The sequence below is a fragment of the Hetaerina americana genome, unplaced genomic scaffold, assembly GCF_022747635.1.
Source record: "Hetaerina americana unplaced genomic scaffold, ioHetAmer1.1.p SCAF_58, whole genome shotgun sequence".
Taxonomy (NCBI): domain Eukaryota; kingdom Metazoa; phylum Arthropoda; class Insecta; order Odonata; family Calopterygidae; genus Hetaerina; species Hetaerina americana.
This window is the reverse complement of record NW_027287183.1, coordinates 2,223,140-2,295,228: the sequence shown is the minus strand read 5'-3', so window position 1 is coordinate 2,295,228 and position 72,089 is coordinate 2,223,140.

Sequence of the window (72,089 nt, the reverse complement as noted above, 5' to 3'; positions counted from 1 at the left end):
TTCATTAAGTCAGGAAACGTTTTTGAATGCCGAGTCAAAGAAAAATATGGAAACATCCATGCCTTAAACAGGTTGCCTCGTGTTTGGAGAAACGTTCCAACCCACCGGGCGTTCCTCTCCAAGTTAATGGCCACTAAACTTTATCGACTCAATAATTTATTAATTTCTTCCATATAATGTACACATTTAATTCTATCCTTCTTCATTTGAAAAGAGGATTCATTGGCTCGGTTGATTATCCGCCACTGAAAAGTGACGAGGCAATCACGATTCCAGTTACTGTTTTAGCTACGATATCTAAGGGACTCGAATGGCTTAAACTATTGGACGCTAGCATAGATTGCCAGGTCTTTTTCACAATTTAGAAAGCCGAAACTTCAATAATTGCTTAATAATCGACCTCGTTTATCCTAGATCATGATGAATGCTGACGTGAATGCATGTAAACTTTAAGTTATGATTCCAAAGAATGATATGTTGAGAATTCTATCGTTGAAATCACTGGAAATGATTCAAAATATAAAAATTTTTACAATGTAAGAATCATTCACTCGGCTGAAAGCGTCTAAAATATTTGAAAGTTTTTTCAAATAAAACTTTCAAAATCAATAATTCATAGCTATAGGAGAATTAAATGCAAATATAATAATTCAAACTAGATACGACGGCCTTCCAACTAGAAATAATGATAGTACGAGCATTTTAACAAAATTACTTTATCCATCATCCAAATTTTGATCATTCTACTTAAAGCAGCTTCCATGTAATGCATTTGTCCCATATTTTCCAGTTTTTAAAGACATGCTGGAAGCCACTTTTGGATGGGACCTACAAATTGCTTCAGCAGCCTTCACCACTGCAAAATGATACATAAAAAATATCGGTGACGATTTTTTCCTGACGTTTGCGCGAAGTTCTGAATTCAGACCGTCATTTAAGTGCACGCATGATCGCAGAACGTATTGGAATTGATAAGATGACAGTGCACACCATCATCACTAAAATTTGGTTATTTAAAATATCTTCACTGGACTTTTCCCGAAGGTCTTGACGGACGACCAACAGCAGAGTCGAGTGCCTGATTGCGAAGACCCTCTGCAACGTCATCACGACGATTTCCCAACCCCCTTACAGTCCCAACTTGGCACCAGCAGACTATTTCCTATTCTCAAAAGTGAAATCCTCCCTACTAGGACACCAACATGGGACCTTAAGTGCCGTCGAAGTAGGTTACACACGTTCCCATAAGGACCTTCCAGAATCCGCCTACCAGGGAGCCTTTGAGTCGTAGAAAAGCCGCTGGCAAAAGTGTGTTGACCTTCAAGGGATGTACTTTGAAGAATATTGAGGCATTGTGGCGACATCTGAAATAAATCTATTTTCCGAAACTTTTCCTGATGATTTGTACACAAACCATGCACGCTTTCCACGAAGGTGTGTGTTCGCGTTGGAGAACTGGAAAATGTCACACTGGACTAAAACTGGAAAATGCCACATTGGACTAGAAGTGGGTTATTAAGAGGTTCCAGCAGACACTTTACATTGATCTTCGCGCAATGTCCAGCAACAGCAATCGTGGTGCGCGGTGACCGTGCATTATCATGGTGCAGCATCCAGCCTGTTCCTTTGAAATGTAAAATTTAGCGCTTGATTCCGCCTCAGTGAGTTATCAGTATGCCCCAATAATATTTTCCATTTACAGTTGTATTTATACTCGCCCGACTTGTTATTTCATTATTCCCCGAATATCGAATAATTATATGATGACAACTTTCCAGCATTTTGGCTGTTTTGAGTGATTGCAGTTCGCTCTCAGTATCAAAAAGATGCAGTCAAAGTATCATCTTCAGTGACAACGTTCGATACGACTTCCTTGTGGACCTGTAACACCAACTGCAACTGGGATCAAACCTCCACGCTAACATCGTGTTGTCCGCGTAAGAGTAGTTCCAGAACACACCGCGCTCAAGTATATCTCCAGGGCAACTTTTGCGGTAGCATCGTTTGGATGGCACCCGATGAAATATTCAATACAACTATCCGATAATGCTCGTAACGTTACTTCGCGATCTCCTCTCACAGTGGCAGCAGCGCTGTTATCTTTTACTCCCTTAAGAGCTAGCTTCGGAATCACCCCCCTTTGAAATTGATTCTCTCCCATCTCAAAACATTTAAAAAGCCATCTTCTGTCTTTCCTGTAGGCAACAATTTCCTATTAGCCTCCAGTAGCCTAAAGATGACCTCGGCTGACGATTTGTTCGGCGGAAACTAAATTTCGACGCAGCGCATTGCTGGCCGCGCGTTACTTTCATCGTTGCCGTGCATATTTCAACTTTCAAAGGTTGCCGTTGCAGTAATTCTGGTGTCAAATAGCCTATGCTATCAACATTATCAAAAAATGATACATACTCTGGTATTCATATGTAATATTCATTCATCTCACACTCCGCTTCTCTTAGGGGTAAACGGACAGAATCTTTATTACGTCCTCACTTCGTGTATGGCGTAAGAAGGACGTATAGTTATTTACGCTTTCGCAGCTCCCATTTGCTTCACCTTCGTGAACGAGAGTAATTACCCGCGGGAAACAAAAAAAAATGTGCCCATTCTCAAAACCCCGGACAACCCTCATTCTGCCCTGTCCGCACCTCCCCCATCCCCATGCGGGAAGGCCTCCCCGGGTCGTCCGCATTTCACCGCACCAATCATCAAAGCCCTCTGGCCTGCCACCCTTTCAGCGATCCCTTCTCCCTGCAGGGCCTCATCCTGTGGACTCGTTTCGAGTTTTTCGGGAAAAACCTTCCTCGAGGGGTCTAATTTTACCTCGATTGAGTATTTGGAGAGGTGAGTATTTGTAACAATCCCTAGATGGAGCTTACTCCTGCTGGATAAGTTTTTCATCTGCTCGAACGTCGAGGAATGGAGAGGAATCATTCGTTTCCCATCTTCAATTTATCGAAGTTGACTAATCTCGTGAGTTTGTAGTTGATGTATTCTAAACGTAACCATAGTAGGCCAGGTGTCGATCCGCTTTCCGCGAGCGATTCCACTTTTCTACTCACTATAGTCGAATTGAATTAGTTCTGTATCCTCATTGAGTGGCTATTTCAGGTACTCGTATGTATACACGCGCCACCTGATGATAAAGCTTAGATGCTGAAAATTATTAATATGGGTAATCTACCGGTTAAGGTAGAATTTGGATGGATTCGACAAACAAATAATTGACTATTAATCTTCTAACAAGACACAACCCATCATCTTACAAAATTCCCTCTCCACCCATGGATTCGTCCTTCATCTCTTCTTTCCGCCCGATATCCTTATTCTTTTCCTACTCCTTCCTTGTTTACCTAGCATTCTCCCCTCTATCACAGTCTTCAACATCCCATTCCCAATCAATTCGCCCTTCATCCATTTTTTCTGCCTCCTTATGATTTCTCCCGAACAATTTTCTCTCCTCATCCTCCATACCACTTCCTCATTTGTTTTCCTTTCGGTCCTTTTCACCTTCTCCATCCTTCTCCACACCCACATCTCAAAATTCTGTCATCTATGCCTATCATCCTGCTTCGATGATCATGTTTCCACGCCGTACATAGCTACGCTCCATATCAAAGTCTTTTCTTAACATCCTCACTCAACGTCCCTGTCGCCCATTCTCTCCTCCTTGTGAAAGCCTAGGGCAATTCTTCTCCTTACGTCCCTACCAGTTTGACAATTTTGGTCCAAAACACTTCCGAGATACTTAAACTGTTCTACCTGCTCTAATTTTTGCCCTCTTATTTTAATATTCAGCTTAGCCTTTCTTTTTCTGAAAAACCGCATATCTTTTGTTTCATTTACATTTATTCCAATCTCATATCATCGAAAAGAATTATCAATTCATTCAATGATGCCTACAACCCTGACTGACAAACTAAAACTTGGTCATCAGCAAACCTAACTAGTTTTACGAATTGCACGCTCATTTTCATTCCTACCCTCAGTTACTCCCATGCCTCTTTAATCATTTCCTTCACTCATACGTTGAACAGCACAGGTGATAATGAACACCCCTTTCCCCCACCCATCCATCCTGTATTTCTACTCTTCCTAAATCTGCCCATCCTGACTCTCCAACCGCCACTTGCACCTGGGCTGTCTGAGATACGTATAGGATGCGGATTAACCTCCTATACGTCCATTTTACTCCATTTTTCTGCAAACCATTAATATTTTTTTCCAATTCACTCTATCAAACGCGTTTTCTTAAACTATGAAACAGACAAATACATTCTGATTGTATTTTACGCTGCTCTCTATTAGTGATCTCATTGCTGCAATGGCATCGCACGACCCCCTCCCCTTCCGGCACTCAAACTGATCATCCCCTAAGTAATCATTTGCCTTGCTATCCATTTTCTTATTGTTGATCCTGAGAACCACTTCAGTTGCGTGGGAAATCAAACTTATTATTCTGAAGTCCTTACATAATGTAACCTTTACCATTTTTTAATAGAAACTAACACTGATCTGACAGTCATCCGGCCAGATTCCTCTCTCATTATTGCTACGCGTTATACTTTGAAAATGGTGAAATAAGTTGTACAGTACAAATGTAATTGTATTTTATTTTAGGCTGTTTCTCGCAATGTTCCCCTAAGAAATAAATTAATCCATAAATGTTCACACCTATCCGTAGTGAATACTTAATCTTACAAATTTTTAATAGGAAGAGGGTTTCAATTTAATTTAATTTAATATGATTAATTTGTACAGTTTCTGCTAGCGCATTAACCTTTTCAATGTTAAAGTATTTGTTGACAGCATGATTTATTTGAAATATTGGGAATGAGTTAGAAAAATTTGGCATATTGTTATATTTTTCAGATTTAAACTCACTAATTAGAAATTCCTCATGAAAAAGTAAACTACTTAAGTATAATTGCTTCATCTTATATAAATCAGCTTACTTGTACATGGGAGTCAAGCGAATCAAATTAAATGATAATCATAAGAAATGGGTTACAATGTTTGAATATCATGCGGACTTGTTTCAATTGAGGAACTGCAAAATGATGCACACAGATAAAACTTTGGCTATGAATGCACTGATACGTAAAAAACACTCCATTTTATCGCAAAAGGACCACTTGGTGCGCACGTTGTAGGCAATAAATGAGAGATTCATGAATTAGTACACTTAAGAAATCGGGAACTCATCACGAAGTGTTTCAATTTGGAAAAAAAGAGATGATTCAGGTGTGATATGGTGGAATGTCATAATTAATTAAAAATTGGCAATTTTCCACATGGACTGTGGAAAATTGCCAATTTTTAATAAATTTCAATTGAATTTCCTCTTTAGTATTATTAGACCTTATTTTATCCAGCATGAAAAACATTGCTACCTTGCTTCTCTCACCAGTGTTTTGCTATAAATGGTATTGCTGTCAATAATAGGGCTTATAATAAGTAATATCTTTTTCATAGTAATTGCACGATTGCATTAATTGTACAACACATTGATTTTCACTTGATCACTTTCGACGTTGCTGAGTTATTTTCCCGGCAAAATAACCTTGAATAAAATTACGTGTTTGGATATCAACAGAATTTTGTTCGATATATGAATACATATAAATGAGTTTCGGTAAGTTGAGCTAAAGCACTTGATACGTACATTCTTCACAGTTAGGTAATCATATTTTTAGTTCCTTTGGAGGACATTTTGTTACCCTTTCCGCTGAGTGGTGGAGAACCCTTGTTTTTATTCCAAATTTTATCTCCCTTTCCCACACATTTCACTTTCTCAGCCGCTATCTCATCCACAACTTAACCATGTTTCAACCCATCTGCACATCATAGTCTACTCTCCTGCCACCTTCAACTCCTCATCTACCCTTCGCCTCTCCCTCATTCTCGACACTTCCTTCGCAGGGGCTTGCCGCAGTTATATCGCTCGTCTTTGAGGCAGTCGGCCATACCAAACGAAAGAGATGAGTCTGACCTCCGGAGAGAGGGATGGGTTAGGAGAATGGAGGGAGGAAAAAATAAAAAAAAATGAGAGAAAAGAAACCCTAGTCTTGCTTCTCGAACACCTGGCGTCCTGGAAATCACACCGAATTCCATTCATGGCGCATATACGGACCATGAGTCCGGACGGCTCGTATTTCCTTTCAAGGGGGACATGATGGGGAAAATTTAACTAAACATTTTGCGCGCAGGAAATACTTGGGTCTCCGTGTTAAGGAACCCGGGACTTTTGGCCATAGGCAATTTGCGAGGCACATATTCCTTCAAAACTTTAGATTAAAAAATGTACTTATAGGTCAATTATTTCGCGTACAAACCGCAATCTCTTTCGAAACAAAATTATAATAATGCAATTTCAGACAGTTGATAACATTGTGCTGGTACAAGAGTTATTTATTTTACTCCAACTTTACGACAACATCTCTTTCGAGCGTTGTCACTGAAGGTTAAACTTGGCTACTACATCTTTTTGATACCGAGACAAAACTGCGAAGCTCTGAGTTGGAATCCCCATCATCACCAACACCAAAAAAAATCCAAAGCGCTGGGAAATCATGTTTATAAAATTTTTCGATAACACTGAATTACATATTAGCAAGACTTCCCAGTACAGCCGCACATCACGATTGCCGTTGTTGGATATCTAGCAAAAGTAATGTGAAGTGTTTTCCTTAACCTCCCAATAGGCCAGACCTAACCCCTTGTAACCTTTTTAGTCCTCCAGTGCGAAGAAATACCTTCGTGGAAATCATGTGTCATCTTTAGGAGCAGTGGTGAAGGCTGCTGAGGTAATTTTGAAAGACCTCTCCAAATGTGGTTCCTAACTTGCAATTTGAAGACTGGAACAAGGATGGGACATGTGCTTTACATCAAACGGGTACTACTTTGGGATGAACCATTAAACGTTGGAGGATCAGGAAGAAAGTTATGACAATTATGATTATTATTTATTTAACATTTTTTTATTTTTTCCATAATATTAAGATGTGTTATTTTCATATGTAATTGTCAATTTTCCTTACCAATGTTATATATTAATGTTATACGTTAGCAGTTATTATTCAATAAGCACACTCCACTGACCAGTAGTGCAAGTAACATTGATTATTATTTGAAATCACAGGAGACTAAGCTAAGATTATCTTCTTGCGGATCATACCAACGTTAGTGGAACACTTGCTATGGGAAGAATGTGGATTCTAAATGCAAAAATTATGAATGGGTGACGTTGATAAAAATACCATTGGGATGACAACAAAGTATTAAAACAAATACTAGCAGTTACTGAATATTTTGCTTGATGTAAATTTAAGCATTGTCGTTCAGATGCCTTGGCCAATGGTTCTCATTCCCTTTCGATACGCTGAAGGGAAACTGGCTCCTTCGAAGCTCTACGAATAAAGAACCCAGGAGTGCCGGAGTAAGCAGGAGGGCATAATCGCTGTGGTATTTTCCTCACGGTAGCGCATTGGATAAAGCGAAACCGTCAAACATCGTCGGCTCCGGTAGACAGGGGGGCGGGGCTTCAGAGGAATAGAATACTGCGGGTCATTAGCGCGATCTTCCTCGCCCCCAACTCTGGCCCTCGGGATCCCGCCGGACAGCTCCATGCTCTAAGGCCTTACCCCTTTCCACTCCTGCTACCCGGATGCCCACAGCGGGAGGCCCCAGCAACAACAATCAAGCGGCAATGCCACATGATGACGCGCACAGATTTCTGCGCCTGGATCCCTGCGCGGAGACCTCAACGTCCAAATCTCAGTCGGGAGACTTCAACGTCTGATTCCAGCGTCGCGGTGGGAAGGATGATTCCGAGTTTGGCCCGTGCGGTGGGATACAACTCCGAGGGGACTTGGAGAGGGATATTTTTTAACTTGAAGACGATGCGCGGCCGAAGGGAAGTGGGGAGGGAAGTTAGTAGGAGGGAAGTGTGTGATGGAGTTAGGCGGAGGATAGAGGTGGGGTGACTCCGACACCTGTCTGGCTCGGGGTGCCTCTGGCAGATTGGTTTTAATTGGAAAACCAGACTCTAGGTGGGATTTTAGAATGGTGTGAGAGGAATGGAGTGGATGGCAAGTCATTAATAGTCCCTCCTGTGACTCTTGCCTTCCATTTTCTCGAACTCCATATATATATATATATATATATATATATATATATATATATATATATATATATATATATATATATATATATATTATACAGAAATAGATATAAGGAAAAGGGATAGGAACACATATAAAGGACGAACACAATAAAGGTGGGGAAGGCGGAATCGAACGGATCACAAGAGTAAATATATCTCCTTGACCGGGACCGGTCAAGGAGATATTTTTACTCTTGTGATCCGTTCGATTCCGCCTTCCCCACCTTTATTGTGTTCGTCCTTTATATGTGTTCCTATCCCTTTTCCTTATATCTATTTCTGTATATATGAGTATTTATTCGCCGTTTGGCGTGATTTCGTGTTTGAATGTGTATATATATATATATATATATATATATATATATATATATATATATATATATATATATATATATATATATATATATATATATATATTCTCTTTACTTTCCTCATAACTTTCTCTGGAAGAGTGCCTAAATCTCTGTCTACTTTGATATGAGGTGAATAACTTGGCAGTATGCATTAAAAGCTTTACGCGATGATAACTTGTAATTCAGACATTAATGAATACTGTGGGATAACGCTGATTGAGAATAAAATATTTATCCCATTGCTATGAGACTTGCTTTTGGATTGGTGTATGTACTTGCACGTGTTAATGACTCATAGAGGTACTCTAGCAGGAGAAATGATAATTTCTACTTTCAGTAAAGGAGAAACTACGATATCACTCCACATCATTTCCTCTGCCAGGAAGACTCGTGCCAGATAGGTTTGAAGACGGTAAAACAAGAGTTATTAGGTAGCCAATAGATAACAATTATTTCTAGGTATCCTACAGGACCTATTTGAGAAAAATGAGATAAAGATTAATTACAGGGAAACCAAATTAATGAGATTATTAACAAGTGGGAAGTAAGCAAACCTAAAACCTGGTGGGAATTTATTATAGCCAGTGTAGCAATGCACACATGTGGGTTATATTTGCAGGCAAATGGCCGCAGTGCTCTGGACATTAGGTAAAAGATTTTTTGGTAATTTAAGCGGAGAGTAAAGGAAAATTGAGAAAAGGACGGTTGGTGAAAGTAATGAAAAAGTTAGTAAAACTTAGGTTTTTTATACAACCGTAAAACTTGCAGTAAGATAAGCAGCTTAGACCATAGAGGCATAACATTAATCTCCATATATATACCGGAATAAATTTTCCCTCATCGTTTTTTGGATTCATAATTGGGGTGGTTCCCCGTTGCCTTCCTCAATAATATTTTCAACGTGGCACCATGAATAAAATTGCCACTTCATTGTTGTCAAACGTCTTTGCAGCCACTTAAGAAAAATGCGCTACCCGAACTACATTTCATTTGGCTCCTAAACTTCGAGCTATCTGGGGTGGGTGAACTTTTTAGGGTCAGTTATCGTTACTATCGCCAGTAGAACGTCATAGGAATGCGAAAGTATTTCCATCATGTCAGGTTTATAGCTTTTGGGCAGGGCAAAGCAAAATTTGATCGAAATTTCTCCCTATTATTTGGTAAAACTAAATATTCCGAAAACGATGATAATGTCCTATTCGTTGGTAAAATTTTAAGAATTAAAGTTTTGTTAATCTTTTTCATGATTTAAATTTTGAACAAGACTGGATAAAAATGATAAAATTGAATTTCACATTTCATAGCTGCTTGCATTCCCATATCAGCAGAATCATTAATCATTCCTACTCTCATTCGACATAAGTCTACCACTATCTGACACTATTTCGATATTCCTGGCCCTTAAATTAAGTTACTTTATCTTTGTGAAATAAAATTAGCATATTGAAGTAGGTCTAAGCTGTAATTCGCTGAATTCATTTCATCAACACAATAGACTTTATGATAGCTTTTTTATCGTGCTGACTAAATTTCGTCTTCCTTAGCGTGGAAGACTTAATTTTCCGTTTCATTGGGAAACAAAACGACTGGGATATCTTCCCATCAACTGAGTTTTTATTGGCCCGAAAAATTGCCGTCACAATGATGGCCGCTGAAGTCCCAGGCCATTGTTTACATCCAAACGACCCTTAATTGTACGTACGTTTGCTCACATGTTTTTGTATTCCCTTTGTACAATTATCCTTAATACAATGTAAACCATTTTGATCTGTATTCTTTCGTGCTGAAAGTTGGGCACCGATGGTCATTATTTTGTTCTATACCCTTCTTATGCAGCTTTAAGTGGCGAGAATAAAAGAAATTCTACTGGAAAACACTTGGTCCCGACTCAACTTGTAGTTGTGTAGCGATTCAGATTCAAATGAGCGATCCTCATTTTCTATTCAAACCGAAGCAAAAAACTGTATTCATTTTTTTGGGTCAGTGAGGATTTAGGATGCATCTTATATCATGCATCCATGGAATTTTCTTCAAATTATAATAAATGGAAACATTCATCTATCATCAAAACATTAATGTAATATGCTATTTTTTCATTATGAGCATATACAAATTGTTTCAATTTAGTCAGCCGATGTGCTTTTGCAATTTCATATAATTAATTTATTAGGGTAAAGTCCAAGCAGCTCTTCATATGACGAAGAACGTGGCAAATTTACTTACGAAACATTTGAACACACATTTATTTAACAAGAGAACTAAATTTGCAAACGTAGGTCTGAAACAACCTTTAATGGATGACCTCATGCTTGGCTCACGTAACAGCCAAAGTGATATCGTGTCCCTGGCAATGATCATTATATAAATAATGATAATAACATTATATATATATATCATTATATATATATATATATATATATATATATATATATATATATATATATATATAGTATAACGAGAAAATTAATACTTTCCAGGGATAAAGTCTGCAAAAAATATAACAAATTAAGTAGGTATCTATTTTTTTTAAGTTTTCACCCTTAAATATCCGAAATATACATAATACGAGATGCCAGTGAAAATATCAGACATTTGAACACTCTGCTGCATTTACATGCCCTTCGCATTGAGAGAATGATTAAATATCTTTTTTCTAAGGTATAACGCATTCATGGAATGCTTATTTAAGAGATAGCTGTAGTTGAGGCCGATACTTTGGGGAATTTCATTATAATGAAAGGGAGGTAATAAATATAGGCTTTGCATTTCCAGAGAATAGATTTTTATTGTGTACTAGTTTCGTTGCCCTGTCGCATCTTCTAGTCTGGTGGATGATGCTACCGTGAAACTAGTCGGCAATAGAAATCTATTCTCTGGAAACGCAACGTCTTATTTGTTACTTCCTTTTCATTGAAACGTTTATTTTATACTCCTTGCCCAAGGTATCGATCAATCGAAAGTTGGTGTGATTGGCGAGGGTCGAGCTCAACTTGTACTTAGCCCAACGGAGTGTGAAATTCACACATCAGGATAATCAGGGGGGCCAGATCCTTCCCCTTTGCCGGCAATACTTGCCTAGGGTGATGTGATGCCTTAAAAATAACTGCTTGGGTGGAATTGGGAGTGCCCAGGTATATCCTCCAGAATCGAACTAGGACCCTTCCGTCATGGGTCCACCACTGCACCCAATGGACTGCTACGTCCCACATTTCACTTCTTTCTATTATTCAACAAAACTAAAGAATAAAACATATCGGGAGGTAGTATATAAACATGTAACATTGGTCTAAATCGATACTTACCTTTTTTCCAAACCATTTTGTAAAAAAGTTTATACTTAGAAGCGTCAAGTAATTATTAAGACTGGGAATACTATTTTAATTCATTCCATTGAGTACTTTATTTTTAAAAAATCATCCCCTGTTAAATATTAATAGTATGCATTGAAGCGTGAAATATATGGTAAACTACACTTATAAAATTAATATTACAAGAATAATCATATATATGACCAAGCATTTTGGACTTTCTAAATTATCCAAAAAGCGCTCGATTGATGAAATACGAAAAATATACATTTCTTTGAAAATTTCTACATGTAATACGCGATTATATAATAAATGAATAAAGTGTATCAATTACTTTTTACTACATGTGTACACGAATATTATTTTTACCTTACACCTATGACGTTGATTTGTGAATGAATCTACTCCGAGAATAAGTTGACATTTTAAAGTTTAAAAACTGAGAAAATATTTAAACAGGATATCGTTTTATAGAATCATAAGAATTAGTAATAGAGATTAGAAAAAATCCAAATATTAATTTCCTATTTCTTAAATGCCATGTACTCGTGGAAATCATGGATATTGATTAAACTGCAGAACACCAGCCCTAAAAGAGATGTAAAAAGTTCTTTGCTAACTCCTTTTATCTGCCCGAGATATCTGTGTTGTATAAACATTTGAGAAACTCATTTGCGCGAATCACCGGCAAAAAAAACCTCACAAGAGCCCATAGGAAGCGTAAATACGCAAGCTACAGCAAGGCGTCAGAGCCGTATTTACGAACGATAATAGCAAGAGGAACTGAGTGTGAGCAAAGATATTTATTGCGCAACGCCCCGAAAACCTGCATCTTCTGTCTATGAGGCGATAAAATCCTCTTTTACGAGCAGCCGAATATGTTCGGCCGGGCAAGTGAGGGCCAGGCGCGGCGAAGGTGCCCGATCGAGTCCAAATGGCAGAAAACCGTCGGATGGAAATGAGCCTTCGTAAAAGAATCCCCCTCCTCATTAAGAGCGGCTGAAATAGGATGCGGGGATGGATGAGGAGAGGAAGGAAACAAGTGAGGAGGGAAAGAGGAGACTGGAATTCTCGTCTACTACCACGCCGATAGTAGCAGCAGAAGGAGAGAGCACTCGGGTAGACAATGGGGTCCATTCCGGTCCTTTTCTTTTATCTACACCTCTTTCGTCCAACCCTCTTTCTCCTCCAACACCTCCCCTGCTTTCTCTCCCCCAAAGTCTCTCCGTGCCCATCAACATCCCCTCCCCCTTATTCCTTCAACAAACTCTTTTCGCGTGTCCTCCTCCCAAGAGTAATTACTATTCTAATTTTCGCGTGGTTGGAATTCTTTGGATGCCACCGCTCAAGGGGTGGGATGGGAGGGGGAAGGCGGATGAGGGAGGGAGTGGGGGTGGGGCGGCGTAGCGTGGAGTCGGAGGGAGGTGGGAGGGAAGGGAAATGAGGGGCGGGGCGGGGGGGAGGAGGAGGAGTTGGGGGGGGGGGGAGCGAGAGGGAAGAGATTCATGGCTTAGTCGCCAGAAGACGGTGTTAAAACATGAGTACGCCTCGCCGGTCGTGAAGCCATACCAGTCGTTACTGCAGTTCAACGCCGTTGTATTTCTTTGTCAACCTGCGTTTATTCTTGTCCTAAATGCCCCGTTATCAAATTTCCTCCCGACCTTTTTTTGTCACTACGCCGAGCCAATCGCAGGCATTAATCTCCTATGGACCTACCCATTAATGTCCGGACTAATTTGTGTTCCAGTTGTGACCCGATTCTGATTACGGCTCGTCACACGTTTGGGAAAGCAATTTCCGTACACTATTAGCCGCTTTCTACCCTCTGTATCGCAAAGTAATGTGCTTTGTTCTACGATAACCGTAGTTTTTTTTCAAGACTTTAAAAAGTAATTCCAAATTAGAAGAAACGTGATTCCACAATAAAGACGCAAAATAATGATGAAAAACAAAGAGTCTCTATGATGAACGACACGATTTCAACACAATTACATTACAAGTGAGTATAATTCCGCGTTACGGCATAGTTTACGCCGAATACGAACAGTGAGAAGAAAACTAGATGCCAAACGACTCTTCAAACTTTATTTTTTAATGATTTTTTAGAGAAGTTATAAATTATTATTTTGAAGCATTTTTAACTTTGATCTCCGAGGAAAAAATGAGCTTAAATACAATTGTATGTCAGAGTTAAACTCGGAAATAACATCAACTTACATCAGTGTAAAAATAGAACACTATATTATTTCCAGGAGATATGAAAACCCAATATTCCAGGTGTTTAATAAAGTTTATAACGACGCAAAACATTCGTATTCATAAAATAGATGATGCCACTGCGAGAATTCTCGGTCCTTATTGCCTTTCTGCACTAAGCATAAATGAAATGCTACCATGATAAAACGCTGTTGCTCTGCAGAAATTCACGATGTTCAGTCCAAATGTTAAGGGTTACATTTTTAAGCCACAAAAGTTTCCGGTATCTTGTCCTGTAGGTTTGAAATGAAGGATCCCAAAATCTACTTCCCATTTCTGTGGAAAGTTTAAATCTTCAAATTTGTTCATTTTTGCAGATGTTTATCAACTCGTGTGCTGACACCCGGGGGTGATGGCCGTGGAAACCGCCTTTTCAAATCGTGCCCTCCATATTTAAGTGAAATAAACACTGAAATAGAGATATTTGTATAATTAGTATGTTATTCATTAGTTATTTACATTTACGTAACGTAAGACTTGTTTCCTATGCTATCATAAAACCTGTGATAAGACGAAATCAAGATAGGCGTTCCAACGAAGATGGAAATGGAGGATATCGGCATCCACCCGCCACTTAGTGCATGTATTCTAATGAGGAGACATCGAATTCCCATACTTGCGAAAACTCACTCTAAGAACCTAATGGTCACACAACATGAAAACGGCGCGGCTGTTATTCTAAAGCATTAGTTTTTTCTGATTTTTCCATCAAATTAAGTAGAATGCCATCGCCTCGCAAGAATAAAATTTGATGACTGTCTATCATATTATTATGCGTCATATGTTCAATCCAAGCCAATTAGTTTCCACCAACGATCAATTTAGAGTCATCATCCACACCACAAGGGGCTACTTTGCCAGTATTTTAAGAATAATTCAACAGAGAAGTAAATAATAAACTACATCGAATGTTCTCTTCCCTGACGGAAAAACATAACCATATATTATGATGAATTTATTTCCAGTTTGAATTGAAATAAACGCTTGGACGAATATGGAAAGGAAAACATCTCCATGTGCTAATATATATTCTAGTTAGGTTTTTATTACCTTCTCAAAAAATAATCATCCGTTGTCATTAGGACACTTGATCGCGTTAATATGATCTTTTTCGAATTCATCACATTGTTCAGATAATGGGATATCAGTTTGCTAGTGAAATTCACCCTAATAAGGATTGAAATACAACATGCAAATATTCATCATAATCAAATTTTTGGGCCAAAGTTGCGACACTAATTTAGATATCAGCTTTTTTCAACTATGCAATATTGGATAAGCAATATTTCAAATATGAAATCACAGTTTGAAAAATGAGGGAAAACATTGCACGTTTCAATATATAGTAAATTACAAATTCAAGGGTTATGTTGTGGAACGGTTCCATAGTAACGGAGACGAAAATGCTCGCAATTTTCGTCTCTGTTAAGTGGAAAATTGCGAGAGCTTTCTTTTCTGTTATTATTGCACGTTCTATTAGAAAATTTGGGAGTAATGATGAAAATGGAAAGCAGTAAATTCAGGCAATGAAGATAATGTACCATCAAATTCTAGCTTGAGCAATAACCGCGCATTTTGTGACGTAAATTGATATTTAAATTTTATAATTGATGATGAGTTGAATTATTCATGTTTATAATTATTGGTAGTGAATAATGTTACCATCACATGGTTTTAAATTGTAAAAATCGATACCGTTTTATAATTCGGATCTCCCGAGGGTACTACTTCATCGTCATATGCGAGTTCATGTCGCCTGATTTTGAGTTTGAGGAATTTATATACAGGGTCGCCCCCAAAAGTGGTAGGACTGATTTTCTCTGGCGCGAACGGAGCGGTGGAGGGGGGTCTGCCTGGCAGGGTAAGGTGGAGGGGGCTCTTAGCAACAGACCGACACCAACCTCAGTCGCCTGCGGGCTATCGTTGAGTGATGACGCCGTTTTTAGTGAGGCAAGTTTTTTGTCCGCGTCGAAAAACAAAATGAATTTGAATTTAGAGCAACGTTACCCCGTGAAGTTTTGCACGAAACTCGGGAAGACGGCAACTGAGACCCTCGATATGATCAAGCAGGCTTATGGGGACACTGTCTTAAGCCGTTCCACAGTATTTGAGTGGCACAAGTTGTTTAAAGAGGGTAGGGAGCTCGTTGAAGACGACCATCGCTCCGGACGGCCGTCCACAGCAAGAACCGACACGAATGTGGACTGAGTGAGGACACTGCTGAACACAGACCGACGCTTAACCAGTGAAGAAATTGCAGACCAGTTGGGTCTGTCTGCATCCAACTTCCAACGCATTATTTCACAGGATTTGGCCATGCGCAAGGTGTGCGCCAAGATGGTGCCGAAAATTCTGCCATGGTGCCCTCGTCGTCAGACAGCTCCTGGCCAAATACGGCGTTGCCACGTTGCCGCACCCGCCCTATTCTCCCGATCTGGCACCGGACTTCTTCTTCTTCCCCCTGATGAAAAGACAGCTCAAGGGACGACGTTTTGACTCGATAAAGACCGTTCAAGAGGCTTCGACGAGGGTCATCAACGGCATCTCGAAAGAAAATTTCCAGCGGGCGTACGGGGAATGGGAGCAACGTTATACCAAGTGTGTAGCAGCTCAAGGAGCATACTTTGAAAATTATTAAGTCGATGTAAGTATATCGTCAATAAAATTCTTGTAAAAAATCAGCCCTACCACTTTTGGGTGCGACCCTGTACCTATATATTTATTTCAGCCAATTTATGTTTGAAACTTTTTCGACTGAAATGTGTAAAAAAATACCTTAAAACCCTAAACACCCTTCAATTAAAATAATTTAACAGTTAAGAAAAAAACTATATATATCTGAAGGGGCATAGGATTTATAAAATTTGGATAATTTTTTTAGATTAGCTTTTGCTCTCTAGAATCGATCAATTTGGTACACGTAGATCTAAGTAAACAATAAGGAAAGATAGAAATAATAGTGACGGTTGTCATTTTAATACATTAAAACTTGAAACGAAATATTGATGCGCATTCATGCATTGGCTATAATTTATGTTGAAGAATCAAAGGATTGGACAGACGCTTACCTTTGCATTAGGGATATAAAATGAGTCAAATACATTTTCCAAAACTTTCATTTGTTACAAGTTATTTTCGTGTTATCAAACTAGTGGTCGGTAAGCCTAATTTGTAGTGTGTTCGGCAGCTAATCAGGGCTCAAGCCAGGTTAATGAATCTGAACTCCGGCCCCAAACAATGTGATGTTCTGGGACTTCAATGCGGGCACATAGAATGAATCTCCAGGTCTGAATCTTTGGATTTTATCTGCCATAGGGCTCAAGACGGAATGAATTCTACGTACCCTCGTTTCTTCTTTTGATTCTACGACTATGGCTAATAACCTGTCGTTTTTTTAGAACTTAACATATTGGTACTCGCATAAAATAATGATTAATGCGAAATTAATAAGGTAATTAGTATCTCTCTCTTAATTTTCCAGGTTTTCATTTTATAACGTGCTCCTAATAGATCTGGGCGAATTTAATCTGATCTGTAAGCCCAGATCGACTCAGATGTAACATTCTGCCCCATCAGCATCAACAGATTATCGGTATGCCTGCTTCTACGTAAACGAACTGAAAGCTGCCTCGCTGGTTTTTAATATGTTTGTCCTGAAAGCAAAGAGGAAAGGAGATTCTTGCGTTCAGCTTTCATTCACTTCTCTGTTCCCAATCCAAACATTAGTGACACTTTACAAGATTATTTTCAACGAATAAATGCCTCGTATCTTTTTATTTTTAATAAATTAAAGTATTTTCGAAGTTGGGCATTTCTGAGGAAAAATGACACTTTTCATATAACACTATTAGATTAAATAGGGTTAAAATACATGTTTAATATGAGAACATAAACTGGCAATATGGCTGGGTAGATGACCTTATTCGTAAAACCGCATGTTCTTGCTCTCGGTGAAATTCAAACGTTCTACTTGAGGATTATTGGGCTCTCCCATATTGAAACCCCGCACTTCACGAAAATACGTTCCTGTTGGCGAACGTAGGAATCTGTCTGAGACAGAGTTACATGATGCAGTCTGGGAAGGGGATGTGAGACGGGGTCAGTTTTCATTAGGGCTCATAGCAATCACATTAAGTTGATTTCTACAAGTATATCTACACAATACCCCGTAAGCCATCACAAGGACGTGTAGCAGAGGGTGGTAGGTCACCAGCCATTATAAATACGTATATTCCCTGTACTTCCTCATGCAACTGGCACCCTACGATCCGCCAAAAACCGCGTGGAAAGGGGGCGACCGAACACCAATCATGCAACATGCCTACACATATTATGATTATAGCTTGGTTAGCAGCTGTTCCTATGGCTACACAAAGAGGGCAAGAACAGGCCCGCCTTAAAAGAAGGCGGGCACACGTGAAATTCAGACACTTATTACCGGTTAGTACTCTTCGCATTCCGGACGGACAATTCACAAATCCAATAGGCTTCATACGCTACACCCCACCCGGCACAAGGGTGCACGGCAGGGGGCGTTAGGACGCCAGACTTACAAAGATATTTGAATAGTGTTTTGTTGGACTTCAATCTTGTAAACCCATATTTTCGACAGCGTGTGCCTATTATATTGTTAGTTGTTCCCCATTTTATTGCTGTCACGAATAGTGTGTAGGAGAAACAATACTTGAATTTTTCAGTTTGACAATCTAATTCTCTAATTTTGTGACAATTGTCGACCTTGCCAATTTAATTAGGGGGCCTAGTTATATCTCCGAATGTCGGATGCAAAACCACACGCTTTATATCTTTGTAAAAAGTTTAATCTAGCCCTGAGTCTTCGCATCTCTAAAGGTTCCCACCCCTGATTCTGTATTAAATATATGACGCTTTGTGTTTTTTGGCATATGTTTTCCCCTAATTTGATACGGATTTGGTACGAATTATTGAATGATTCCATTGTGCACAAGTGAAGTATCGCTAAACTTGAAGGTATTTGTAAGAAAAACAAAAAACGTCACCCATCAGTGATACCTCTGTCTTTTATACTATGGATTCAATGATAATGGATATTTATCTTGAAGATCTAGTTGAAGGTTGCATTAATTGAGTATCTTTTGCGAAAAGCACCAAAAATCTTACGAACCATATTATTATTTATTCACTGTGGTTGCCATTGAAATTTAAACAACTTTTAAAATGCCGAACCATATTTCCGCATCTCGAAGGCAACCGCGAGAAAGAGAAATGACGCTAAGTGCTGCACGCCGCAATTTGGATGCATTAAATGATAGTTACTCGTATCCTTGAATACATACTTTATACTGATTTAAAAATAATAATAATAATACCTCTTGCCTGGAACGAGATGTTTGCAAGAAAATTTCGAGTAATTTTCAATTCAAAGAGTTCATCATGCATTAGGCGATGAAATTTAAAATACACATTGATTAATTATTAGAATAATTATCCCAAAAACCCGTCTCCGGCAATGGCAGTAAGGAGCGGAAAGGCGAAGGAGAAAATTTTAAAGAGTTTGCACGTGCGCTGATGTGTGCGTGGTGCTTATGGGGGAGGGGGGTTGGCGGGGGAGGGGTTTTACAGGGGGTGGGAGTAAAGAGGGCATGAGCGGCGAAGGGGTAGGGTTGAGGGGGTAGCCTGATTTATGCCGCATTCGTGATCGCGGCTGAGGGAAACTGGTGATGACCATCATCGGAGTAGGAAGTTCGCCACCCATAACCTCCCCCAGACATCCTCCCGAACCCCCTCCTACCCCCGCAAGCTACCCCCTTCCGCGGCCCTCTCACCCCATCTGACGAACCCACCAATCCCCCTCCACTCCCCCTCCCCCCGATAGTTCCGATACACCCCTGCCGCTCACCCTCCCACCCTGCTCCCCCGCGGGTGATCTGCGCGGGGAGGAGGGGGCGGGGTGATGGGGGATGGGGGGCCGCGAGGGAGTCAGGGGGGCAGAGTTCTAATTGCCGACTAATAAGTAGTCTGCGTCGCGGGTATGGGTTTGACTCGACACGAAAGAGCTATCGACTTATCGTTGCTAATGGCGAGATCCGAGAGCCCGGAGGAAGAACACTGTGAGAATGTTGGGTGTGGGGGCCGGACGACTTGGTGGGAAGCGGGATGGAGATATGGGGAGGAGGAGAGAGAGAGGGGAGAAAGAGGGTGAATGGGACGGGAAGGAAGAAGGATGTTGAGAGAGAAAGTTCAGAATTAAAAGGGAGAGGAAGAGACGGGAGAAATTTGAAGTTGGGACGAGCGCGTAAGTAAGGGGCTACACTTGTGTGTGTAGTATTCACGCACGGTATGTGTACTTGATCCAACTGCAAAAACTTAGTCAAATCCAAGACATACGGCATATTACTTCCAAGAGATTCGTGTCTGCACTCACAGCCTGAAAACATTCGCACGCCTTGTATGCATTATGGACGGCGGCGTTGTGTGTAGCCACATGGTTAAGAGTTTAGAGCACATGACCGAGTTCGAATACCAGCCTGTGCCTTAAAAAGGGACGTAATCTCGACTGAAAATCCGAGGAGTTGTAAATTTCTGGGATCGAAGTTTCTCTGGGACGCCAGGGTGGCCCGTGAAAATGAGCCAAACCCTCTCTATTCATCGCGCCATACTGCTTAATAGTAAATAGGGCTCATCTATCAAATCCAATTTTCGTGTGATGATGGTGGATGTATCATTCATTCGGATTGCATAGATGGGAAATAGTCAAGTGACGATATAAGACGGAAATCCCGATTTCTGTATCATCACTTTTAATATCTCAACTTTATAGGTGCATATTAAAGGAGTAATAGCCTGGAAAAATGATTAAAGCTATGCTAAAATTATAATAAATAATTCTTAGATACCGCAGAAATATTACAATTATCGTTTGGCGAGTAAAATTGAAGCAGGAGCTTTATAAAAGTGAAACATTTCCGTCTCAATTCACCGATACCATGAACTGACTCTTTTATACATAATGTTTGGAAAGTTATGATTTATTTTTTCATCACTTTTTAAAAAATTCATGAAAGATTAATCATTTAGATTTCATACTCTAGCTTATTCGGAAGTAGTTGTTAATATGAGTAATTTATCGCCTTCAAATTTTATTGCATTAATATAAGCACAATGCGTATATATATATATATATATATATATATATATATAAAAGTAATCCCATGAATTAAATTCCGGTGCTTCAATTTTCGAATGAATAAATTTATGAGCATATTATTTTCGCTCCCCACGACAAACTTTCGAATGTCTTACCGGAGGTATATGAAAAGGTTTTTCTCCCTACATCTCTTTCGGACAATTGAGATTATGACTTTGAGTAGAATACGGTATTCCTTAAAAATACTTGAAGATAATCCACATTTAGCTGTTTTTTGTACTTTTTATGATAACCATTGCTTAAATTTAACATAAAAGCATCTGATTATAATTTGGGATAAAAACAGTGAAGCACAGAATTATATATGTGAAATAACGTCATATTTAGCACCAATTTCAATCCGGTTATTGTTTTAACTAATATAATTCTAGGAATTATACATCGCACACACTATACTGATTACCAAGGGTCGAATATTACTACAGCACAAAACTGAGCGTTCTCATTTTCTTTCTCAGACATAAGCATAACCAGACCGTGCATACATTTTTGGTGCCAGCCCAAAACGATGGACCATCGATAGTGAAACTGCCTTTTTTATAACAACGGGTCACTTAACTCTCTATATCTTCCACTTTGCATCTTGTTTGAGGGTTTGATCATCTCTTCATGAGATGCTTCCCTAATTGTGTGTAATTAGTATTATCATATGTCAATAATCCGTGTATCCTTTGAGGCAAATAGTTTTCTTGATACCAAAGTTTTTGAACTGCTGTTCGTGAGATGTGTAATTAATGCAATAATTTAGTCCTGCTGGCGATAACGTTCAATGAGCAGCTGGAGTTCTCTCTTAGTTTAAATTGAGCCTAGGATTATTATTATTATTATTATTTGGGATACATTGCTGTTAGGCGATAAGCCGGGTGGCAATGACATGATATAACAAACAGTAGTCATTCTTAAAACATATCACAGTGTCATTAAATAGTCGTATAGTAGACTTACCAAATAAAAAGAATGAGAAAAAACAATATATTTTGATACAGCCATACACCTTCTGCCGTATTGCATTTAACAATCCCATCGTGTATACCTTTTGCATTCACGCCTAAATTATTTAATGCTTTTGGGTAAGGGCTTAAAGAGTTCATCGGGCAGCTGGTTCCACTCTTTGATTCCCATATTTAGGAACGAAAACTTGGCGGTGTTTGTCTTTTGGGGCATGTATTTGATTTTAAGCGGGTGATCATTCCTGCCGAGATAACATGGCTTACTTACTCTCTCGTTCAGTTCTTTCCAGCCTCCGTCAGCTTTCAATATTTTAAAAATGGCACACAGTCTATTCAGCTTCCGTCTGTTCTTTAGTGACCCCCATCCTAGTGAGCCTAGCATGTCGCTTACACTGTCAGTCTGCCTATGTCGCCCTAAAACGTACCTGGCAGCCTTCCTTTGCACTGCTTCTAATTTTTTCACATGCCCTATTTCAAAGGGATCCCATACTGTGGTCGCATATTCGACAATAGGCCTTACAATTGTTTTGTAGGCCAATTCTTTAGTTGATTTAGTGCTTCCTTTGAGGCTCCGCATGACCCAGTGGAGCGATTTAAAGGCCTTGCCTACCACATAATCTGTGTGAAGTCCCCACCCTAAGTCTTTACTTAGGTGGATTGGTGTTAGTCTTTACTTAGGTGGATTATGGCGGATGTCTGCGATATTCTTGGAATGCATGGAATATGGGTGAGCTCATTAATGGATGGATTATTAAAAGAAGATGAAGATATACGCAGAAATTCTACAAAAGGACGGTGAAAATGGGTCTGACGGCAAGCATGATATGTGGCAGAGAGGAACAGGATGAAAACTACGATTCACGGAACTATAGAGCGCAAGGTTAGGAGATATGATAGTGGTACGATATTAAACGGCTCAAAACCAATCCAAGAAGTCATATCTGAAAACAGGTACATGATATTTAAGTGGTGTCTTCGAAGTGGTCCATTACTTTTATCTTTTATACACAACGTTCGCTATGGTAAAAACATTGGATAATACATCGCGTTGGACACGTAGAACACGAGTACAAATATAGGAGTATTGGGTATGAGAAAAAGGCGATAATCGGTTATTCAAAAAATTATTTCTTGAAATGTGTCATTTGGCATACAGCATGTGTTGGCCTGTATGGTATACGTGAGTTTGGCCTGTAGAATCAGAGAGAAGCATGGGAAAGAGAACCCCTGAGTAGAGCCATTAACCATTACTTTCAAAGGGTAAGAAAAGGATTTTATTGAGGTATTTAAAAAAAATTCTTTTACCAAGGTAGATCTGTGGAGACATATGTATTGGCATAGAGCGAAATTAAACCCTTCCTTTCGTAGAAAGTGCTCAATATCCGCTTGTGAACATAATGTATTAGAAAGAATGTGGATGTGTGTAATTATGCTTGTCACTAGTTATTAAATGTGGACCATCTTCATGATATTTAATGTGTCTTTATGATGCTTATTTTACTGATGATTATTAATCACGCCCAAAGATTTGAGATTTTGGAGTTTCATTTAATGTTCAAATATCAAGGCAGAGGGGAAGGAATCATGCGTACGACAGTCAAACAATGCGATTGATTGAATCATTTGTGTCGCTCGGCAGAATGACAAACAGTTCTCAGTGGCTAAGAATGGATAATTTTTTTCTGGTAGCAAATTCTTCCAAAGATATCATTTTTTTATTTGAATTCCGCATGCAATAATATTTATTTTTATGAAGTTTATTTTTTCGATTTCAATGTAACATCGTGGCACGAACGATGGCACGGCCAATCATAATTTTGAATCTTGCTAAACGTTATGTTACCCGTATCTCGAAGTAGATGCCCATTTGTCAAAGAATCATCTGTTCACATAAACTATTTGAGATACCATGAGCATCAGTAACTTTTCATTTTTCTATGAAAAATAAGAGTATATGTGAAACCCGAATTAGGTGTATTATAGTTAATCCGTCCTTGATCGATAGAGAAGAACCATTAACCTCGCATATCCCTTGATATCTTCAAGATAAACTTCAATTGGTATTTAACACCTGGGTTTAGACGCTGTAACGGTAAGAGTAACAAGTTTCAAAGAGATGCAAAATCGCAGATGGAAACTTGAGCCTTCGATGGATACCAACGCTTACGTATCCAAGCGCTAAGTTTACAGTACACCACGGTGCCCTCCCTCCCTCTCCCCCCTCCCCCTGTCCCCCTCCACGTGATCCCTTCTCTCCCGTAGTCGAGGTAGTTACGCTTTGGTGCCGTCACGGCGCTGCAGTCGGATTTAACGGACACTCGGGGGTGATGTGAATCGGATTGGTGTGGTGGGCGTGATCGGCCGTTACGACACTTCAATTATTGGTTTGATTTGGTTGCCCGGGGATCGTGGCTTAGTCTCCCAACGTCCCAATAATGCCTCGGAATTCCAATGTGTGTGAATTCCTCCGATGATTCCACGAGAACAAAAGAAATGGATTAAAATTTTTGCAAAACGAGTCCCTTATTTCGGAAAAGGTTACGAGGATGCCGACGGCTCGCACCGATCCCCAATCATCGTCGATCATGTGTGCCTGATCGGTGATGGATGGGAGAAAGTGGAGCCGCCATCTTCGGCCGTTAGCGCGTGATTAGAATGTAAGTGAATGAGGGGGTCATGAGCCGTGCCTTCGGCCAATGAGGCGAGACGCGGAGCTTTTTCACAAGCGCCGCGGTGGAATGGCGTCGAACTGAGAAGTTAAACTTTTGGGTGATCATCCATGCAGAACAACAAATCCCGATGAAAATTATCCTTTGCATTCTGACTCTAGCTGACGCGTTCTGCATTGAAGGCTCAAAATTACGTGGCTGGCAAGGTAAGCGATTAAAGAAAATTAACAAAAGAATAATGAACGAATAGGTTTAAGATAGAAGGGATTCAAGGAAGACTCTAAACTATGGAGGGAAATTGGTGTCACCTGAGTAATGGGGGGTAAAGTGACGCCACTATGTTTTCGACAAACCTTCCATAGTCACAATCCGTCAATTAATTGAAGTCACGCCACAGATGGACTCATTAAAAAAAACTTCCAGGAGATCTTCGCCTAAGCGTTTTATTGTGGAGACTCGCTGGAGTCACCCGCTCTCACAAGACGAGTCAATCAAGCAGAAACTCTCAAATAGCAAATTTTGACAGGCTGAATGGATTGTAAATTTTTAAAATTTCATCCCGTAATAAGGATTCAAAAAGTAACATGCTCATTAGAAAATTTGCCCCCGAGTTGCTCGTAAATCGCCCAAAAGTTGCCCAAAAGTGCCCCAAAGTTGCCCCGAATTGCTCCCAAGTTGCCCCCAAGATGCCTTCAATTTGCCCTCATGTTTGCCCCAAGTTGCTCCAACGTTGCCCCCAAGTTGCTCCTAGGTTGCCCCTAAGTTGCCCCCAACTCGCCCCCAAGTTGCCTTCAACTTGCCCCCATGTTGGCCCCAAGTTGCCCCAATCGTCCTATGACAGGAGCGCGTTGGCAAGTGATTCAGTCACGTCCTACCCACAGGGTGTCGTACCTAACGTGAGATCGCGGTGGATGGAAAAAAACCTTTTTCCCCGGCCTCCCTCTCCCTCTTCGGAACGCCACTTCTACTATCTACTGCTTATTCTCACTGAGGTGTTGTTAGTGGTGTACTGTACGGTCGCGGTTTCACGCCATTGAGACGAGCCTAACGTACGTCCTCCTGGATCAAACCTCAACCCTCTCCTAAAATGTGTGGTGTTGTCCATGTGACGGAGTCTATGAATAAGTCGATGTATTTCATATTGATTTCATTTTCTGTACATTCAATAGATTCAGGCGAGATGTAGTGAAAGTTCGTCATTATTAGAAAAACAAATTTGCACTTTTCCAAAAGTTTAAACAGCAAGTCCAAATTTGGAAAGAGCAAATTTGTTTTTCTTGTACATTTTCTGTGCTTCAATCAACTGGGCGTGGGTGTGTAGTGTGGGACTAATTCCAGACTACAGGTTGGGAGCTGAAGCTTTTTAATAAATCTCTGAAATAGTACTACTACAAATTTTGTCAGGTGATCATTTTTTCTCTAAGGGGATTGGCTCTAATGCAGGTGACATTGCAGAATGATATTCAGGCACATTTCGCGGTAAACAGCATAGTGGTTGTTTTCATATTGCATTGCTGCATTAAAAGTTGGTGCATTATGAAATATCAGGACCTTAATGTGGTGGAAGGGCTTGCATTTCACTCTGGAGCTGTACCGATGGTAGGGTAACCCATACCGGATAAGTCGAAGAGCAGGAGCCAAATGAAAAGTCATGCAGCTTCAGTAGCATTAGTGAGGCGGCTGCAAGTGAAGAGGCGTCTGACCCCAGCTTGGCGGTAATTTAAGTGATGCTGTCACGCTTAAATCACTTTCGAGCAAAGACATAGAAAACCGCTTCAATTACATTTCCAAGAACAAATATGGATAGAAACAAGAGATAATGAATCCTGGCAAACACGGGCCTCGGCCCACGGGACAGTGGGGGAGGCCAAGACCACGGCGGTCCTCATCACACGAAATCCTAGCAAAAGCAAGCTGATACCAGGGGTAAAGAAGACTCCGAAGAGAACCAAAATTGTTCGGACTTGTTGATGAAATGATAGAACGATGTTGAGCTAGAGTTAGCTAGACAGAGAGAGAGCTAGACAGAGAACCTAGAAAACGTTAAGAAATAAATGGTAAAATGAGGCATAGATATTTTAGAACTGTGTGATATGAAATGGAGAGATAGTGGGGATTACTGCAGAAATATTTTAAGCTATAGCCATATGCACATTTATTTGAAAGTTAGTGCTGAATATAAAAGTGGGAAGCAGATTGGTGGATAGAGTACAACGTAGGTGTGTGTTAAGAGTTCCATTGATATAGATAAAGCCTACCCGCCTTGATATATAGATAAAGCCTATCAACCTTGTGATAATCCATGCGTTTATGCCGAAGAGTGGTCACCGAGAGGAAGAAAGGGCTTGTACGATCAATTCTAATAAATAAATTGGAACGCGCCAGAAAGGGAGCGCTCGTGTGAGAGACTGGATAGCAATGGTAAGCAAATGGAGATATGGGAGAGTGGTAGGGGAGTACGGTTTTGAAATTGGACATAATTATTGAGATAAAGTCAATTTCTGCGGAAAAAATGGTTTGATAATAGCTTACCTCTGGTTGAAACGTTATCATAGGCGTAGGTGATCATGGAATGTGACCTGAGAAACATCTTATATTGTGTAAAGTTACGACATAGATGCAACGACATCAACTCACGAAACTTTCCAAGTACGGATCCAGAATCTGGACATAAAATAGTTGTAATGAAATTCATTTAAAAATAATAAAAAGGATTAGGAAGGTTATGGAGAGTTAAGGAGATTAAGATATATAGTTTAATAGATGTTCTAATGAGAGGACGGGAAAAACGGTTCTGGAAACTTAGTTGGAACTCAACACCGGACTAGAAAGAGCAGCAAATGGAAGAACACGAATCATAGAATTTGGAAAATGTGAATAGCGGGAGAAATGCTGAAGAGGATGGAGGAAATCATAAACGGCGAGGACGCAAATGCAGACACGGGAGAAGAGAATGGACAGAAAAATAAACAATAAACTTTGGTGAGAAACTAATGGGACAATGGGGATTATGTGGAAAAATCAGTTAGATGAAATAGTGACATCAAATACATGGAAATGTGCTACGTAAGAGAATATGTAGAATGTAGTAAGGGAAAGAGTAAATATACCATTACTATCAACACATTGACGTTATTAACAGAGCTAGAAGAGATTCAGGGACGGTAGGAAAACTTGAGGTTTATGAAGAACTTTAAGTTATACGAGTTCCTCTACCTTCCCCTTCACCCCTTATCCAACGTCCTCTTTTGCATTGCGTTCTTCGACATCCTAACTTCTCTAAATATTTCCTCCATCCACTTGCATTCTTCTCCGAGATATGATGACAAGTACACTAATTAAAATATTTGAAGAAAATATTAGTGAATACTTAAATATTGGAGTATGGTGCTGTATACGCGGAGCCTGGTCTTTGAGGAAAGAAAATGTGAGTAGATAGGAGGTTTCTGAAATGTAGTTGTGCCGGAGAACGGAGGGAACCATTAGGACGGAGAGGGACACAAACGCCGAGGTTTCTATTAGGGCGGGCGAAGAGGGAAAGATACTCGGGGAAGTCCGAAAATGGGAGAGAAGTGGATGGAAACACTTTTGAAAGGTAGTAGGATGTAGGAGAAAGGCACTGATAGAAGGGAGAACGTTGGGGAAAGGAAGGAAGAGAGAAGGTATTTTACGAGTATGAAGGCCGCAGAAGTTACGAAGATGTGAGGAAAGAAAAAATGACCAGGGCCAAGAAAGAGGAAGCTTTCACAACACTTTCAAGTCGTTAGGGAGCATCTCAAACATACAGTTGAACAGGTTGACTGACATCGGCGAAATATCCCCTTGCAAATAAACAAATGAAAAATACGTGAGATGGCCAACGGAAAATACTATAGAAACAAACGTCAAGGTTTAAAATTTCAAGATTTTCATTTTAATTTGCTTGTCAAATAAATATCTTGACCAGTCTTTTGTCATCAGTGAAACTCCTGTCTTCCACTTAAACATTGTCACATTGTATTCATGTGATCGAAACTGTCTCGGGCTTAATGCAATAATGGAGGATACTCAATTGAAAAACCAAAGTCATAACCTCCAAATAATTTTACATGAGTTGATTTCCACATTTTTCGGGCTGCGTCCGCGTATGTCGTTTAAATGTACAACAGTTTCGCCAGCTATCCTGCTGGCGTCCTCAGGTCAAGGATGAAAAGAAGCTTGTCCCGTCTTATATAGGAAAAATCCGGCGCTAATACCGGGAAATTTCTTGGCCAATCAGGGAACGTCCTCATATTTGCGCGGAATAATTCTTTTCCACGCACTGTGGAGTGGATATCCATCCTCTCTATTAGAATTTTCTGGTCTTTTAACGATTTCAATGGCCTCTCTGATTATTTTCTGGAAGTATTTTCCTTTCAATTTTACATGACCATTGAAATTTCCTCAAATTTTAATAATGCAAAGACAAAGATTGACTGTGTTAACTTCTAGCAAAATTCTCAAATGCCCTTATGTTGATGCAGAGAAAACCTATTTCTCCAATTATGATATGCAGCGTTAACACTTGTCTCTCTGAGCATTTTCCAGTAGATTGAAAATAATTGAAATCTTGGGTTCTCTTCATCTTATAATTCTTTCCCTTCCTTACAATCCATTTTTGATCGATTGCGGATTCTGAATGGTGAAAATGATGATCACTTTAGCGATAATTACTAATATAATGCAAATATCGTTGTACTCGCGAGTAAATATAATATGGCTTCACTTTTAGTACCTCGCACCACTATTCTAATCTAACATATCACGGAATCTGATTTCTTAGTAATCATTTCAACGTCGCAGAGTCTGCCTGAGGTCACTTTGCTCCAAAACACGTCTTTTAAGAACTCAGCTACTTCATTACAAAGTCTGTAAGTTCATTCTGAGAGACGAGAGAAGATATATTTTCCCATAAGTCTTGTTTCTTGAAGTTTTCTTTCGCCTTCCCCTCGCCAGATACACTCGTGATCACGTGAAGAAAAACCACTCTCGGCATTACAGACATTAAACAGCGAATCATCAGTCACATATTTTTGTGGATCCGGAAATCTTCCAAATAGCAGAACACAGCGACGAAAGGCAATGAAATAAAGGAATTTGTAATTTATTTCTAATTGCTCAGAAGACCTTCCGAGAACACTGCAAAGGGATAAAAAGGAACCCTAATTTCATATTTAGGACCGACAATCACCGCTGGAGATGGAGTTGGGTATAATAGCCGCCAAGACTCGCCTTGACAATTACATCCCTTTTTTTTCTCCAGCGGGCGAAATTATAAAAGGGAGAGGGGAATGGAGAGACATCGGAGGGTGGGGGCGTGGGGAGGGGAGGGGGAAACACAGGAGGGAGAGAGAGAAGAACGCCAAGCAGCACTTCGATTCACATTATTCCATTTCGGCTCTTCCATCCGTAAGTATACACCTCCGGCTCCTCTTTTTTCAATCTACATAAACGGTCGGAGAGCACAGTCGTCGAAAGAAAAAAAAGTGAGGCCCGTGGAGCGCAAATGAGGGACCCGGAATGAATGAGAACAGGATGAAGGGGCATGAAAGTGGGAGTTGTCGTGATTTCTATCGTTTAAAGATATTTCCGAGGCCTTTGATTAACGTTTCATTCCTTTCAGAAAGAGGAGGAACTAAAAATCGTTGAAATGTGTACCATAACCAAACGAAATGTGAAGGATATCACATTATTATTCGTTCCTTTATTTCGGACATCGATTTTGACAGGTATCGGTGGGAGGGCAGAGGAAAAGGTAGACATTGCTCGTAATAGTATTACAACGACCGCGATTTACAATTTTTTGTGACGAATACACTGAGGGAATTCGGACAAGGCCGTTTAACTCGAGAATACAGTCGAAAACCAGCTCTGATCTCCGAGCAACTAGAACGCAGATGGGGGATGTTGCCATTCAAGGTTGGTATGCGCTGCTTTAAAAGTGATGGCACCAATTACGAAGGTAAGGATAATGATTTTCAAAGGTAATCAATTAGTACTTATGCTATGTTGAAAACCCACGCCTGGAAACATGTAAGTAGATACATATAATGCCAATCGCAGCTCATTTAGGTTCGGACGTAAAGCAAAAATATTCGTTCGCTGTCCGCAAAATATAGCTTTCCTATGTCCTCACAGCTGACAGTGCATTTTGTGAAAAGCCTTAGCTTAGTAACACAATGAATGACGAACTTTCTAAATAACCCATCAAAAGAAGAATTCGAAAATACTTGGAAAAGAGTCCTTTGTTGTTATGCGAATAAATTAAGATAAAGGAGCTATGACGATTCTTTCGGATCGTTATGACGATGTTGTAACAAGTTGAATAGAACTTTAATTTGACGATGAGTGCATTCAGATTTGTCGATAGTCAGGTTGAAACTAGGTAACTAGCACATAGAGAATGCTTTACGTCTCATCTAGAAAGATCAAATGATGCCATCCTTCAGACTACACCCCTTTTGTTATAAGCCAACGTACCTCTGCCAAAGTGATGCCATGGTATTTGTGTGCTCTAAGAAACTATGGCTGTCTAAGGTCTTTTAATTGAATACTGTGATAATTCGTCGCTGCTAATAATTTATTTAATGTTAGCGCTGAGAACTTTCGCAGCTGTTTCCGGCATTTTCTATTAATGAAAGAATGAGGTCGATGGGTTCAGTTACTTGCGAAGTATTTATTTTGGGAGTATTGAAACGTAGCAAAATCAAAAAAAAAAAGATCCATCAGAAAACCCAGACGCTTTTCGGTGCCAATGGTAACAATTCCTAGAGAAATGACACGTGCACCCGGAGGCGCAGCCATCGGACGGACTCGGAGGGCTCGGATCATTAAGCCACGGTTCATATGGTTTTCATGAGTTTTGAGGATTCGGTAGCGGAGGGAGACGCCTCCTCCCCCCGGTCGGTCTGCGAGGCATCCCCCCCCCACCGCAATCTCCGTCTCCCTTCGCACCTCCCGAGAGACGTGAACATCCGATCCCCCGCAAACACTTCCCGCCCTCCGCCGGGTCCCCCCTTCGTCCCCCGGCGAACGACGCAGTCACGGAAGGCCCCGCCGTCTCCCCATGGTCATCCCACACTCATCGCCGGCCACGCTAATCGACCAGCCCCGAAAGTTTCCTCCCGTTACCATACCCCCACTCCACCCTCTCCATTCCTCCACCTCCCCCCACCCCCCCACCGACGGAAATCACCCCCAGCACGCCCGCGCGCCACCCTCATTTTTTCTAATATCTCCACCGCACACATTCGGATCGGTCGTCAAAAAATACAAGGTAAGAAAAGAGGAGGGCATCATTCTCTCTCTCTCCCTATCTAACTCATTCCCCCCATATCATTTTACCCCCCCCCCATCCCCCACCCTCCTCCCACTCCCCATTTCCCCGAGTGGGAGGGTAGGGGGTATACCGATACTTTGGAAAGGAGAAGAAAGCAGGAAACAATAACAGTCATTTAGCCAATGGGATGAGACGGTCGGCGGCGTCTTGGGGCCTTTTTGTGCTTCTCCCTTCCTTGTCGCCCTCCCCGCCTCCCCCCGCGGCCCGTGATTCGGCCGTTACCAATAGGTGGTGCGGGGAGGGAGTGAAGGGAGCCAGGTAATGGTCGACCCCGTGAGTAGGGACGTGTGACAGAGAGAGACCCTTCGAGATGGATAGACAGCTTGAAGACGCGCGAGCGCGGGAGGGGCGGGCCGACCCCTTCGGAGGTGCCGGACGATGGAGATGGACTTGGGAAGGAGGCATTGGATTTTCCATCGGAATCCACTAATAGTTCACCAGCCTCCGCGGGGGTGATAATGTGATGTGGGGATGTGCGGGGGGGGGGATTGGGCGTCGGCGCGGGAGGGGACGTGGGCGATCGGAGGATGCGCCCTCTTCCTCGGCGGGAGTGTTGGGAGGAAGGGTACTGTCCTCTCCGTGTGTGGATGGGTGGAAATAATGGAAGCGGACGTGCGGTGATGAAAAAGGTCGCTTTCGATGGACACTTAGCGGTCAGGGGGAGGGTGTGTGGACGGGCGGAAGGGGAGGGGTGGGGGAGGGGGACAATGGGAGAGGAAAGAAAGAGATGAGGCTTACCGGGAGAAAATTAGAGATGAGTTTTTAGCTTCGACCCAAATTCGTTTCGGAAGCAATTTGTTGAGTTTTTTTCCGTTTTAATACGTGAGAATTTTTTCCTTTTCGTCCGACCGCTAACCGACGTGATTCCAGCCGCTTTTTGGGATATGTGTGCTGCTGCCCTTTGATTCATTATTTCCCAGGGTATAATTTCTCTTGTCCGACATCACGTATAATTTTTGTGTAACAAGACGCCTTGCTTAGAAGTGTGGGGGAGACATGCTGCGAGGGCATTAGTTTCGGTGATTCCTAAAAGGTTGTCGGAAAGAATAAATGCCATCAGAAATAAGCTAAGCTAATGCAGAATTGATTCGGCCTGCGTTTTCTCGTAAAAATTATTTCCTTTGTTGTTTCAAATGGTAGAAGAATATAAATACGGAGTGGTAACATGGCACACTCTAACCAACAGATTGATTTCTGCAGAGCTATCAAAAATTGAGCGGTGCCGGCTTCCCACCCAGAGGGCCCGGGTTCAAACCCCGGCGGTGTTGAATATTTTTCAGAGGTATCTCGATCCCTACTTGAGGTGCTTTGTGGAGGGCACTTTGAGTGAGTACGCCGTCCGTCGGATGGGATGTTAAACTGCGGACCCCTTGGCGCCTTTCGTAAAGAGTAGGCTAATGCTGACGCCGGGTTTCTCTCCACCCTTCATCCTTTCCTGTCCATCCCCTATGGCGCAAATGACCTCAGCTGTCGGTCGCCTCCCCTAAATACTACTACTTGAGCGGTGCCTGTAATATTCGTTACACTAAGAGCTATTACACTAAAGTTTTAATGGTAATATTAAGATGAGATCAATTACAATATTTGAGGTCACAATATTCTATAATCACCTGAACTGTCGTCAATGGCAGTTGGTACCCTAAATATGACGAAACTCTTAATGCCAAGCTCCATATGACATTCTCACGATTCCATATTCTAAGAGCAGTATTGGAAAACTATGCAGGGAGCAAATATTCATTACAAATATTGCAGCATTATTGAGGCAAAAAACGAATCCTTTTCAAATTACTGGCTCTCTTTTGTGTGGAATATCCAACAATATTACCTCGGCAGTTACATAATTTGTGAAAGGAAAATAAATTATGGTGTGAATTCAACACAAGGTGTACGGAAACTCTTATGAAACATATGCATTCATGTTCACCCTGTAACAACCACAAATTGTTGTCCCGCTACGTAGGATAGATAGATGGAAGTGAAGCATTCGCAATGCGTCAGAGACATGAGGACCGTGGGAAAAACAGGAGGATGAAAATTTATGGCCACATTACGAATCGGGATGAAGGAGAAACACACCGAAATTCGAAAATTGAGGCAAAGGAAAAAAATAAGAAAGGAAGGATTTTATTCTCCGAGGGAATCAGGAAAGATTCAGGAAGAAGAATAATGTAAACAAGATGTCAATAAGGCGCTTCGGAAAAAGGAGGTCCTCGAGGGGGTCTCCTCCCCCTCCGCCGTGCTCGGGGAGCGATGCTAGGTGATGCACGAAAGCTTTCCGGTCGGCAAAAGTACGTAACGAGGGTCCCAACCCACGGTCCCGCCGAAATTGCCAGTTTGGCGAGGAAAACGGCCGAGGAGGCGAAAATAAGTGATAAATTTCGCATCCGCGCCTTCGACATTTTTCTCTCCCCCATTTATCGGCGCTCCTCTCGCAAGGGAGGATTGGGGGAGGAACGGGGTGGGTTGGCAACCCGCACTTGCATCCGATTCGGTCACAACCGAAGAATTCTTCCCCCCCCCTCGCTCCTCGCCCTCCCTCGCCACCTCTACCCCTCTCTCTCTCTCTCACACACACACACACACATTCGTTCCCTTGCCGATGTAATTTCCGATGGCAAATTGGTCGGTCGTGACGGTAAAAATATCAAAGAGAGGGAAGCCGACTCTAATTTTACGAGACGATGGGAGAGGGAGGGGGTGGGGGGGGAGAGAGGAATGGAAGGCTGGATGGATAGAGAGATGTATTGATGGGGAGGAATTGTTCTTGCTCTGCCATTCACCTGACTCTAGAATGAGGATGTGGGAAAGTACGAAGGAATTAAAACATTTGGTTCCCGATGGAGCTTCACCCACAGACAAGCCACTCGCTTTCTTCTTGTCTCTCGAGGATTTCAAAATACATGAAATTACTTTTCCAATTGATTACCCGTTACGAATAATCTCACCTTTCCCTTTGGCGCGGGTGATTACTCCGCTTGGATCACTTCGCTAACTGATCGTGCAATGGTGATTTATCGTCGGAGCACTGCGTGTCAGTAAATATATAGACCACCTTTTTGAATTAGCTCGTCCTGTTTGGGAGTTCAAGAGTGACTCGTTGACGGGACAAAACCTAAATGTTACAATGTTTTATCAGAAATTCCAAACGAACGCTCATGTCATGGTTCTTTTTTCTGTTTGAAATAAATGCAATTATCTTCATAATGTTTTTGATTTAATATTGCAGGATTCAATCATATGAAGAAAAATAGCCTCTCCTCTCACTCTCAAGACCTCTTCATGTCCTGATATACACAGTTAAGGATAGCACATAGAATGTCCTCCCTAAAATGAGGAAAGAATGGGCGTGATATACTTTATAGCTCCCGGAAAACGGTCTACTTAAATTGGATTTAGATTTAGTTAACAGTTTCAGGCTTAACTTTGTGGAATTCCTTCATGATAAGGGTAAAAAAAGAGAAACTTTACACTTCCACACACTTTTAATGTTCTACGACCATGATTTCAATACTGCGCATTATCAACAGGTACAATATAACGGAATTTGTCAACTTATGTCGTCAGGTGCAAAGAGGGGAGTAAGACAGGGGAAGTAAGGGAGAGGGGAGGTGGTGAAGTTGCAGCACTCATTAGTGGGTGGAGGGAAGGTGAGAGTATGTATTGGACGGTTACTCCCTCAGACGGTACACAAGGGGGGTGGGTTTGCTTACAAAGGTTGACTCTCATTAACGGACGGACGGTGACCATCACTGCCTTGGTGGGGGGTTAGTGTGGAAAGGTATTTAAGAATTTAAGGAGAGGGGAACGGGAGAGGTATAAGATGTCATTTACCACCTTAAGATTATCGGACTGAAGGGATTCCCAAATTTCCAACTCCTCCAAAGCCTGCGACCTTTCGTTTCCGGGGGTAAAATGTCTTCTGGGAAGTTACTGGAATGATTGTTATCCAAGAAGTGTTTGGCGATTTGTGATCTGTTGTCTTTCTTTCTGAAGCATGACCGGTGTTCCTTAATCCTAATGTCGAAATTCCTCCCTGTCTGTCCAATGTAGATGCCGTTGCAGTCTGTACAATTTTTTTTTGTTTGTTTATAAACTCCACTTTGGTCCATAACGTCAATTTTATCTTTGCTTGAACCTATTAAGGTTTTCAATGAATGTGAGTTGTAAAAAGCTGTTTTGATATTGTTTTTGGGAGAGTATTTGTTGCGTGGATTTAGCTTTTTAAAAATATATTAATATTTTCATAATATTTCCTTGGTTTTTGTGATAAATAAACAGTATTACAATGCGACCGTTAAGTCTTCTTAATAGATGAAAATCAATTGATACCAGAGGAAGAGGAACAAAGGGCAACGAACTTGATATTTGGGTTCCGAACACCATTCTAGTATGAGGGTAAAAAGAAACTTAACATTTCCACCAAAAAGATTTGATATTTCACAGCCATGGTTCCGATGCTGTGGGTCGCGGTAGTCCAGGGGGTGGAGCGTTGGATTACTGACCGGAGGGTCCCGCGTTCGATTCCCGGGGAAGGCACTCTGGCACCTGCATCTCCACCCAAGCTATGTGATTTTCAAGTACTAGGTCTTCCTGGGAAACCATTACCGGCAATGGGAAAGGAACCGGCCCTACCCTGATGTGTGAATTCCACATGCCTTATAGGGCTTAGTCCTCCGCCATCACCTACCAAACCGACCTTCCGGTTGATTACCAGGGAAATAAGGAGCCAACTACATCGCGAGCTACTCTCTAGCGACTTAGACAATATCTCGGAATGGTGTAATAAATGGGGATTAACACTCAATATTGATAAATGCGCATGTTTTGAAATTTTGGAATAAAGGAAGCAAGGAACAGGATATATTTGGGGGTTGTTCTAACACCACGCCTTTCATGGGGAGCACATATAAGGACAATATGCGGATCAGCTTTAAAGAAACTTGGCTTCATAAAACGGGTGGTGGGGAAATGTAATGAGAAAGTTAAAGAGAGGTGCTATTTTGCTCTAGTTAGACCTCATTTGGAATATGCCGCAAGTATTTGGGATCCTTGGGAGAAAATTTGGCAAAAAGAATTAGATAAAGTCCAGAGAAAATCCGCCAGATTCGTTAAAAATTGTTATGATAAGAATACAAGTGTGACAGGTCTCTTAGGGGAATTAGACTGGGAACCACTTGAAGTGCGGAGAGAACAAGCGAGGCTTAGACTTTTAGAAAGGTTCAGAACAAACGAGTTTAACTATGACACTGAAGGAATTATAATGGCCCCACACTACTTAGGTAGATCAGACCACAAAGATAAACTAAGGGAGATAGATTCCAGGACAGATAGGTACAAATACTCATTCTTTCCCCGAACAATCAGAAATCATAATAGTAAGAAACGGAAGTCACTTTAGAAATATTAAAAACATTGAATTTACAAGTGGAAGCAAAGTTAAACACTGCAAAGCTGTTAGGTATACTTTCAGGTGCATGTGTATGTAAGATGTAGATTGAGTGTTTGCATGTGTGTGAGGTGTAAGTGTTCTTGCATGAATGTATGCCATATTTTTTTTGTGGATGTATGAATTTGTGGTTCTTGCATGCGGTTTTTTTTTCTTTTCTAAATTACGGGTGGTGTCCTAACACCACACGCCCTTGCGGCGGCTTGCGGGGTATTAAGTAGATGTAGATCACTAATCTAGTATTCTGATGGTGTCACGGAATTATATGCCAGGAAAGATACGCCGCTTGAAATTCATATTTATCGCATAAGGCCGTTCCTACTCACTAGTCATGAGTCCTCGTCAACAAAAGTTACACCTCTCCTTTACATAAGAATGATTTTGGTTTAGAGCAACTAGAATACCTTTCAGGATCATGCATTAAACTCAATATCGGCGAGACTATTGGAAAAATGTTGATTAAATATCGAGACGGGTCCATGTACGAATTAGTTAATATTGACATTGAATTCTTAAGTGAGCAAATACATAATAGCGTCTATACATAAAATATTATCACCCCCGGTTATAAATTAAGAATGCACGCCTCCCTTAGTTCTAAAGCGGGACGAGTTTGCACTTCATTCTTGCTTCCATGTCACCTAATGAGGTCTTTTTTGAAAACTGTATACATCTACGCATTACTTGTTTCTTTAAACTATAGACACTTTGAAATGATCGAGGTCACATATTTATGCCATAATATTCTGTAAACTTCTATTAAAATCTTTATTGCATGCTTTTTTATTTCCCATAGCCTTTCCAACTATGTCATAATTTAGTGAACACATTTTTTTTCCTATTACAGGTTCTTTACGTACGTAATTTAAAGGTATTAACTTCATTAGCTAAAGGCATGCCAACTGGTCCATTAGTTCCACCTTGAATTAAAATATTGAGCACGACCTAACTATTTCCCTCTATTAAAATCACAGAATTCATTTTGTAAAAATTCCTTTCTCTGCGTCATTCCTAGGAATTACCGGTGATAGAAAATGGTATCCGGCGTGACTTCATGGAATTGCTTCATGATTGAAAGAACTAAAAAAAACTTCTCTAATTCCACATCAAAATCTTTAATAGGTTTCGTTGCTGTGAAACATCTTCCAGTTGCAGACGGTGCAGAGCACACGAAGCCCGGGTCGCGTAGTAAAGATTTCAACGTGGAACGAACGAGGTGTTTGAATTCTTTTGATCGTTAGTGGTGATTGGATCCGTCATGTCACTGAGAGTAATTAATATGTAATATACGAGTGCGATTCCATTGGGACCCGTTTCCGTTTCATTTCAAATAATTTTCGTTTCAATATTTTCTCCCTGCTGAGACCCTCTTCTCTATGTTCTGTCGGCCTAGCCTATTGATACGGATGGTGCTAACGCACGAAATAACAACTCGCTATGCAATCAAAGACAAAATAACTTAAGTTCTCCTTAGTGCTGTTTTTCGAATTGATGGCATTACGAAACAAGGAATGCAGGTTGAAGTATGAGAATGCCCTTTTCGAAACTTGAGGTAGGTATAGAAAATTGAAATAGCGTGTTCCCTAAAGCCCTTTGAAATATTCCTGGGAATGCGTTTGGTCAATCCCTGATGGAGAGGGCATCAAGCCGACTGTTACAGAAATCGATTTCGCTTTTCTGATAAGTAAGACGGCAATTCCTCCAGGCGCACGTGAAATGATCTCACCTTTGAATCGGAGACTTATACCGCACCACGCAGTTCCGTCATGACATGCTGGGAATGACAACTGGCTCAGAAGTGTCTTCAAATTCCAAAATGATGCAGCTCTAGTCACGGGTGTTAATCTCCCAGCACGCTTGCATAGAAGTGAATTTTGAATTTCGTACCACAATACATTTTTCATGCAAGGAGATGATTGAAGATTTAGACTATTCACTCTAATGTCAAGGGTAATTTTGACAAATTCCAAAGAAACTGCGGGAGATGCCGCAACAGTAACTTTTAACGGAGTCATCCGCTAATGTGCATTTCAATGCAACAATTTCAGAACGTAAAAATCATTCGCCTTGACTGGGACTCGAACCCAGATCCCTCAATATCCGGTCGAGTGCTTTAGCCACTTAAGCTACCGAGGCGTCCTCATAAACTCTGAAATTTTTGGGGCTTTTAAAGGAACTAGATGTCTACACATCTACATCTAGTTCCTTTAAAAGCCCCAAAAATTTCAGAGTTTAAGAGGACGCCTCGGTAGCTTAAGTGGCTAAAGCACTCGACCGGATATTGAGGGATCTGGGTTCGAGTCCCAGTCAAGGCGAATGATTTTTACGCTCTGAAATTGTTGAAATGGAAGGGTAATTTTATTTAAATACTTACTTATCAGTAAATAAATCGTCTTAAATAATTTGTAACAATAAGTGCAGTTATGAAAATAATGTATTCTACATAGCCTTGGCGAAGAAGGTACATGAAAAAAAAAGACTCCTTTAGGAAACAAACTCTTGAAGTTGGAAATTAGGAAATCCTTTGCAAAAACGTTTACTTGGAGTACATAATTATATGGATGCGAAACTTGGGCATTGGGAGAGAGGGAGAAGGCTCAGTTGGAAGCAATGGAAACGTGGATTTGGAGAAGGATAACAAGAACAGGTTCGGAAAAGAAAATACCTGTACTTTGTCCTTCCACACATATTGTATTATGCACGACCTAGGTTTCGACTTACAAAGTCATCATGGGGTGAAGTTTTACTTGATGATGACTTTGGAACTGGAAACCTAGGTCGTGCATAATACAATATGTGTGGAAGGACAAAGTATTTTTTCTGATAAGAATCGCTTCCACAAGGTGACGCCTAAAATCATTGTAAGAACAAGATGGACGGACAAGAAAAACCACATAGAAAAATATTGAGAGAAATTGAAGAGGAAAATAATTCAATAAAAGGGATGGAGAAAAGGAAAATCAAATTAATTTGTTGGACATGCTCTCAGACATACCAAGGTCCTTGAAAATATAATAGAGGAGAAAATAACAGGAAAAAAAGGAAGAGAAAGGCCAAGAAAGAAATTTATTGATGATATCAAAAGTACTGGGTCGCGGTTGTCGTTGTAGAGCGTATGACTGCTGACCGGAGGGCCCCGGGTTCGATTGCCGGGCAAGGTATTCTGGGCATCTACAGCTCCACCCAAGCTATGTGATTTTTCGGGTACCAGATCTTCCTGGGAAACAATAACCGGCACAGGGAAAGGAACTGGCCCCCCTACCCTGATGCGTGAATTTCACACGCCGTCGGGCTTAGTACTGGGTGAACTTCACCATCACCTACCAAACCGACCTTCTAGTGGATTACGGTGTTTATAGTTTTTTTATTAAAAGTACTATGAGGGTAACAACATACAATGAACTGAAAAGAATGGCAATGGCGAGGGACCAATGGGTCCAACGGAGAGGCTCCGCTTTTAAAAGATGATGATGATATATGAAATAAGCAAAATGTATTGAATCCTCGCGTGTCTGAATGCTTAAGGGCCAATCGGTCAAACAGAAAGAGGGTCCATTAGATACAGAATTAAGGAGCACCAAAGGGCAAAGGCAAAGGATAAGAAACAGTTCCGACTCTCGGCAATCGCCGAACATTCGCGGTCGGAACCAAGACGCAATTGCGTTCGACCAAACAGAAATGCTGGCAAGAGAAAAACGCCATTTTCCAAGACTCGTAAGAGAAGCGGTAAAAGTAATGAAAAATCTAAATGATATCAGCCATGAGGACGGCTACACTCTGACTTCGACGTGGAAAAGGGTTAATCCACCTTAACGCCAAGGAACAGTCAATCAGGGCGCTCCGGGCCAGCCAGCGTCTCCTATTTATATAGCGGCCAAAATGCTGGGGGGCGCCCCGAAGAGGAGTGTATCCTAAAACGGGGTTTCCGTATTGTTTTATTATGTTTCAATATATATTTTATGTCAACTCTTGTCATTCTGTTCTTTACGGAAATAAAACCTTTAAAACTGAAAAAAAAACTGGGGGGCGAAACTGTTGTCTTACCAGCCAACATACGCGATGGCAATTCCCAGAAGCAGCAGCATGAAACCTTCACCAATCATTTTCGTTGAATTAAAGCGAAACTACAATTAATAATTCAGAATAACCATAATGTATAATGAGTTTTTTAACAAAACATGAGAATTAATAATGAGTATTCAGGAATTCTTCGATGTAACTAAGAGAAGGACTTTAAGTTTGTATCACATATGCGTAACAAAATGGAGATGAAGTGATGAATTCAATGATTTTTTTTCGAAATTATATCCAAGAAGTTCTAAACTTTCCCATTATTAATATCTTTTTTGTGTCGTGCTTTTAGAATTAGGGGCAGAGGTTGATTTTCAAATTTACCTATACGCCCAACTGGGAATCTTTCATCCTGAAGCAGGAGACCCTCACAGTCCCATAATTCACGCCGAAATGAGGGCAGCGATTCTTCACCGTGCAGAGGACGCTCGCGACAAGTACCTACACCTTGTCCGGCGGAGATAATACGAGCACGTGGCGTATGAAAAGATTGCCCCGAGCCAATGGTATGGATGTTGGCCGCCATTACGCTCCCGTGGCCCCCCTCCTCCCACAGGGCTCGGGGTTTTTATTTTAACGGATGTAAGGGGTTGAGTAAAAAAGGTCAAAAACTCAATGATATCGCAAAAGAGACCCCCCCCAACCTATTGTCCAAAAAAGGAGTCCTTTACTTCCTTCTCCCCCTTTTCTCCTTTCCCCGAGAAACGAATAAAAAATGCACATGCTCCAATATATATAATGCCATTTTTTATCCTTTCCCCTTCATTATTACCGGCTCGGGCCATTTAATGTATTTTTTCGTCATCCCTGCACGCTTTTTTTCCCTCTCTTCTCTCCTTGTCTCTGGGTGGAGAGGCGGGGAGACGTCGGGTAGGGTTGAGACTCTAGGGGGGAAGGGAGGTTCGGGCGGGGGACAGGGGGGTGTGGTAGCACTATGGGAGTGGACACGCTTGAGGGGGTCGGTTTTTTACAGGGGCGGAAAAAGGAGCCCCCGGCTTTTGGAGGGTCGAAGAGGGGGGGGAGAGTGTGGGGAGAGGGGGTTGCGGGGGGTGTCCGCATTCGGCGGGAGTAGGGCGGGGGGGGGGAGAGGGTGTTCTTCCTCGGGGTGACTGATGGCGTGGCCCGGAGAGAGACGGGGGTTGGGAGAGGGCGGGGGGGGGTCGAGGATGTATTGCCGCGGGGAGGAAGGCGGCGGCCGTGGGCACCGTATGGGGACGTGAGGGGGTGAAATGGGACATGATCGATTTATGAGATTTTTCGGAAAAGTGTTCCCTCGCACGATTATTACGTCATACTCCTCTCTCGCCGCGCCCCCCCCCCGGCCGGAATACGGCTTAAATGTCACCCTTTAGTTTTGCCGAGAGAGTGGGCGTCGGACGGACGGGGTTTTCGGAGTGCAAGACCGAAAATATCTGTCCCATGCTCCCTGGCGTGCGATAAGCATTATAGCACGGGACGCTTCACATCCTGCGTCCCATCTCACCGAGAGAGAGAGAGAGAGTGCGTTTTTGTTGTGTCCCTTCCTCTTCTTCGCCTCTGACCCCCTCCCCCTTGCCCCCCCCTCGCACTTCCTGCCTACCCTCCTCAAAACTCCGGCAGTTTGTTTTTCTCCCCCTCCCAACCACGGAGAAGGGAGGAAAGTGAATGATGAATTCGCTCGAGGTCGGGATTCAATAGGCCGCATTAAATTCTGGAGTAAAAAGCGGTCGCGTTGATGTGCATACGGCGGAGTTCGCCATTTTGAGGACCGATATAGATTTTTATCGCCTAATATCTCCGACAACCCACAGAATACTCACGCGGGGATAAAAAAAACACGAGGAAAAAGATAATCTTTTGGCCGAAATGGCGTTCAAGCCCCGGAGCAATTTGTTTTTATCGGTGAATCGGTAAGTGCATCGCCGATATCGGTGGATAATGACTTTTGCCGTGTCTCCTTCGAAGGGAAGGGTTGGGTGCTCGGCGGTGCTTTTGGCGGTGGCATTACGTTTGTGAAAATTTGATGATTACGGAATAACTGCCGCTGGCTACGCACCCAACCCCTGTTTCATAGTTCGAAGGGACATGTGGCCCTTGTAACGGTTTACTATAAAAGGAGCTCGTGAAAATAATTTGACCCTAGTTTACTTAGGCATTCGAGGGCAGAGCGTCGTTCAAATATTTATTTTCGACGCGTCTTCATATTCATTTTCATGATGTAATTCATATTCAGAAAATATTCACATTCATTATACATTGCTAATAGTTCTGTTGAAACTTGTTGACCGGTTAAACAAAATTGATCTTGGAGTTGGAATGTACCACATTATAAAGGATGTTCAGGGAATGATCATTATATTATTGCCAACAACATTAAATGTGCTCTACTGGAAACTAATTTCCACCAATATTTATTCCAATGAACTTTACACAGCCTTGCAACAATTTCAGAGTGTAAAAATCATTCGCCTTGAACGGGAATCGAAGCCAGATCCCTCGATGCCCGGCCGAGTGCTTTAGCCAGTTAAGCTACCGATGCGTCCCCTTAAGCTCCGAAATTTTGGTTGGAAATCCGGGATCTAATCCCGGTCAAGGCGAACGATATTTACACTCCGAAGTTGTAGCATTGAAATGCATATTAGCGGATGACTCCGTTAAAAGTCACTGTTGCGGAATCTCCCGCGGTTTCTTCGGACTTCACACAATTTGAAATTTTAATTCATTTCTCACAACTTGCGCCGATCGAGGAGTGAGCAGATTTGCCGTTTATATATTTTCCACCACTCGCCGATAGACCTTGGATAGCAATTAGCTTCTGGCAATGAGTTTTATTTTTCTCTTTTTGTTTGGTTTTTGGATCGTTTCCGACGATTGCTTGATAACATTTTTAGAGGCTTCCTTGAACATTCGTGGCTGAATATTCTTAAGGATCAGAAAGCGACAGTTTAATGTATCACCCTAATTTTGCTTATTTGAGTTAAATTTTATCTTTTGTGCATTAAGTAACACACTATTAAAAATAGAAACTTCTAATCCCGGGGTGGGAAAAACGATTGATATTAAAATTACAAGAAAAATATTCGCACCGACAAAATTAGTACTAATGCCACTGTCCTACTTTCTCACTGGGGAGCAATCATGAGTGTTGCCATCACAGCTGCGATTGGTCGGAAAGAGCCTCAAGCAGCCGCATCCATCCACTCCCGCCTCAGCGGCTTCTCACTCAGCGGTCGCGGAGGGCTCTCCTCGGAGACGACTCCGGTTTCCTTCCTTGTTCGTTCCAAATGCGTCGTCCTCTAGTTACTTATACATTCACCATTCAGTCAATAACTAAAGCGGCCCGCTATAAAATTAGATTGAGAAAAAGAGTACCTGGGAATGGATATACTCTAACTCTATTTCTGGATAGCAATAAAACCACATGGAATAGTAAACCATATCGATGGGATTTGTCACAGAACACATCGGATCCATCGAATGTATGGGAACTTCTTCAAGACAATCAGCATATTATGCCTGACTACACACCATAAAAAATATTTCCTACGCAAAGATAATATTTTTCAACAGGCTTTCTAATTCCTTGATTACATGCGTAATAGAGAAATAAGTAAGCCTGCTGAAGTTTGACGATAGAAGCATAATTCTTGAGTTCTCTAAATCTTTGCAAAAAGTCATTGTATCTGATTTCAAATGGGCATAGGGATTAATGGTTTTTCATATTAATTGCGAGTAATGGAGGGATGCTGGTGGAAAACAAATTACTAAAAAATAACGATACCTTAGAATGGGGTAAAATTGGATTTGTATTAAAAGGATGATGACCTAGCCAATGAAATAGGAACATTTTTCCTTTCATACGGGAGGTCAGTTAAAAGTTTTACAATTCAGAATGCCAAATTATATTCCCTTTCTTCCCTCAGGTAGAAATCTAACATTAAGTATTATTAATGATTCCTGTTTAAGTAAACTTCACATTTTCTTTGGAATATACAATAAATGCTCATGCAACTTAAAAAATCACAAATGAAATTTCAGACATTTCATTAGCTAGAAGGGTGCCCTTGTGGTTACCAATCTGAGGAAGGTCTGTGTGTTTTCCTGTAAATAGGACATAAAATGTGTATAAAAAGCGGTTTCAGAGGAGGAAAATTTTGGGGAGGTGTGAATTTTATTCCCGGATTGGTGAACCTATTCCGACGCGGTTAGAAAGAGGAGACAAACTTTTTCTTTCTTGAAACTGAAGATCCAGGAACGAAACATTTCGTCCCCCTCGTCCCCGCCCCGATCGCACCCCTCTCCCCTCCCCCACCCACCTTCCCACGCCCACTCCCTTCCCGCCCGTTTGACTCCGCGTTTCCGAGCCCCGTCCCGACCCGGCACAACTACAAATCAGGCCCTTCCGCACGCAAGGGCTCGCATTTGTATTGAAGGGAGGAGACCGCGGCGCCATCGGAGGAGGGAGGGGGTGGCGAGGTGTACCGATGGCTGGGGGCAAGGGTGGGGGGAGGCGGGAGAAAGGTCCTCGGAAGGGGGATGGAAAGCCGAAGGGAGCGATGTGAAAAAGTGCCGAGGAAGGAGTGAAAAAGGGGAAGTGTACCGATGAAAGAAAGGGGAGAGATGTCGGGGGGAAGGAGGCGACGCAGGACGACCGGGGAAAAGTCCCGGGAATACTGAAGGGCAGTAGTAGGGTGGAAGGAAGGAAGCAAGGCGGGGAGGGCGAAATTAGGAAGGCTGGGGGAGGGGGGGAAATCACCGGAGAGAGGCGGGAATATTCGCCAGCCATCGCGGGTTGATAAGTGGGCCGAGGGCTGATCCTCCCGGTCAGCAAGCTATTGAGTTTGCTTCTCTGGGTATTCGGAACGGTTTATGGCCACATTTTCAACATTTAGTTATTTTTCCATAGTCTTCCTATTAGAGTCTTCCTAAGAAACATTCTGAATCTCATTTCTTTATCTATTTCATCTTATGTGCACGGAAATCACCGAGAGTGTCTGAACCTTGGTGCGTGCGTGGGGACAATTCTAATACAAATTCTCTTTTCCAATATGTTTTTTAAAACAAGATGTTTCTTCCAAAGGTTTTCTCAGATAAGAAATGACTTCCAAATGATATAATGGCCCTTTCTGGGAAAACAACTTTTAAAAGTATTTTTATTGTAAAATTATCCATTTAATATACACATTATTCCGATAACTATTTAAGCACGTGAATCTGAAGATTAGAAAGGGACCCACTAACCGTAAAAACAAGTCGCTGGCAATATATTTCATAAAAGGCATTGCCAAGGAATCGGTGTTATTAAGTCACTTTCAAGTTTTAATTTCAAATTAACGATTATATCATCAACAATTTTTCATTTCCATAGAATATGTTTTAAGATCCAATTTTCAATTCTATTGCACTCTTCTATCCGAAGTCAAGTCTTCGCTGAGTCAAAACTTTCTGCACTTATTTCACGAGCCAAATCGTAATTGAGTATATGCTGAAATCTACTTTACGTGAGCACTTTTTATATGAAACGGTGGGAAAGGTTAGGAAAAAAAGACTTGAATAAGTCTTGAGAAATTTAGCATTCAGCTAATTCTTTGCAACATGTTTCAGCGAAAGTTTAAAAATACCTCTACTTGGTTACTTCGCATTTCTTTGTCTAACTATTCATAACTTTAGCCATGGGAACAATACTAAAAAAAAAGAACACTTCATTTTTTTCGAGAAAAGGTTAAATATCTGAAATTTTAGATTATGGATATTTGATATGCACGGCATGGGTCGGGATTTGACATGCACGGATAATCACGTGGTTTTAGAATAGCATGGTAATGCTGAAATGGCAATGCGTACGAGATTCGATGCAGCAAAATAATTCCCTTGATTGGCTCTTAATTAATAAATATACCATCATTTTTATGATTGTTCCACGTCTCCAATACCATAGAAAAGATCCCCCTGCAACGTTCATAGGCCAAAGAGAAAAACAGTGGGCAACCGCTGACAGAAGGAGTTGCTGGAGGATCGAGAGGGGAAGGGTAGGCGGGAGGGAGAGAGGGGCAAGGAGGTGCGGCTCACGGAAGGGACGGGATGCCCCGCGAGGAAGGCACAACTTCGAATCCAGTCGCTCCTCTAATGGGCGTGGGTAGGGGGCAGAGGGATGGAGGACCACGGGCCGCCGGTGGGTGTCCGTGGGGCGGCCGGGGGCGGCGTAAGGCGAGGGGGAAGGAGGACATGGGGGCGGTGAGTAAGAGAAAGAGAAGGGGTCACTACAACGCTAAAGATTTCCATTTTTACGGTGGCTCCCAACGGCGTCGCTAACGTCGAGAAGTCAAAAAGGAAGGGAATAAAAAATGGTCGCCTTCGGATGAATGGGGTGGATGGGGGATGGGCGGGAGGGGATTGGGAGGGTGTGCCCGGGGGTGGGGGGAAGGAGAGGGAATGGGGGGGGGAGGAAGAGCAGGAGGTGACACCGGGGCACGGCAAAGTGGTGGCGGCGGGGATGAGGGCGGGCGAAGGAGAAGTTAAAAAAAGATCAATACTTTATGTACCGCGGGTGAGGGGCATTGATCGGCAAAAAGGGCTTTTGGGGTGGGTGGGAATGGGGTAGGAGAAGAAGAGGCGGCGGGGAAGGGTGTGCGGACAGGAGTTAGGTCGGAGCTGAGGGAGGAGAGGGAGAGATTTCATCTACATCTACATTCGCCCCAACTGAGGGTGTGACGCAGGGGGTGCAAAGCCACCTACTCACTTTTGAAGGAAAACAGGCCACTGAGGGGAGCTGAGTGTCTTGATGACAGAGGACGAGGCAGGAACACACAGAAGAATAAAATCATATTGTAAACTACAAATTTTCCACCGTAAGCCATCGTCAATGGGAAATGAATATAATCATTAGTCGTATGCGTGATATATATACCATAAACACAGTAATCAACCCGAAGGTCGGTTTAGTAGGTGATGGTAGAGTTCACCCAGGACTAAGCCCTATACGGCGTGTGAAATTCACTTATCATGGTAGGGGGGCCAGTTCCTTTCCCTGTGCCGGTTATGGTTTCACAGGAAGACCTGGTCCCCGAAAAATCACTTTAGCTTGGGTGGAGCTGCAGGTGCCCATAGTGCCTTGCCTGGGAATCGAACCCGGGGCACTCCGGTCAGCAGTCCAATGCTCAACCCACTGGACTACCGCGACCCACATATATATATTTATATTTATTTATTTATATTAATATGTATACACACGTAAAACATATATATATATATATATATATATATATATATATATATATATATATATATATATATATATATATATATATATATATCTCCCCGGACTACAACCTTGACGTGGTGGAAGGGCTTGTGCGTTCCGATTACCCATAGAGGTGTGCTGGCGGGAGTAATAAAAATTGCTCCTGGTAGGGTCACCCGTTCCAGATAGGTCGAAGGTTAGGAGCCAGACGAAAGGTAGTCAACCCAGCGTCTGTTCCTCAGTAAGGCGGCTACAATGGCGTCTGACCCAAGTGGGGCGGCCAGTTAGTGATGGTGTCTCGTCAAAAACACTATTGAGGAAGGAAACGGGAAGCCACCTCAATCATCATTCCCAAGATTAACATGATGGAAAATAAACAGATTTTGAGTCCTGGTAACTACGGGGCTCGGCCCAATCGGCCGTGTGTCGTGCCCGGCAGCGGGGGAGGCAAAGCTTCCGCGGTCATCATCCCACGAAACCCTTGCAAGGGAAAATCTGCAGCAACAGGACAGAAGACGCAGGAGAAGAAGACCAATTTAGTAAGAACAGGAACGTGGAATGTTGGGAAAATGATGAGGTCAGGGAAATTGGAGAATGTTTAGCGTGAGACGGAAAGAGGATATATAGATATTTTAGGTCTATGCGAGCTGACATGGAAGGATGGCGGGGTTTGTTGGAGTGATCAGTATAGAATAATATACAGCTGCGGGGACGAAAGCCAACGAGGGGTGCCATAGTACTAAATGAAGAGGTAGGAAGAAGCGTAGTCAACATAGAGCAGTTACAGGTGGATTATTACTAGTAGAGATAAAAGCAGAACCGAAGAACTTGAATATAGTTCAGGTATTCATGCACCGAGCAACAATAAGGAAGAAGAGGTCGATAGGATATACGATCAGTTAGAGGACATAATAGCATGTGTTCCTACAGGGAAACATTTGATAGTGATGGGGGATTGGAATGCGACGGTAGGAGAAGGAAGAGATGGTGATGAGGTCGGGGACTACGCTTTAGGCACGAGGAATGACCGCGGGGAGAAAGCAGTTGAGTTCTGCAGGAGACAGGGGTTAGTCATCACCAACACTTGGTTTAGACACAACAAAAGACGCAGGTATACATGGAAAATGCCAGGTGACTCAGGAAGATATCAGCTAGATTATATCCTGGTAAGGCACAGATTTAGGAACAGTATGATAAATTCGCACGGCTTCCCGGGAGCGGATGCGGACTCTGACCACAATTTCGTTGTTATGAAATGTAGCGTCCGTTTCAAAAAGATAAGGCAGGGGCGGCGGGTTAGAAAATGGAATGTAGAAGTATTATATGGTTTGAAAAGGAAGGAATACCAACAGGCGGTAGAGAAAATCATGGAGGACGGTAAAGAGCTACGTACTATCGAAGAAAAATGGGAAAGTTTCAAGAAAGGGTTGTCTAAAGCCGCAAAAGACGCTATTGGAACCGTTAACGCTAAAAGGACTAGAAAACCATGGATCATGGATGAGATGATTACAAAGATGGATGAGCGAAGAAAATGGGAGAATGTAAATACAGAATTAGGCAAAACGAAGTACAAAGAATTGAACAATAAATTGAGGCGGGCAGCAAATAAAGCAAAAGAAGCATGGTGGATGACGCAGTACGAGGATATGGAAAGTCTGCAGAGGAAGGGTGAAATCGGTGCGCTGTACAGCAAAGTTAAATCGTCATCGGGAAGTAAGAAAGGGAGATCTATGCTAACAGTTAGAGATAAGGCGGGTAAGGTAATAGTTGACACCGGAATGATCCAAGAGAGATGGAAGGAATGTATAGAAGAACAGTAAGTAAAGAACTTAGACCACAAAGTTAGACATAGAAAAGGAACATGACGTAGAGAAAGATAGCTTAGGTCTAGGCATACTCGACGATGAGATAGAAAGGGCATTAAGGGAGTTAAAACTAAATAAGGCCGTGGGGGTGGATAACATTTCCGCGGAACTATTGAAATGTTTAGGAAAATGTGGGAGGAAGAGCTATATGGGCTGATTCGTAGTATCTATGAGGAAGGAATCTGGCCGGAAGACTTTGAGAGATCAGTTTTAGTTCCTATTCCGAAAAAGGGAAAGGCTACATCATGTGAAGACTACCGGACAATAAGTTACATATCCCACACAGCTAAGTACGAGGGTCATCCGGAAAGTAGTACCCGTTCGTGCCGCATGAAGTGCTGACGACGCGAGTAGCCGCTGGACGAGGTCAGATAGCTTCAGTGGCTTGTCTGCCTTCTCTGAGCCAAGTTGCGTGACGCTAGCATTGCCTGTGTTGTTTCTGTGATTGTTTACAATGTTTAAAAAAATTGAGAACGCCGCCAGTTGTGAAGTGAGGACAGTGATTAAATTCCTCAATGCAAGAAACGTTCGCCCATGTGATATTCATCGCCAATTAAAGGAGGTGTATGGAGACAATGTAATGGACGAGTCGTCTGTTCGGCGGTGGTGTCGCAACTTCAACATGGGGAGGGGGAACACACACGACGATGAGCGTTCGGAGAGACCGTCTGTCATTACAGACCAACTGGTGAGCTCAGTTGACGAATTCGTGAGGAACGATCGGCGCGTCACAATTGATGACATCTGTGAGCATTTTCCCAATGTTTCTCGAACAATTGTTCATGCAATTGTTAAACACCATCTGCATTATGCAAAAATTTGTGCAAGATGGGTCCCTCGCGTATCTCAATGAGCTGGCGGCGAAGGACTATGCAGCAGGAATACAGAAACTTGTCACACGTTATGACAAATGCCTTAATTTGCTTGGAGATTATGTTGAGAAGTAGTTTAAAGTATCCTCTTTCAAATAAAATTTTTTATGTTTGTTAATATTTACTTTTGTGTCTTTATTTCACGAACGGGTACTACTTTCCGGATGACCCTCGTAGTTCTCAGGATCGTCAATAAAAGGATAGAGAGTAGGATAGATAGTACGCGTGATGCCATTTCAGTAATGAGATTATTAATCGAGAGGAATATAGAACACAACCAGGAGGTATTTGCCTGTTTCATAGATTTCGAAAAAGACTTTGATTAAGTGAATTGGGAAATACAAATAAGTATATTGAAGAAAATGGGAATAGATTGGAGGGAAAGGAGGCTAATCCGCAACCTGTACATGTCTTAGACCGCTCAGGTGCGGGTGGGAAACGGGGAGTCCGGATGGGCAGTGTTAGGAAGAGGTGTAAGTCAGGGTTGCCCATTAACACCGTTGCTGTTCAACCCATATGCAGAGGAAATGATTAAAGAGGCATGGAAGGAACTGGAGGCAGGAATGAAAGTGGGCGGGGAATTTGTAAAATCAGTTAGGTACGCTTATGACCAAGATTTAGTTTGTCGGTCATCCAAGGGGTTGTAAGCGTTGCTGAGTGAATTTGAAATTCAGTGCGAAAGGTATGGGATGAGAATAAATATTAATAAAACAAAGGTTATGTGATTCTCTAGAAAGAAAAGACTAAGCTTAACATTAAAATAGGAGGGCAAAAACTAGAGCAGGTAGAACAGTTTACATATCTCGGTAGTGTTTTGGACTAACTCGGTCAAAGTAGTAGGGACGTAAGGAGAAGAATTGCGCTAGGCAAAGAGGCTTTCACAAGGAGGAGGGAGTTGAGGACAGGGACGTTGTGTAAGGATGTCAAGAAAAGACACGTAAAAACTTTGATATGGAGCGTAGCTATGTACGGCGCGGAAACGTGGTCATTGAAGGAGGAGGATAGATAGATAGTGGTATTTATTTGGGCGAAATTGAGACCAAGTGGTCCCCTCTTCCATTTAACCCATCGTCGTATACATATTATATTAGCCATCAAAATTATAGTTACATTAATATGTACACATAAATACATATAGACAGACATCAATTCATTAACACAGATTTGCACATCGAAAAGAAAAAAGTATATACATATATATAGACACACACATACACATACATACACATACATACACATGCACACACATACATACCTATATTCATACACATACCTACACATATACATACATATCCACACACACATACATATACACACATAAACATACATGCATGCATTCATACACATACATAAATACATACATAAGTACGCACATATACACCCATACATACATACATATACATATATAAATTAAGAATACACCAATATATATACTCAAATTAAATGACAGTGAAGATAGAGAACAATAAAATGAGGAAAGTCTAAGCAAAGAATGAGGTTTGTGGGAAAAGCTAGGGAGAGCGTGGCATTGCTCAACTAGTAAAAACCCACTCAGGAAAAACACCCACGAAGAGAAGGGGGGTGTGAAAAACCTGCGAAAACCCTATTAATTAGCGGAAAGATACATGTACATTGTAACAATCATTTTAAGGATAGGATGATCATTTTTAGGAGGATAGATGTAGACTGGAGGCTTTTGAAATGTAGGTGTGGAGAAGAATGTAGAAGGTGAAATGGACAGAGAATAAAACAATCGAGGAAGTACTTGGTATGGTGGGCGAAGAGAGGGGTTTGTTGGGAGCAATCCTATGGAGGCAGGAAAAGTGGATGAAGGGGGTGTTGACCGGCAGTGGGATGTTGAAGACTGTAATTGAGGAGAGAATGTTAGGCAAACGAGGAAAGGGAAGGAACAGGATAGGGATGTTGGACGGGATGAAGGGAGGAAGAAAGTACTCAGAGCTGAAGAGGGACCTGAAGTAGAGTAGGATGTTGTGTTTTGCTAGGGGTCACAAATCATTTAATTAGTAATTGCGTCCATCCAAAACCTACCTTAACCGGTAGATTACCTAATAAATAAATAAATAAATATACATATATATATATACATATATATATAAATACATATATATATATATATATATATATATATATATATATATATTAATATATATATATTAAATACATATATACTATTTTCAATTTTAATATGAAGATTTTCCACAGTGACACCAGAAACTATTCTATTAATATTGTATACTGACTCTTCAGAGAATTACAAAATGGAATTAGCAGTAGTATTTAGGGGAGGCGACCGACAGCTGAGGTCATTTGCGCCATTAGGGATGGACAGGAAAGGATGAAGGGTGGAGAGAAACCTGGCGTCGGCACTAGCCTACTATTTACGAAAAACACCAAGGGGTCCGCAGTTTACCTTCCATCCGACGGACGACGTACTCACTCGAAGTGCCCTCCACAAAACACCTCAAGTGGGGATCAAGATACCACTGAAAATATTCAACACCGCCGGGATTCGAACCCGGGCCCTCTGGGTGGGAAGCCAGTACGACAGCTACTACACCATCTTGATCCCTTACATAATGGACTACATCTTTTTAGCATGCATATGGTAATGTGGTTTACCAAAGATGTTGTGAGCTTTGCTTAAAATTTGTGATCAGTTTTACTATTTCGCAGGTAAAATTAGTTTGCCCTTCCGCAAAAGCTTGGTCATGAGGAATTTAACTGATTTTACGAATTCCACTTTGACTTTTATTCCTACCTCCAGTCCTTCCTATGCCTCTTTAATCATTTCCTCCATATATGCGTTGAACGGCACCGGTGATAATGGGCAACCCATCCTATCAGCACACATAATATACACCTCTATACACTTTGGAATGTACACCTCTTCCTAACACTGCTCATCTGAACCCTCCGTTCCCCATTCGCATCTGCGCGTGCAGTCTGAGACGTGTACAGGTTGCGGATTATCCTCCTGTCCCTCAAATCTCTCGCCCTCCTATTTCCTGTAATGTACTTATTTATTCTACCTGATTTGCTCTATCTTGGACTCTCGTATTAACTGGTTCCAAATATGTTTATTGAGGTCTTCTTCATCCTCATTTCATGGATTCTTTAATTTTTTTCTTTCTTCTATGAGACCTCTTATTTGAGCTGTTTTCCATGACTTCTTAGATATTTCCGCCTTATTCACAAGGAGCCCATCTGCCGCTTTGGTAATTACTACCTTGATCAAAAATATCCCGGAATTTATTCAGAAAATTAAAAATACAAGTTTATTCATCTAAATCTATATTGTCCCCTTCAAAGTAATCCCCATCGACTGCAACACACTTATGCCAGCGCTTGATCCAATCCTCGAAACATTTTTTATATTCAGTTTTCGGTATGTCCATCAGTGCTTCCTGCGATTTTTCCATTACTTCCTCTCGGCTGCTAAAACGCGTTCCCCGTAATGGTTTTTTAACTCGATTGAACAGAAAGAAGTCACAGGGAGCCAAATCAGGTGAATTCGGTGGCTGTTGGATGGTATTTGTTGCATTTTTCGTCAAAAAATTACGAATAATGATAGCACTGTGCGACGGTGCGTTATCATGGTGCAAAATCCACGAGTTTTCTGCCCACATTTCTGGTCTCTTTCGGCGAATTGCTTCACGCAAACGTCTCATAACGCCCAAATAATACTCTTTGTTTACTGTCTGGCAAAAATTCATGATGCACTACACCGTTGTAATCCATGAAAACCGTCAGCATTGCCTTCTTTTTTGACTGAAAACGACGTGGTTTTTTTGGTCTCGGCTCATTTGGTGAACGCCATTCACTTGCCTGATGTCTGGATTGCGTGTCGTACTCATAAACCCACGTCTCGTCTCCAGTAATGATCCTTTTGATGAATGTGGGATCGGATTCAGCCTCGCAAATCATGTCTTTTGCGACGTCAACACGGTCTCTTTTTTGCATGAAATTGAGGTCTTTTGGCACCAACTTTGCTGCTACACGACGGAAACCCAAATCATTAACCACAATGTCTTGGGCGGATCCATAGGCAATGTTCAAGTTCTCCGCTATTTCTCTGATGGTTAATTTGCGGTTATTGACCAACATTTCTTTTACTTTATCAATTTTTTCACCGACTTTCGATGTCGATGGTCTGCCACTGCGTTCATCATCTTCGATTGACTCACGACCACTTCTGAACCGCTCGTGCCACTGGTAAACGACCGTTTTTTTTAGAGAATCGTTGCCGAAACACTTTTCCAACATTTCCAACGTCCGTGCGCCACTAAATCCGTTTTTTACGCAAAATTTAATACAAGTTCGTTGTTGCAAATTTAAATCCATTTCTGAAATTGTAAAAAATCGCCAACACACACAGAGATAGATGTACTCTTGGCTACGTAACTTTAGCAAATGTCAAGTTATGACACTAAGATTTAAAGGGAATATCAACAACAGATGTACCAATTTAACAAAAAAAAACAGAACTCAAATCGGAACGATGGGAGCGCCACACGGTGGTTATTCCGGGAACTTTTTGATCAAGGTAGTATATTCTTCATTTCTTTCCATCGACCGTCAGTGCTGGTATTATCATTATTTCCTTCTATTTCATTTTCTATGGCCGTCGTGAACTTTTTGGTATCTTAACCTATCGCTACTTCTTGCAAACAATTTAAAATTACCAACATATACACACTTGACAACAGGTACGGATGGCATTTATTTGCGGTTTTCCCAAATAGATTTGAGGCAGCAAAAACATTTCGTGCTCCCTCGTTTACGTAAGGTCATGCTGTTGTAGGGTCAATTAAGTATTTGAAATGCCCTGCTCAACACTTCATTCATACTACTAGGTTTTAGGGAATAAGGTCGTTACATTTTTAATGCTTTTTTTTAAATATCCTCCCAGACCTGTGCCACGCGTTGAACCTTGATGATTAAAACTTTTCCGCGATGGTTGTAAGAGCTCATATTTACGGATGCAAAGTTATGCATTCCTTCCCTCTGGTTCAACGGTGGGCATACCTGCTGCCTGGATGATGCTTTTCCCACGTCATCTTCGCTGCCGGGCTAAATCTAGTGTTCGAGCACAACCTCGGACCGCCTTGTGACCTACCCTGACATACGCCACTGCGGGGTGTGGTAGGTTAGGTGACCCCGCCGTTTAAGAAATGCCTGATTATTACTACTCTGCATCATTTTATTTTCGGGAGTCAGATTTTCCCCAAGTTATCTTCCTTAATGTGGCCACAAATTACGCATTGAGAGAGGATTCTTTTTACCGGTCTGTTTTCCTGTCAATTTCTTTTGATTTCTCCTTGAAGTATCGTCTAAATTTGCAATAAAAATAGTTTCAGGTTTAACTTTGCGGAATTACTTCGTGATGAGGGTAGAAAAAGAAACTTTATAATTCCACATGCATAATCTTTATGTGGAAGTGCAAAGTTTCTCTTTTACCCTCATCATAAATATGCAATGTCTAAAATTACTGTCTCCCTCTTCGTTGGCGATCATTTGACTCAATTGATTTTTATTTTTCTATAAGTTGAAGTGGTACACGAAAAGTCTGTGCTTTCAGTGGATCCCAATCAAATTACTCATGATAAAGTAACGCTTTCTCTTCGCTCAACCAACAATTCTTTGCGAAACGGGCGGTTTTCCCCTGCATTCTACTTGATTAAGAGAATAACCTTTCTTTCTAGTATTCCTAATGCCCGATTGGTATCCGTGGTGGGATATAACAGTCCAAAATAACACCTCGTTGTACAACTCCACTTGAATTTCCCCGATATTTATGTGGTGAACCAACAACGTGTTCTTTGACGAAACTCTGAAGATACTTAAAAGATGATTTATCCATCTGAGGTCCAATGATAATGTATAGCTTTAAAATCAACAATGTCATTATTGATACCACGAGTCATGACAACTGGGTTGCAAGATACCCGCACGATCCCGACCGACATGGGTGACTCGACGGGTACTCATGCACTCGTGACCACCCGTTGCAGGCTCAGCAGTCCTTTCGGATATGGATGCAATATTTTCACGCAATGAAATTTCATGGTAATCTACATCTACATAATACCCCGCAAGCCGCCGCAAGGGCGTGTGGCGGGGGGTGTTAGGACACCACCCGTAATTTAGAAAAGAAAGAGAAAAAAAACCGCATGCAATAACCACAAAATCATATATCCAAAAAAAAAAACTTGGCATAAATTCATGCATGAACACTTACACCCCACACACATGCAAACACTCAATCTACACCTTACATACACATGCACCTGAAAGTATGCCTAACATCTCTATAGTGTTTAATTTTGTTCCGACTTGTAAATTCAACGTTTTTAATATTTCTAAAGTGACTTCGGTTTCTTACTATTATGATTTCTGATTGTTCGGGGAAAGAATGAGTATTTGTACCTATCTGTCCTGGAATCTATCTCCCTTAGTTTATCTTTGTGGTCTGATCTACCCAAGTAGTGTGGGGCCATTATAATTCCTTCAGTGTCATAGTTAAACTCGTTTGTTCTGAACCTTTCTAAAAGTCTAAGCCTAATTTATCATCCTATATTGTATTCTGCACATAGCCTACGGATATTTTCAGTCGGGTTACTTAACAAGAACATCCACCAAGTAAGTGTTCGAGTGGAACCACCTCAGCGAGATGAAAAAGACAGAAATATTGTTTGTCAGTATTATATATATATATATATATATATATATATATATATATATATATATATATATATGGGATTTCGTGTTTTAATGTATATATATATATATATATATATATATATATATATATATATATATATATATATATATATATACATACTCCGAAGTTGCCCTTTATTTGGAATTCCAGGCTCTTAGCGATATCATGTTTGTACTTCCGTACATTTTGATGATTTCTAATTGCTCTCCGTATTCCTTCCTTCCCTTGAAAGAAATTATTATAAACTCTGAAAAGTCATCCTTCGTTGTCTTATTTTAACGCTGAAATTTAAAACGTCTGCATTCTTTACAGGTTTAGATGACAGTACCCAACTGCCTGCGTTAATACTTGAGTAAAATATTCTTTATTTCTTTCTTTGCAATTTGCTGAGTTTCTTCTACTCTAATTTTTTCCCTGGTATTCAAAAATTTCAAGCTATGCCATGATTTTTAGTATATTTACTGTCACAATGTCCACACATATGAATCTAATGACGTAATTTAGATATTTAAGGTGATAAAAATGTGTCTTAATGAATTAAATAGCTATATTTTGAACTGCTTTCTTTAAAGGAGAGTTCTCAATCAAAATGTTGCACTATCCGTAACAATTTCCCGTTATTTCACGGTAAGATACTTCACTTTACTTCGTAATTATTCTTCTTAAAGGCTAAGCAGAGTAAATCAATTTGCAGTAATTCCCCAAATACTGAATTTACTTGATTGAAAATTCATGAAATAAGCGTATTAAGGCTCCGAAAATTAATTTCAAATTATTTAATGAAGATAATTCCAACAGAAGCCTAAAGAGCGTAATCTCAAATCATGAATGAGCTGAAGTAACGTACGAGGTGACGTCATAGGATAAACAGTGGTTTATGCTAACATACAATGAGCTCGTTTTCTATTTTTTGGGTTTCAATTTTACAGAAGATACATTAACCGGATTAATGAATATCTCTCAGACGAAATATTTTTTCAATATATCTAATTTTTGTACACATACCTGTAGGATGGCATTTGGACGCTGATAATGACTGCTACTTTAGCATTTATATTTAGATCTTTAGCTCTCTTAAATCTTTTAAATGATCATTTAGTCAGGCTTAAAAGTCGATCATTTACGAAACAATTACATCGGCCATGTTATATTACATATTCTTTTGATTAAAGCGTTTCAATTAATTATCAGGTAATCTCACCAAAAAAATTCATGCGTATCCACGCTCATAATATTTTCCAAGGACATAGTGAGAAACGCGTCTCTGTCACTTATGGATGGCTTCCTCGATTAGGCGCTGCATATGGTCCAGTATTCACATAGATTGTAATATGAAAAGAACGAGAAAAAAATCCTCGCAGCCTTGTAAACTCATTGCAAATAACCGTGTCGTATTTCATCCAGAAATTCGTATAAAAGAATTTAGAAAGACTAGGTTAGTTATGAAAATGCGTAAATATATTTATTATGTGAAAAATAAACTATTGTAAAATTATGCTGTTAAATTAATTTGTTAAATATGTAATATGGGATTTTAAAATTTATTGAATGACAAAGACAGGCAAAATCGCGACAGCTATAAGGCACACGCCTAATGTTATTTATTTACAAATGGAGTTTTCCGATGCAACGAAACAAATGAAGAGAATTTTCATTTTTTTTCAGGATACATTCATGTCTAGTTTTGAATGAAAAAATGTAAGAGGCAAAATGAGAAATTTGCACCAAATGCTTTTGTGGAGTTCATAAGAATTTAGGAGTGGAAGGATGAAAATTAACAAAAACCACGAATGTGGGCGGCAGTAAATACGGGGCGAATGTACCATATATTATATGCGAAATGTTTACTTTCCAGTAGCCCTCTGTTCCCCTTCGTGGAACGACAGATACTAGGATCATCTTCGACAGTTCCTTCTTGACGGAGGTCATTCACCTGAAAATGAGACGGAAAACTGCCATCTTTATTTTCAGCTTCAAAGGAGTTGCCTAACTAAAGAGTCTGTCCAGAATATTTTATCTTTCTATGCATCATGAATTACTACTTCAATGTCTACCTTTGAACAATTTGTACCATAACTTCTTGGGTATCATCTTCACCCACCGCATCTTTTCCTATCCAGGTCACATTTAGGGACAGTGATGCTGGTTGACTTCTCCGCTTTCACACAATTTATGTCTAGACTTTCATCTCGTACTGGTATTTATTTGTTTTTTTTTGCATATCTATTTCGTTTATGGCTTGTAAAGTTCATCTATCAAAGTCTATATCACAGTATTTTAAGAACAGAACACCTGTTGCCAACTTCCAGATAAAAACGAAATCACTTATTGTCTACTATTTACCATGCTTTTACTACATCACGCATCAGATAGCTGTTGTGATATCCAACTCTCTCACTAAACCTTCTGTAGCTCTGCCATTACTGTCTACCACCATGCTGTGAGCACGAAGAAATTAAAGTAAGTAAGAAGTTTTCGTGGAGTTAAGAGGTCTCTGCGATGTTTAAGATGACCTTAGAAAATTAGGAGGGCATGCTTAAGCAAACAATGTGTATATAAATTGAGGTAATCTATTACATAAAATGTATGGCTCCGTGAAGGAAAAGGCAAGCATCTTGCGAAAAACAGTCGCGTGTCATAATGTTGGCTTTCCTACGAAATGTTAAGTCGCTGTCCATCCATTGAAGGTTCCGTTTAGGAATGGGAAGGTCTCAGGCCTGAGATGTAAAATCTGTCATACTCAAACTGACAATTGAATGAATCAGTACCATATTTTCACGAGTGGGTGAAACTATAATACTTCCTGATGAAGAGAAAAGAAATGTACAGTACTCAAGAAGTGAAACTTTGAAAACGCTACCGTGCTACATTAAATAGGATCTATCAATCGTTAACCTAGAGCTAAGTACCGTTTAATTTAACATCAGTGAAAAAATAAATTGATCAATTTTTCACTTTTTAATGTGGTATGTGTGTTATAAAATGAAGAAGTCTTTATGAAAATTTCAAATTCCTTCCAATTCATTCCGTAGCACTTTGGATTGCGAACGTTGCACTCCAGGTTTTGCACTGCAGATTTTACGAGTGTTTTATTTTTGAAAATAAAAAAGAATGGTTAAAGAGAGCGGGAAAGAGACATGGAGAGATCACTATAAAATAAATCCTTATGCCATGAGGCCATGCAAACATATGTAATCTCTCCTGTTCAAAAATTAATCCAGCAAATTAATTAGTTAATCAGTCCAGTGCAGACGTTGTTAAAACACTCATCAAGATTTCACAGTTGAAAATGTTATTTCGCAAATCATACTTGGAAATACAGTCTTCTCTGCCAATAATAAAATGGTATACCAAAACCAATGGGTATTGGAATTGGTAACTCGTAAGCAGTGATGCTGAAAATGTATTATTACCCCCGTCGTACTACGGTATAAGAGATCATGCTAATACAATTAGAGAGATTAAGTGAAGAACAGATAGATTTTTAGATGTCATTTTTTCCACGAACAATCGGGGATTAGAATAACATTATCCGACCGCAGTATGTTCATGTTCGGGTAAAATTATTCCGGTATGTGTTCACCCCCTGCCACACACCCAAGCGGTGGCTTGCAGGATATATGTAAAAAAACGAAAATAAATAAATAAATGTTTTTGTACTCAATTCATAAACTTTATAGCGTATCCTAATCAATTAAATACGTTAATTCAATGTAAATAGGTTAAGAGAATTTGTAAATAAAATAGCGGTGCATTTTACTCAGCACTCAGTGAATTATTCTCTGTATTTAAATAGAGTCAAATCATCCAATCAAAGTTATTATTTTATTGCTAAGATTGAGTGTAAGGGGCAAGGATTCTTTCAATGCACATCGCTAAAATTAGCGCGTCAAATTATTTTTCATTTTCAACCGAACAACCACCAGATGGGCTCCACTTAACTTTCTCCTCGGCGTACGTGTAACGAAGACAAAAGACGTGACAAGGCGCGCGCGATTCATCAGTCTTCCCCCTCTCCCTCCCCCGCCCGCGAAATCAGTTTCTCTGGTTTGATCCTAAACTGAAGCGCAATAAGTGTTTCCTGGGAGAAATCCAAAACTCTTCTCTTCTTATCGTGACAGAAGCAAGATGAACAACTTAGCTGCTACTCAAGGCGGGCGGGCGAGCCTCCCCCGCCCCCGGGCCTCCTCCCCCACCCTCCACCACACCTTTCATTCCTTACTCCCCCTCCCCCACACCCTCATTCCTCCCCCTCCCCGTCTCCCACCATCCGCCGTGTATTTTTTTCCCTTCCAACCCGCCACACATATTTTGACATTCCATCTTCCTTCCCCAACGTGGCAAGCCCCCGAACCCCCCCCCCTTCCTCCCCAATCCACCCCCGCATCGCATCCCCTTCCACCCGACCCCCTTCGCACCCCGTCGAAAAAAAATAACCACCACCCCCCGACACGGGCATCCCGCCTTCGGCCCCCCATCCCTCCACGCACCAACCCCTCCCCCACCCCCACGCCGCCCCCTTCAACTCGCGGTGGCTAAATCTCGTCAGATCTCTCGAGTGTGAAAAGGATGTTCATTTGTCAAGAGTGTGTTGTGAGCGCAGGGGGGGGAGGAGATGGGGGGGCGGCTTGAGGGGGCGAAGGCATTGAGGGAGGAAGAGGCGGCTGGGGGCGGGAGGGAGGCGAACGGAGGGAGAAGGGGACCACCCGCTCCACCCCACTCCACTGCCGACTGATACGCGAGGAATGAAGGCGGATTGAAGGAAATTCCATGCAGAAATCAAATAGCGGATTCAGGAAATGCGTACAAGTGGCGGGGAGGAGGAGCGGGGGAGGGGGATGGTGAAATCCACGCACCCCCCCATCCCCCCCCCCCCCAAACCCTCCTCTCACCACACAACGTCCTCAAGCTCTTCTCTAACTCCCAGGGGATTATGATAGCGGGCGTCTCGTCTTGCCGAATAATATTTCGGGAGCGGATCGAAATCTTTTGACTCCTTTTCGTTATTACCATATTGACTTTTCGATTGAAATGAGTCCGTATAGAAAAGGGGTTTTTTCACGCTTGTGGGAGTAAATTTGTCTCCGCATTCAAGGATGTTCGTCGCCGAGAAGATCTTCCTGAAAGTGTAACCAGGAACGAGGAAGCTACGGCGGCAGCAGCCTCAAAATATGCCCACATTCCATTATTCCTTTTCTCTTGTATTTTTATTTGAAAAAATGATTTTGGTCAACGTCTGTACCGGTGACATTGATGCTTTATAGCTTCCTACAGATAAGTAATATACGGTAAATGTTAACGGGTAAGCACACATGATGAGCGTGAAGTTTATGAAAAGAAATTTATTCAAGAGCATGGAGTTGAGTCGAATAAATTTTACAACAATTTTTGCAGCAAAAATTTTCAGCAATCATATCATTTGAGAGGGGGTCCACAACCGGTGAAAACAAAATATGTGTAGATATATGTAAAAAAGAAATCGTTAACCCAGTAATCAACCCGAAGGTCGGTTGGGCAGAGGATAGGTGATGACCGAGTTCACCCAGACTAAGTCCGACGGCGAGTGAAATTCACACATCAGGGTCGGTAATGGTTTCCCAGGAAGATCTGGTACCCGAAAAACCACATAGCTTGGGTGGAGCCGCAAGTGACCAGAGTGCCTTCCCCGGGAATCGAACCCGGGACCCTCCGGTCAGCAGTCCAACGCTCTACCCACTGGACTACACTGGAATATATATATATATATATACATTATTTATTTATTTATTTATTTATTTATTTATTTATTTATTTGTTTGTTTATTTATTTATTTATTTATTTATTTATTTATTTATTTATTTATTTATTTATTTATTTATTTATTTATTTATTTATTTATTTATTTATTTATTTATTTATTTATTTATTTATTTATTTATTTATTTATTTATTTATTTATTTATTTATTTATTTATTTATTTATTTATTTATTTATTTATTTATTTATTTATTTATTTATTTCCTTGCTGTTCAAGATTCATATCTCATTAGAGTGTCACTACAAATGAATCAATTGAAGGATTTGTATCAGTGAAAGCTCCAAAGTGCGTCATGGTGTACGGAATTATTTTGGTGTATGAGATGTAGATCATTGAATAGGTCATTATTTCTGCGACCATTCAAGGCAATTAACCGTGTAATTACTGCAAATTCGTTCCTAGATTAATTTCTAAAAAACCGTTCATTTGGAATTAATGACTGGCAAAATATTTTTTTCTAACTAAAATTCCATGACTAGTTAAACTTATATTCATTCAGCTAAGATCTTGAGGGGACCTATCCTACTTTCATTGTTTCACCCACGACACAAGACATGGGGTAGAAAATATTACTTGGCCGAAATGTTTTTAGATTATGTTTGTCCCACGGTATGCATGTGGAATATGTAGACTCAGTTAAATACCCTCACTCAGTATCTCTCCCGGGCGAAACACATGCGGGGTATATGTGGACAAGCTAACAAAGATTACGATTTATTTGAAGAGTACTTGGTAAATAAGATGAAAAGGTCAAAGAGAAATGTTATCTTCCCCTATATAGGCCTCATTTAGAACATGTTGCTAGTATATGGGATCCTCAGGGATTGGATTGATTGCTGAATTGGATCGCGTGCAGCGTGGAGTTAGATTTGTGAAAAGTTGTTATGATAAACTTAGTAGCGTATACGAAATATTAGAAGAGCTAGGCTGGATTGCAGATTAATTCTCTTGCGTAATTATAGATTACAAATTAGAGATTTAATCTCTTTCATAATTGGAAGGACGTCTCTTTATCAATGATGTTGAAAACGTATTATTTACCCCAACGTACTATGGTAGGAGATATCTGGTCAATTCAATTAGAGAGATTAAGCGTAGAACAGATACATTTAAGATATCATTTTGTCCACGAACGATAGGGGATCATAATAACATTGTTCGGCCGCGGTCCAGGTAAAATTATTCTGATTGTACTAACCCCCTGCCACACACCCTGGCGGTGGCTTGCGAGGTATATTTAATTGAAAAAATGCATCATCGTATTGGCATCACAGTAGGGTCCTCGGGCAAAGTCGAGGTCCACACTGACGATTCCCCGTGTCATCTTTTCACTTTTTAGTACTTATTTTATCCAAATACAAAGGTGGTAGACAACTGAAACCAGGGGAATCGTCAGTTACATCCCGGCGGAACCCACACCTACGCTCCCGGCACACGCGATCCAGCGCGCGCATTAACATTCATTACGCACCAATAATGTACGCCCACATCGTACCGCGAGACTTCGAAATCGAAAGGGAATGGAAGACGTACAAACACACGAGCTCACGCACGCACCAGACACGTAACCCTTCGGCTTCCCACGAGCGTAATTCAACGGCGGGGAACATTAGTGCGCCATCATCGTCAGCTACGGCAGCGGGCAACACAAGGACGCGGCAAAAAAATTAGTATTCATCAATTAAAAACCCATTCCGTGGGGGTGCCCGTGAGGTGGGATTCGAGTGGGACGACGATGCGGCGTGGAATGCCGTGGCGCTTAGGCGGGAGGGGGAGGCCGTAATGAGTGGGAGGGGTTGTTTAGGGAGGGAGGGACGGAATTCTAAGAAAAACCCCACCGCTGCTCCTCTTCCCCTCGTCTCCTCTTGCCTCTCCTCTCGGCGGAGATCCCGTCGCCGTCCACCCGAGGGGGCGGGGGTCGGGCTGTCCAATCAAGGGAGGCATTTCGTCACGCCGTGTCCGTTCTCCATGAAACCATCGATGACGTATCGCCTCATTCATCACGGAATAAAGAGAAGGGAGGCGATGCCGGGCAAATGGGAGACAAAGGGAGTCAAAGGGGGTGGGGGAGAGAGAAAGGGTGTGGCGGGGGGATCGGGAGGAGGGAGGGGGGGGGGTCGAGATAGAAGAAGAGAGAGGCCTGGACGGGGGTGAAGGGGGTTGATGGAGGACGCGGCGCCAGAGACAAAAGAGGGCGGTGGGACGGGAGGAATGCGACGGAAGGGGGTTGAATGGGCCCTAAAGTACAAAGGCACACACCTTGCACTGGCGGAATTGAGAACACCTCTCTCTCTCAAGGCCGACAGCTTACTGTGAGAGTTCGATGTATTTTTTCTTGAAATTTGCCGGCAACTAACTTAGAACGCGCCCCGGTGGGTTCTTTCGTGGCTGAGTCGGGAGCATTGGACCCAAATGCTGACACCACAATTCATGATTTTGTTTGTGATGGTGCGTGGTTTAGTACCCCTTCATGCGCACAAAAAAACGAAATTCAAGTTGGACAGCAAAAAGTATTGCTTCACTGTGATTCGTCATAATTCCTCACATTATCCTCTCCCATCTTCATCATTACCGGATATTATTCACAGGCGATTCTTAAGTAATAAAAAAGGAATTACCTAACGGAAAGCACAAGAAATTTTGCTAAGCATCTTAGCTCATGGAAATCATTTCGGGCATCGAAAATATATTATTAAAACTATTGAAATATGAATCGGAAATCAAATATTACTCCCTGTTATATTTAATTTAGGGGAAGGCTGTCTCACATGAGCGCGAGCACTGAAGAACATTTTGTAACTACAAGCATTGCACTTCTGCCTGGAACGTAATGGAATGTAAAGGATCCCGAACGAAAACGATTTTGGTGGCGTCTCTTCATGCTCCCAACGCTGATGCTAACGAGAAAGAAGTGAGCAAATGTATCCTTTTCTTCGGCTGGCAGAGATTAATTATTATTATGTATTATTTATTTATATTTATAATAAGAACTTCTTACACTACACTAAAGATATGTCTTACAGAAAACTACGAATTTCAGGATGGGCATAATTTATTCTAAAGAATTCAAATTTCACTATTAGGTGCAATCTAAACTATTCTTTTCTGGAGACGAATTTTGCATCATAGAAGAGTTGAGTATGTAATTGTTGAACTAATATCAATTTGAAGATATCTCGAGTCTCATTTTTTTCAAATTGCTCGTATTGGTGTAAAACCATCAACATGTATTTCACCAAACATTGGTTTAATGCATATTTACTAAGGCATGCGTAGAAACATTAAATTTCTAAAATCAATTAATCAAATAATAGTCTTCTATTTGCAAAGAAGTTAATCCTGGAGATATATTATAAACGGTTGATCAGCGACAAGCCATCAGCAAAATGACAATACATGATTATCTGCACACCCTCGAGAAAAACGGGTCAAGTTGAATAACTCGGAAATTTCGACTTGCCAAAATTCTTATATTTTAATTCTAATAGTACACGGGCTCCTTTGACAATCCTATCGACCAACGAACATTTAATCATCTTCACACTCTACTTACGTTATACCATTTAAGGGCATAGCCTTGCATTCTATCGAATGACACCAGCGTCATCTCTTCACGATTTTACGCGAGTCCACGCAAACCATAATCAAACAGATAAAAAATAATGGAGGCTTATGAAGAGTCTGTTCCTCCACATGGCATAGCCATAAGATGATTTAAAATATTCATAGAAGGGAGACTACTTCAAAGGAAGGTGAACCAGGAGCTCCAGTCACTTCTTATACGTGCCTTAACATTAACAACATTGCTGCCATTGTGAGGAAAGATTGTCGAAGTAAGTTTAAAGCACCATTAGGAAAATCGAGCACTTCATTGCCACCCGCACGTTGATAGAAGACAAATTGCACATGAGATGTGTTTGCGCGCGGTGGTCTGTCTCTATGACTGTTTAAAAGAATCAGCTCAAGAGGAAGCTCGCGTGTAGTTTTATTTGCAGTTGCAGTTGATGTAACATGAAGACGAGGAATTTCTTTCGAAGGTTATCACCGAAATCATGAAATTTTGTTGCATAATTTCTATGCTGAGACAAAGACAAAATTCTGTGGGTAGATCTGCGACCGAGAAGAAGGCCAAAATGGTGGGGGCTTCTGTGGAATTCTCGATCAGATTTATCATCAAGTATTGTATCACTTTATTTCCATATTGAGGGCATCGCGTACCTGAACATCGTACCAGCTCGCACAGCTGTAGTTGAGTATTCTTTAGGCATGTACTGAAAAGTCTCCAAGGTCGTATCGGTCGCAAAATTCACATTCCGAAGCAACAGGCTGGATGAAGGACTTTGACAGTGCACGGCAGCGCATCACGAATGTTGTTGAATGTCTTGCAAAAATCAATGTGATCCTCATCCTTGCTAAAGTCGAGATCTAGCCACATTTGGCTTTCTCATCTTCGCCAACGCGAAGAAACACCTTTTTCCATCATCAGAAGTAGGCGTGAATAATGCCTAGGCGATCCTTTGAATAAATGTTTTCAGCATTTCTCCGAAGGCAGGAGATAACGCATGACTGGCGAATTGACTCAACTATTTTAAGGGCTATAAGAATTTTTTAGGATGACTTCAGCAATATTGTTAAAAAAAATGTGACCATTCGTTAATGAAGAAAACTCACGGATCCTTATCCCGCCACGTTTCTTTCCGTCATCGGGTGTTTTACCAAACACAAAGTGGATACTCTACAAATCGTTTTATAAACACAACCAACCTAAGCCACTCGTTAGTAAAGCCATGATCCACTTGACCTAGCTACGCATTTACGCATTTGCATTTTCGAATTAAATATTGCTAACTGGATGCCTAAAACAGGCAGAAATATATATCCCGGATAACTTAAGTTCTGTAGCTGCCACTATTTAAAATGTTAGCGATACTGCTTTTTAATTTCACATAAATAATGGTTGCAATTAGAAGTCTATGACATTTGGTACAAGAAACTTGTAATATTTGTCGTTCCATGCGGAGGCCGTGGACTGGAAGTTTAGGCTAAAACCACGTTGACTAAAGAAACGATCGAATGTAGTCTCTCTTCAACTAATGTTTTCCCATTTAAGGTCCGATTGGTCGGAGTCAGAAGTGCATGTGATGATGAAAATACGCGTTTCGTGGAAAAGTGTAACTGTAGCGAGAGGAATGGAAGATGTGGGTTGATTGAGGTGGAGAAGATAGGAATTGTGCTTCGGTCCGACAGGTAAAAAATAATACTATGCAAGTTGATCCCGCTTCCCAGCACAAGAATATGCGTATAATTACTATTGGTCTTTATTCAGTATTTTTTGGCACCTGAAGATATGTTTGCACATGGTTCCCTGCTAAAGGGGTTAGAGAGAGTAATTTGGACGGGCCGACATTCCTTATGAACTGGATGAAAATCGAATTTATCGATGAGTATACGTCTGCCTGCGATTCCCACACATCGAATCTTTCTCCAATTCTCACCGCCGAAACTTCGAATCGCTGCCACAACTAACATGTTTCCATTATCTCTCGCCTCCAAAGGGAAAATAATCACGAATTGTGAGTCAACTTCGTGCATAACTACGCGCTTTTTCTTCACGTTCGATTGGAATCGTGGAACGCTAATTTCGAAATTTTAAATTGGCAGTTCCCACACGCTGGAATTTCAACAGCTGGGAGAAAACTCTTGTGAAATCCCATTTCATGTTCCTTTTAATTTTTGTTTGGATTGTAGATTTACAAGAGCGAGATTTTAGTTTTGAAAATTGCTTTCCGATATTTTAGTCGCAGTGTTCAATGTTTATCATGGTGCCTTCGCAAAAAAGTGAGAGAAAGTATCTGCGTTGGATTAACTCTCTAATACAGGGAATACTCTCCTTTACAGATACCTAGTAGGAGGAATTTCTTTTCCCTTGATGACAGTGGCAAGATGGAGTATCGTAACTATCCATGGGTAAAACCGTGCGTATTTAATCGAATGCTTGTCTAAAATGTCTGGTTAAGCATTTTCTAGCGGTCTGCAAATTTATATCAGGATTCATCACACATTGCCAAAATATTATTTCTAAATTTATCCATTTATAATATCTTTTTATTTCACTCTTCGCATTATAAATATATATATATATATATATATATATATATATATATATATATATATATATATATATATACATACACATATATGGGGTAAGGGGAGAGGGTTGTATTACCGACCGGAGGGACCGGGATCAATTCCCGGGAAATCCTCTGTGGGTACCTATGTGATTTTTCGGGTACCAGATCTTCCTGGGAAACCCTAACCAGCACATGAAAAAGAACTGGCCCCCCTTATCACCTTGATGTGTGAATGGGATGACTGGGTGAATGCTACCATCACCTATCAAACCGACCTTTGGGTTGATTACTGTATTTATGGTTTATAAAAGGATGATATATATATATATATATATATATATATATATATATATATATATATATATATATATATATATATATATATATGTATAATTTTATAGACGCGGTTTCATATATATATATATATATATATATATATATATATATGTATAATTTTATAGACGCGGTTTCATATACATATATATATGTATATATGTATATATATATATATATATATAATTGGCTGACACAACATAACACAAATAGAAAAGAATAGACACATATAAAAGAACACTTACACGGTAAATTGTTCGAGCTTTCGGCCCTCTCAGGGGCCTTCTTCAAGAGAGACTGAAAATATGCTATGGAACAGGAAAGGGGAAAGAGTTATGGGCGTGGAGGGGAGGTGTGGAGGGGAGGTGTGGAGGGGAATGCTGGGAGGGAAATTAAATATGGCGGTTAAGGGTGGGAATTTTAAAGGAACGGAAGGATAGTATGTAGGCGGATTCACGAGTTCTCACCTCTATGTTGGTGGCTGAATCAGGTAGGGATTCTAGGATGCTGAGGGAAAAACACTGGTCGAATGAAAGGTTGTGGGAATTGGCGTGTGAAGGGATAGGAAGAGAAGAGAGTGAGGCAGAATTACAGGAGTATCGGTGATTATTCATTCGGATGGATAAGGGGGTAATGCATTCACCTATGTAGAAGGAAGTGCAATGCTTGCATGATAAAAGATAAATAATATTTTTTGAGAGGCAATTAGCGTGGGAACGAGGTGGGGGGGCTATGAGGGGATGTAGGGAGAGGGGAGTAGGCATAATAAGAGGACAGGTTTTACATCGGGGGCGGTTGCAAGTTGGGGAAATATTGGGAAATTTGTCACGGGGGGGCGCCAAAGGGTTGGTGGATCTCAGAAGGTTTTTGAGATTGGCGGGTCGTCTGTATGCGATAGATGGGCATTGGGGTAGTAAGGATGAGGTCGCGTCATTGTCATGTAGAATTGGGAACAGTTCTTTAAGGAGGGTTTTCAGTCTGTGTGATCCGGGGTAATAGGTGGTGCAAAGGTTGAGTCCTGCGTCAGATGTGGGCTTTTTATTGTGTGGTGTGTGTGGTCGGGTGGAACGGTGGATTTTATTTCGTAGCAACTTTTCTGGGTAACCGCGTTTGAGGAGTGCAAGGTGTAGATTGGCAAGGTATTTGTTGAGAGTGGCTGTGGTGTTGCAAATTCGGTGTCCGCGGATAGAGAGAGAGTTAGGAATCGAGCGTTTTGTGTGTTGAGGATGACAGCTAGTGTGGTGAAGGTATTGCTGATGGTTAGTGGCTTTGATGTGTACTGAAGTAGTGAATTTGTTGTTTTGAAGTGAGATGTCTGTGTCAAGAAAGGTGATAGTGGAGTCTGAAATGGAAGAGGTGAATTTA